The sequence below is a fragment of the Sphaerodactylus townsendi genome, linkage group LG04 (assembly GCF_021028975.2).
Source record: "Sphaerodactylus townsendi isolate TG3544 linkage group LG04, MPM_Stown_v2.3, whole genome shotgun sequence".
In the NCBI taxonomy this organism is placed as follows: domain Eukaryota; kingdom Metazoa; phylum Chordata; class Lepidosauria; order Squamata; family Sphaerodactylidae; genus Sphaerodactylus; species Sphaerodactylus townsendi.
Window position 1 is genome coordinate 147,305,094 of NC_059428.1, and position 69,037 is coordinate 147,374,130.

The 69,037-nt window shown below is 61.1% G+C and overlaps 2 protein-coding genes across 2 annotated transcripts in view; both read left to right on the top strand.

Annotated features, from left to right (window-relative positions):
• Nucleotides 1-1,424: 1,424 nt before the first annotated feature.
• Nucleotides 1,425-42,571, top strand: LG04H7orf50 (linkage group 04 C7orf50 homolog). Its single transcript, XM_048494150.1, has 4 exons — nucleotides 1,425-1,526; nucleotides 29,521-29,717; nucleotides 40,882-40,963; nucleotides 41,794-42,571. The coding sequence occupies exons 1-4, from the start codon at nucleotides 1,425-1,427 to the stop codon at nucleotides 41,974-41,976; spliced, it is 564 nt and encodes a 187-aa protein (XP_048350107.1). The 3' UTR covers nucleotides 41,977-42,571.
• Nucleotides 42,572-67,071: 24,500 nt separating this feature from the next.
• The window catches only part of LOC125432141 (cytochrome P450 2W1-like), an 11,306-nt gene continuing 9,340 nt past the window's right edge, over nucleotides 67,072-69,037 (top strand). Inside the window, exon 1 of the mRNA XM_048495525.1 lies at nucleotides 67,072-67,233. Within this exon, the coding sequence (XP_048351482.1) occupies nucleotides 67,204-67,233 (30 nt within the window). The 5' untranslated portion in view covers nucleotides 67,072-67,203. The remainder of the gene's footprint in view (nucleotides 67,234-69,037) is intronic.

Genomic DNA, 69,037 nt, shown 5'->3' on the forward strand with positions numbered 1-69,037 from the left:
TAACTCTTTCTCACATTTCTTGGGAAAATGGGAGGGGGGGGGGCTAACATCGGAATAAAGGGGGACGCAAAAACCAGGTTCTCCAGAACTGGATTTGTCCAGCTGGGTGCTTCGATACTGATCAATAAACCCTGCTGATCAACAATACAGAGTCCGTTCTGCTTCAAGGTTTGAGACCTTCCACTATCCCAATTCCACAGGGCCTGTAAGATGGAGCTTTTTCATCACACCTATAGTTCAGGACAGCATTTGAGTTGAGATGTCTAGCATGCTGACCCCCTTATTCAATTTTTAAAATAGGTGTGTGTGTGTGTTAGCCTATTCTTGATTTGGTTTTAGCTCTACCTTTACATGAGATTTTATATAACTTGTATTTATGATGTTTTATATAAACTGTATTTTATTTATGTTGTCGGCTGCTCCGAGCCCACTCTGGTGGGATTGTAAATCGAAAGAACAAACAAATAAGCTCTGCTTTTTCTTTAAGCTGTGTTGTGCCCGTTACAGGATTTGGCGGAGGAGGGGAAAGGCGGCCTTGTGAACTTGAAAACAAGCTTCGTTCCTGCTCATCATGGACAGTTTATCACAATGTCCGAGAGTGGCCGTAGTGAAAGCGAGAATGAGGTTGCGATGGAGTTGTGGAGGCAGAGTCTGATTCTACATTTGGCTTCTGATCTTTCAACCATGATTCAAAGAAGCAGGCAGAGAAAGCAAAAGGCAATTATCGCTGTTCTCTGTATAATTTGAATTACCTTGGGCCAGTCACACACTTATTTGGATGGCACGTTCTAAAAGAGTTTGTTCATGTGATAGGACTACGGTTGAAACACTTGACCATTCTTTGTTTCTATGCCCTAAATACAATAAGATACGCATGAGATACATGAATTCCATTTTCTTGAAATATTCTCAGTGGCATGAGTGTTATAAGATACCCAATCTCCTGAACAGCTGTGATGTGCTCTTTTGTGAAACTGTTGCAAATTTTATACTGGAAATTAGTAATTTTAGCAATTTTAACTGTATTTCTTAACCTTGTTTGAATTACCTTGGGCCAGTCACACACTTTCAGCCTCTGCCCCGGCAAGTATTTGGATGGCAGACCTCCAAGAAACACTGTGGGTATGATGCGGAGACAGGCAATGGCAAACCATCTCCAAGCATCTCTAGCTGTGGAACCCTACAGGCAGTAGCAGGATTCTAATTATTTACCTACCAGTTCTCCCCCCCCCCCGCCGTGCCCCCCGCCTCCCACTTACCCAGCTGCTGTGCCCCCCTTTTCTATGTAGGTCCGGGGGGAGGCAAGGGAAGGCAGCAGCTGAGGCTTGACCTGTGTGCCGCTGGGCTGGCTGGACTCCGAATGGGCCTGGGTTCTTTCGCTGGCTGCGTGCCTGGAGGCCGCACGGTGGCCACCAGAAGCCCCCATGGGGGCTGGCCAGCTGCAGATCGGGCCACACACCTGGACCGGTGGTGCAGCCTGCTGGGGTGGCCCTCCCGAGCTATGGCAGGCCATGCCGCCGAACCAGGTGTGCAGCCTAATCTCCAGCCCTGCTGGAGGCCGCCTAGGTCACCTGTACCCCTCCCACAGCGCTTCCCAGCTCGGCTCTCCTCCCCGCCCCGGGAGCCCAGGACAGGGAGGAGAGCCGAGGCAAACCCCTCTGCTCCACACCTGCCCCCGTCAGCGCTGCCCAGCTTGGCTTTTAACAACCTGTTCCGCCGAACCGGGTCAAGCCGGCCGAATCCCACCACTGCCTACAGAGTCATCCTAAGTCAGTGATGGCGAACCTTTTTGAGACCGAGTGCCCAAATTGCAACCCAAACCCCACTTATTTATCGCCAAGTGCCAACCCGGTAATTTAACCTGAATGCTGAGGTTTTAGTTTACAAAAAACCAGTTGGCTCCCTCTTCCTCCGCCCCACCCGCTTGAGCAGGGGCTAGCCTGCTCTAGCCTCCAGCAAGTCCCATGCGCACCACTCTGTGCCTCTCTAGCATCTCTGCCTCCTCTGCGCCCCCCCCCCGAGCAGCAGCTACCTGGAGCACAGGCACCAGGCCCACCAGCCGAGTCCTCCCTGCTCACCATGGTGCATGCATGTCGTGCTCAGTGGCCCAGGCCAGCCTAGGGGTGTGTGTGTGAGAGGGGGTGATTTTCCGCCCCCACATGACGAACTCTGCGTGCGCATGCCCACAGAGAGGGCTCCGAGTGCCACCTCTGGCACCTGTGCCATAGGTTCGCCATCACTGTCCTAAGTCAACTGTGCCTCGACAGGCCAAAACCTATTATTCACCATCATATTCACGCTTTCTCCCCCACAGCCTCTGTTTCTTCCTCTTTCTCTGCTGATCACCCTGCTGAGTCCAATACGCCCTTCACTGACAAAGTTCCACATTTGTGCAGGTCGCACGGAAGTTGCTTTGAATTTCAGTATTAAAGGAAGGAAATAGCTCTGGTGGGGCGACCTTCAGAGCAGAGTCCTCCATGAGTACATTACTGTGCTGGTGAACTTCTGATCTCATTATCACCTTGCTCGAGAAATAACCGCCGTCTCATTTCCCTCCGGAATGTTTGGCAGAGTGCGAGAAATTCCTCTCCCGGCTTATAACAACATCTTAGCTACAAATTACTTGCCAACGGATCTGTAAAACTGATGTACGGGGCGACATGTTTCAGCCTTCGTGTTCGTCGCTGCTTCAGTGATTTTTGCCAGTTTGTTTCCACGCCATGAAGGGGACGGGGGAGAAACAGTTTCCACCCTGATCCATCTTCCAAAGAACCCCTCAATCTCGACATCAGAGCCACTGCCTACTGGAGAAGGCACCAGGGCGCAAAACAGTGTACTGGCTGAGTCAGTCGCCCTGTGTAAATAGGCGAGTGCCTAAAACAGCAATGGCGCACCCATGACACGGCTGGCCTCCACGCGGACCAGGGCCTTTACGGCCCTGGGCCCAGCCTGGTGGAACACTCTTCCTCCAGCTGTCCGGGCCCTGCGGGACCTTGGTGAATTCCGCAGGGCCTGCAGGACCGAGTTGTTCCACCGGGCCTTTGGAGTAACCAGCCGTTGATGGTGCCTCCCCCTCCCATCTTTGTTTGTGTACATCTTTTATTGATGGAGCCAGCAGTCTTCCCATTTAGGGAGGGTTTTAAAAATGGGTTTGCTGGGTGCCCGATTCGATTTTAAACTTGTATTAACCGCTGTTTTAAGTGGGGATCTTGTAATTTATTTATATTGGATTTTAATTGTTTAGTTTTGATTGTACTTAGCCGAATTATGATTTAACTTTGTTGTAAGCCGCCCAGAGCCCTTCGGGGATAGGGCGGGATATAAAACTAATCAATCAATCAATCAATCAATCAATAAAACATCTGTTTGGCATGCGGAACGTCCCCAGTTCAATGCCCGGCATCGCCACTTAAATGGATCAGGCAGTAGCTAAGGTGAAAGACCTCCGTCTGAGACCCTGGAGAGCGGCGGCCAGTCTCAGTAGGCAATACTGACTTGGATCGGACCAAGGGCCGGGCTCAACAGGAAGCAGCTTCATCCGTGTTCAAGAGCCAGCGTGGTGTTGTGGTCAAGAGCAGGTGCACTCTAATCTGGAGAACCAGGTTTGATCCCCTACTCTGCCACTTGAGATGTGGAGGCTTATCTGGTGAACCAGGTTGGCTTGGGCACTCCAACACATGCCAGCTGGGTGACCTTGGGCTAGTCACAGTTCTTCAGAGCTCTCTCAATCCCACCCACCTCACAGGGTGTTTGTTGTGGGGGAGGAAGGGAAAGGAGATTGTAAGCCTCTTTGAGACTCCTTACAGGAGAGAAAGGGGGGGATATAAATCCAAACTCTTCTTCTTCTAAATCTGTTCTAAGGCTGCATTGCTCCAAAAAAAAAAAGAGGTTTTCTTGCCTTAACCGCATGCAGACATTCTCTGAAATAACGAGAAATGTTCTCTTTGGTACCTCCGATGTCACATATCAAAGATTTATTTTTTAATTCATTTTAAAAAAATTTATTGGATTTACACCCTGCCCGATTTGGGCTCGGAGCGGCCGATAATCTTTGGCGAGCCGGAACATCCAGCGCCGAATGCGCCGCCCGGGTCCTTCCTGAGGAGAAAATCCGAAACGTCTTTCTGGCACGACTTGTAATTGGAAACTTACAAAATAACATTTCACGCAGTAAGCAACTGTATAATTTAGGTTTGCTTTTGAAGTGAATGGATTCCCACCCACCCCCCAGCCGCCCTTCCGAGCCTGCATCATAATACCCGTAGCGTCTCAGTGTCTTGGTAGATTTTTGTTTTTTCATAGCCCAGTAAAATGCCAGACTAAGCTGATCAAGGCCCGGTCGTTTTAGATGACAAAACGAATCCTTTGTTGGGAACAGAGCAGCATTCAGAACGGCTCCCCCCCCCCCCCAACAGTTGCTTACAGTCGAAACATCACTACTGTTTCCTTTTTCCCTGGCTGGCAGAATAATTTCTGGATAGGCATAAGTGTGCGGAGGGAGCAAGAATGAATGCCGATCTTTGTACTTTCCCATTTGAGAGGACACACTCTTTAGATACAGCACATTTTAACCATCTTTGCAAGCCAGCTAGTTTGCCCGCAGTTTATGCGTCCTTTTCCTGTTCTTGGACGTGCAAAGGGCTCAAAAGCTTTGTTTCCTTGTTGCCATGCAAGAGCCATATATCAAAATTGTGGTTTGCTGTTTTGGATCAATACTTTGCATCCCTGAGCACAAAAGCCCTGTGTCGCGTCGAATTAGAATCATACGATCATAGAGTTGGAAGAGACCCCAAGGGCCATCCAATCCAACCCCCTGCCATGCAGGAACACATGATCAAAGCACTCCTGACAGACGGCCACCCAGCAGCAGTGGCGTAGGAGGTTAAGAGCTCGTGTATCTAATCTGGAGGAACCGGGTTTGATTCCCAGCTCTGCCACCTGAGCTGTGGAGGCTTATCTGGGGAATTGGCTGGTCCGAAGGTAGTGGGTTATTTCAATTGATTGTTCACAGTCAGTTACAGATTGATCTCCTTGTTCTCTCTTTCCCCCCTTCCCACTACTGCACTTATCTGGGGAATTCAGATTAGCCTGTGCACTCCCACACACGCCAGCTGGGTGACCTTGGGCTAGTCGCAGCTTCTCAGAGCTCTCTCAGCCCCACCTACCTCACAGGGTGTTTGTTGTGAGGGGGGAAGGGCAAGGAGATTGTAAGCCCCTTTGAGTCTCCTGCAGGAGAGAAAGGGGGGATATAAATCCAAACTCTTCTCCTTCTTTAAAAACCTCCAAAGAAGGAGACTCCACCACACTCCGAGGTAGCGCACTGCACTGTCGAACAGCCTTTACTGTCAGGGAGTGTTTCCTGATGTTTAGGTGGAATCTCTTTTCCTTCACCTTGAACCCATTCCTCCTGGTCCTAGTCTCTGGAGCAGCAGAAAACAAGCTTGCTCCCTCACCAACATGACAACCCTTCCAATATCTAAGCATGGCTATCAGGTCACCCCTTAACCTTCTCTTCTCCAGGCTTAACATCCCCAGCTCCATAAGTCTCTCCTTGTAGGGCATGGATTCCAGACCTTTCACCATTTAGGTTGCCCTTCTCTGGACCCAGCTTGTCCATATCTGTCTTGAATTGTAGTACCCAATGCACAATACCAATGCAAAATAGAGAGGTTCAGTTACCTCCCTCGATCTTGACACTATGCTCCCGTGATGGTGAACCCATGGCACTCCAGATGTTCATGGACTACAATTCCCATCAACCGATGGGAATTGTAGTCCATGAACATCTGGAGTGTCATAGTTTTGCCACCACTGCTGTACTCGTATTGATAGAGCCCCAAATCACATTGGCCTTATTGGCCGCTGCATCACAGCTCCTGTGCTCTGTGCCAGCCCTGGCATTCAAGGCTAGAGCTGGTAGCCATGAACCTCCCTGGTTAGGATATTTTGAGACTACCCTAACCCAGACTTAAAATCTTTCAAATGGCAATGAGGAACCCTAAAGGTAGTTCCATAACTTCTCTCTCTCTCTGTCTCTTTTTCTCTATGCATGGGATTGGCAGGGATTTGGCTCTTTGCAGCAGAGTACGGGTAGAGATTAGAGTTGTTTCACATCTCTGTGACTTATTTGCCAGCTAAGACACCATAGCAAGCCCTCTTAACTTTGACATATGCGCCGTGCCCCTGCAGTGATGTCACCAGACTTTATGGACTGGGTTCCTCTACACTTCTGGTGTCCCCCGCGAGCGGAGTCTCCTGACATTACAAGATCCCTTTGCTAGCCAGAAGAGCAGTAATTGTTTTAAAATGCCTTGGAAATGTGGTTTCAATTAGGGCCGCGTTCATTTGCCAGTCCTCGTCGAAACCAATTTCATGTGTCCGACGAAACATTTGCATGCTAAAAAAACCCCCCAAAATACGTCGAGATGGCTGTGTGACTCCAAAGCTATTTTGGAGAAAACGGAATTATGCAAAATTGAATTAAGTGGCCTGTCTTTGTTTAGAAGACGTTGCATTATTTCCCCTGCACAAATTAAAGTTTTATTAACTTTTAAAGGGGCATTTGCTCCACTTTAGAAGAAGAGTTTGTATTTATATCCCCCTTTTCCTCTCAAAGGGGCTCACAATCTCCGATCCCTCCCCTCCTCCCCCCCACAACAAACACCCTGTGAGGTGGGTGGGGCTGAGAGAGCTCTGAAGAACTGGGGCTAGCCCAAGGTCACCCAGTTGGCATGTGTTGGAGTGCACAAGCTAATCTGGTTCACCAGATAAGCCTCCACAGCTCAAGTGGCAGAGCGAGGAATCAAACCCGGTTTAAGGTTCCCCACTTCTCTGTGTATGGTATTTAAGATCTCCTAGCTCAGTCATGGCGAACCTTTTTGAGACCAAGTGCCCAAACTGCAACCCAAAACCCACTTATCTATTACAAAGTGCCAACATGGCAATTTAACCTAAATACCGAGGTTTTAGTTTTAAAAAATAGTTGGGTCCGAGGTGTGCGTTACTTGGGAGTAAGCTTGGTGGTAGTTGTTGGCTTTGCTTTGAAGCAACCATGCAACTCTTCGAACGGGTGAATCATGACCCTAGGAGGGTTTACTCAGAAGCAAGCCCCATTGCTAGCAACTGAGCTTACTCCCAGGTAAAGGATCGCACTTTAGTTCTTCACATGAAAATCAGTGGGGTTTAACAGTGCTTAACAGGGTTACCTACACCGCTTCCCCAAAACTAGGTCTTAGGTTTAATGTTAATAATCGAGCCCGGCGGCCCAGGCTACCCTAGATGTGGGGGGGGGGGCGATTCCCCCCCCCCCACATGACGAACTCTATTTGCGCGTGCCCACAGAGAGGGCTCTGAGTGCCACCTCTGGCACCCGTGCCATAGGTTCGCCATCACTGTCATAGCTGAACTGTATGACAAGTGCATGTGGTTTTGAACAGAAGAACATCAGAACATCCTTGCTGGATCAAACCATCGGAGGTCCATTCTAGTCCCTCATCCTGTCTCACACAATAGCCAAGTAGTTCCTCTAGAATTTCAGCAGACAGATTCCTGCGCGGGAGCCCGGAGGCGGGGATATTTTCTGCACAGAAGCGCTTGGCTTTTCACCACCAGCACGAAATGGCTCAGCTGGAAATTCTGACACAGTTTGCCAAGGAAACGAGATTCTGGAAGGCACGTGATGTCCTCTTAACCAAATAAGCAGCTCTGGACCCTACCCGAGAAGTCCGCAGGTCTTCCTTTCTGGAAGACAGGAGGTGGCTCCAGGGTGCAGCAGCCTATACAGGAAGTCACCTGTTCAATCCCTACCACATCCAGTTAGCAGGATCGACTAGCAGGTGATAAATAAGATCCCGGCCTGGTATCCGGGGAGAACTGCTTCTTGGCTGAGGAGGCAAGAACGGCTCAGCCAGACCAAAGGGTTGACTCCGGTGTGATGCTGCAGAAATTAAATCTTGCAGCAGCTCATTTCTGTGAAGGCTGCTCCCCTTGCCCGCCCCAATATCCCTCCCAGAAAGCGATGCTTTGTTCCCAGGTGTTTTGATTTGCTTCGTTGATATCCTGACATCCTCCCCAACGGGGACCCACGGGGGCTTATGACATCCCTTTTCTTTTCGCAACAAGGCCAAAAAATGTGTGGTCACCAGAGAGCTTCCACAGCAGAGCGTGGATTCAAACCAAGGTTTCCCAGATCCTAATCGGACGCCCTACCGACTATTGTAACAAACTGTGTTTTGCCAAAGGGAGCAAAATTATAATCGATTAGGGTGCTGTGTGGTTTCCGGACTGTATGGCCGTGTTCTAGCAGCATTCTCTCCTGACGTTTCGCCTGCGTCTGTGGCTGGCATCTTCAGAGGATCTGATGTTGGGAAAGCAAGTGGAGTATATATCTGTTGGAGTGTCCAGGGGTGGGTATATACTCAGATATATACAACAGATATATACTCCACTTGCTTTCCCAACATCAGATCCTCTGAATGGGGGGTGGGGGGGGGGGGGGGTGGGGGGGGGGGGGGGTGGGGGGGGGGGGGGGTGGGGGGGGGGGGGGGTGGGGGGGGGGGGGGGTGGGGGGGGGGGGGGGTGGGGGGGGGGGGGGGTGGGGGGGGGGGGGGGTGGGGGGGGGGGGGGGTGGGGGGGGGGGGGGGTGGGGGGGGGGGGGGGTGGGGGGGGGGGGGGGTGGGGGGGGGGGGGGGTGGGGGGGGGGGGGGGTGGGGGGGGGGGGGGGTGGGGGGGGGGGGGGGTGGGGGGGGGGGGGGGTGGGGGGGGGGGGGGGTGGGGGGGGGGGGGGGTGGGGGGGGGGGGGGGTGGGGGGGGGGGGGGGTGGGGGGGGGGGGGGGTGGGGGGGGGGGGGGGTGGGGGGGGGGGGGGGTGGGGGGGGGGGGGGGTGGGGGGGGGGGGGGGTGGGGGGGGGGGGGGGTGGGGGGGGGGGGGGGTGGGGGGGGGGGGGGGTGGGGGGGGGGGGGGGTGGGGGGGGGGGGGGGTGGGGGGGGGGGGGGGTGGGGGGGGGGGGGGGTGGGGGGGGGGGGGGGTGGGGGGGGGGGGGGGTGGGGGGGGGGGGGGGTGGGGGGGGGGGGGGGTGGGGGGGGGGGGGGGTGGGGGGGGGGGGGGGTGGGGGGGGGGGGGGGTGGGGGGGGGGGGGGGTGGGGGGGGGGGGGGGTGGGGGGGGGGGGGGGTGGGGGGGGGGGGGGGTGGGGGGGGGGGGGGGTGGGGGGGGGGGGGGGTGGGGGGGGGGGGGGGTGGGGGGGGGGGGGGGTGGGGGGGGGGGGGGGTGGGGGGGGGGGGGGGTGGGGGGGGGGGGGGGTGGGGGGGGGGGGGGGTGGGGGGGGGGGGGGGTGGGGGGGGGGGGGGGTGGGGGGGGGGGGGGGTGGGGGGGGGGGGGGGTGGGGGGGGGGGGGGGTGGGGGGGGGGGGGGGTGGGGGGGGGGGGGGGTGGGGGGGGGGGGGGGTGGGGGGGGGGGGGGGTGGGGGGGGGGGGGGGTGGGGGGGGGGGGGGGTGGGGGGGGGGGGGGGTGGGGGGGGGGGGGGGTGGGGGGGGGGGGGGGTGGGGGGGGGGGGGGGTGGGGGGGGGGGGGGGTGGGGGGGGGGGGGGGTGGGGGGGGGGGGGGGTGGGGGGGGGGGGGGGTGGGGGGGGGGGGGGGTGGGGGGGGGGGGGGGTGGGGGGGGGGGGGGGTGGGGGGGGGGGGGGGTGGGGGGGGGGGGGGGTGGGGGGGGGGGGGGGTGGGGGGGGGGGGGGGTGGGGGGGGGGGGGGGTGGGGGGGGGGGGGGGTGGGGGGGGGGGGGGGTGGGGGGGGGGGGGGGTGGGGGGGGGGGGGGGTGGGGGGGGGGGGGGGTGGGGGGGGGGGGGGGTGGGGGGGGGGGGGGGTGGGGGGGGGGGGGGGTGGGGGGGGGGGGGGGTGGGGGGGGGGGGGGGTGGGGGGGGGGGGGGGTGGGGGGGGGGGGGGGTGGGGGGGGGGGGGGGTGGGGGGGGGGGGGGGTGGGGGGGGGGGGGGGTGGGGGGGGGGGGGGGTGGGGGGGGGGGGGGGTGGGGGGGGGGGGGGGTGGGGGGGGGGGGGGGTGGGGGGGGGGGGGGGTGGGGGGGGGGGGGGGTGGGGGGGGGGGGGGGTGGGGGGGGGGGGGGGTGGGGGGGGGGGGGGGTGGGGGGGGGGGGGGGTGGGGGGGGGGGGGGGTGGGGGGGGGGGGGGGTGGGGGGGGGGGGGGGTGGGGGGGGGGGGGGGTGGGGGGGGGGGGGGGTGGGGGGGGGGGGGGGTGGGGGGGGGGGGGGGTGGGGGGGGGGGGGGGTGGGGGGGGGGGGGGGTGGGGGGGGGGGGGGGTGGGGGGGGGGGGGGGTGGGGGGGGGGGGGGGTGGGGGGGGGGGGGGGTGGGGGGGGGGGGGGGTGGGGGGGGGGGGGGGTGGGGGGGGGGGGGGGTGGGGGGGGGGGGGGGTGGGGGGGGGGGGGGGTGGGGGGGGGGGGGGGTGGGGGGGGGGGGGGGTGGGGGGGGGGGGGGGTGGGGGGGGGGGGGGGTGGGGGGGGGGGGGGGTGGGGGGGGGGGGGGGTGGGGGGGGGGGGGGGTGGGGGGGGGGGGGGGTGGGGGGGGGGGGGGGTGGGGGGGGGGGGGGGTGGGGGGGGGGGGGGGTGGGGGGGGGGGGGGGTGGGGGGGGGGGGGGGTGGGGGGGGGGGGGGGTGGGGGGGGGGGGGGGTGGGGGGGGGGGGGGGTGGGGGGGGGGGGGGGTGGGGGGGGGGGGGGGTGGGGGGGGGGGGGGGTGGGGGGGGGGGGGGGTGGGGGGGGGGGGGGGTGGGGGGGGGGGGGGGTGGGGGGGGGGGGGGGTGGGGGGGGGGGGGGGTGGGGGGGGGGGGGGGTGGGGGGGGGGGGGGGTGGGGGGGGGGGGGGGTGGGGGGGGGGGGGGGTGGGGGGGGGGGGGGGTGGGGGGGGGGGGGGGTGGGGGGGGGGGGGGGTGGGGGGGGGGGGGGGTGGGGGGGGGGGGGGGTGGGGGGGGGGGGGGGTGGGGGGGGGGGGGGGTGGGGGGGGGGGGGGGTGGGGGGGGGGGGGGGTGGGGGGGGGGGGGGGTGGGGGGGGGGGGGGGTGGGGGGGGGGGGGGGTGGGGGGGGGGGGGGGTGGGGGGGGGGGGGGGTGGGGGGGGGGGGGGGTGGGGGGGGGGGGGGGTGGGGGGGGGGGGGGGTGGGGGGGGGGGGGGGTGGGGGGGGGGGGGGGTGGGGGGGGGGGGGGGTGGGGGGGGGGGGGGGTGGGGGGGGGGGGGGGTGGGGGGGGGGGGGGGTGGGGGGGGGGGGGGGTGGGGGGGGGGGGGGGTGGGGGGGGGGGGGGGTGGGGGGGGGGGGGGGTGGGGGGGGGGGGGGGTGGGGGGGGGGGGGGGTGGGGGGGGGGGGGGGTGGGGGGGGGGGGGGGTGGGGGGGGGGGGGGGTGGGGGGGGGGGGGGGTGGGGGGGGGGGGGGGTGGGGGGGGGGGGGGGTGGGGGGGGGGGGGGGTGGGGGGGGGGGGGGGTGGGGGGGGGGGGGGGTGGGGGGGGGGGGGGGTGGGGGGGGGGGGGGGTGGGGGGGGGGGGGGGTGGGGGGGGGGGGGGGTGGGGGGGGGGGGGGGTGGGGGGGGGGGGGGGTGGGGGGGGGGGGGGGTGGGGGGGGGGGGGGGTGGGGGGGGGGGGGGGTGGGGGGGGGGGGGGGTGGGGGGGGGGGGGGGTGGGGGGGGGGGGGGGTGGGGGGGGGGGGGGGTGGGGGGGGGGGGGGGTGGGGGGGGGGGGGGGTGGGGGGGGGGGGGGGTGGGGGGGGGGGGGGGTGGGGGGGGGGGGGGGTGGGGGGGGGGGGGGGTGGGGGGGGGGGGGGGTGGGGGGGGGGGGGGGTGGGGGGGGGGGGGGGTGGGGGGGGGGGGGGGTGGGGGGGGGGGGGGGTGGGGGGGGGGGGGGGTGGGGGGGGGGGGGGGTGGGGGGGGGGGGGGGTGGGGGGGGGGGGGGGTGGGGGGGGGGGGGGGTGGGGGGGGGGGGGGGTGGGGGGGGGGGGGGGTGGGGGGGGGGGGGGGTGGGGGGGGGGGGGGGTGGGGGGGGGGGGGGGTGGGGGGGGGGGGGGGTGGGGGGGGGGGGGGGTGGGGGGGGGGGGGGGTGGGGGGGGGGGGGGGTGGGGGGGGGGGGGGGTGGGGGGGGGGGGGGGTGGGGGGGGGGGGGGGTGGGGGGGGGGGGGGGTGGGGGGGGGGGGGGGTGGGGGGGGGGGGGGGTGGGGGGGGGGGGGGGTGGGGGGGGGGGGGGGTGGGGGGGGGGGGGGGTGGGGGGGGGGGGGGGTGGGGGGGGGGGGGGGTGGGGGGGGGGGGGGGTGGGGGGGGGGGGGGGTGGGGGGGGGGGGGGGTGGGGGGGGGGGGGGGTGGGGGGGGGGGGGGGTGGGGGGGGGGGGGGGTGGGGGGGGGGGGGGGTGGGGGGGGGGGGGGGTGGGGGGGGGGGGGGGTGGGGGGGGGGGGGGGTGGGGGGGGGGGGGGGTGGGGGGGGGGGGGGGTGGGGGGGGGGGGGGGTGGGGGGGGGGGGGGGTGGGGGGGGGGGGGGGTGGGGGGGGGGGGGGGTGGGGGGGGGGGGGGGTGGGGGGGGGGGGGGGTGGGGGGGGGGGGGGGTGGGGGGGGGGGGGGGTGGGGGGGGGGGGGGGTGGGGGGGGGGGGGGGTGGGGGGGGGGGGGGGTGGGGGGGGGGGGGGGTGGGGGGGGGGGGGGGTGGGGGGGGGGGGGGGTGGGGGGGGGGGGGGGTGGGGGGGGGGGGGGGTGGGGGGGGGGGGGGGTGGGGGGGGGGGGGGGTGGGGGGGGGGGGGGGTGGGGGGGGGGGGGGGTGGGGGGGGGGGGGGGTGGGGGGGGGGGGGGGTGGGGGGGGGGGGGGGTGGGGGGGGGGGGGGGTGGGGGGGGGGGGGGGTGGGGGGGGGGGGGGGTGGGGGGGGGGGGGGGTGGGGGGGGGGGGGGGTGGGGGGGGGGGGGGGTGGGGGGGGGGGGGGGTGGGGGGGGGGGGGGGTGGGGGGGGGGGGGGGTGGGGGGGGGGGGGGGTGGGGGGGGGGGGGGGTGGGGGGGGGGGGGGGTGGGGGGGGGGGGGGGTGGGGGGGGGGGGGGGTGGGGGGGGGGGGGGGTGGGGGGGGGGGGGGGTGGGGGGGGGGGGGGGTGGGGGGGGGGGGGGGTGGGGGGGGGGGGGGGTGGGGGGGGGGGGGGGTGGGGGGGGGGGGGGGTGGGGGGGGGGGGGGGTGGGGGGGGGGGGGGGTGGGGGGGGGGGGGGGTGGGGGGGGGGGGGGGTGGGGGGGGGGGGGGGTGGGGGGGGGGGGGGGTGGGGGGGGGGGGGGGTGGGGGGGGGGGGGGGTGGGGGGGGGGGGGGGTGGGGGGGGGGGGGGGTGGGGGGGGGGGGGGGTGGGGGGGGGGGGGGGTGGGGGGGGGGGGGGGTGGGGGGGGGGGGGGGTGGGGGGGGGGGGGGGTGGGGGGGGGGGGGGGTGGGGGGGGGGGGGGGTGGGGGGGGGGGGGGGTGGGGGGGGGGGGGGGTGGGGGGGGGGGGGGGTGGGGGGGGGGGGGGGTGGGGGGGGGGGGGGGTGGGGGGGGGGGGGGGTGGGGGGGGGGGGGGGTGGGGGGGGGGGGGGGTGGGGGGGGGGGGGGGTGGGGGGGGGGGGGGGTGGGGGGGGGGGGGGGTGGGGGGGGGGGGGGGTGGGGGGGGGGGGGGGTGGGGGGGGGGGGGGGTGGGGGGGGGGGGGGGTGGGGGGGGGGGGGGGTGGGGGGGGGGGGGGGTGGGGGGGGGGGGGGGTGGGGGGGGGGGGGGGTGGGGGGGGGGGGGGGTGGGGGGGGGGGGGGGTGGGGGGGGGGGGGGGTGGGGGGGGGGGGGGGTGGGGGGGGGGGGGGGTGGGGGGGGGGGGGGGTGGGGGGGGGGGGGGGTGGGGGGGGGGGGGGGTGGGGGGGGGGGGGGGTGGGGGGGGGGGGGGGTGGGGGGGGGGGGGGGTGGGGGGGGGGGGGGGTGGGGGGGGGGGGGGGTGGGGGGGGGGGGGGGTGGGGGGGGGGGGGGGTGGGGGGGGGGGGGGGTGGGGGGGGGGGGGGGTGGGGGGGGGGGGGGGTGGGGGGGGGGGGGGGTGGGGGGGGGGGGGGGTGGGGGGGGGGGGGGGTGGGGGGGGGGGGGGGTGGGGGGGGGGGGGGGTGGGGGGGGGGGGGGGTGGGGGGGGGGGGGGGTGGGGGGGGGGGGGGGTGGGGGGGGGGGGGGGTGGGGGGGGGGGGGGGTGGGGGGGGGGGGGGGTGGGGGGGGGGGGGGGTGGGGGGGGGGGGGGGTGGGGGGGGGGGGGGGTGGGGGGGGGGGGGGGTGGGGGGGGGGGGGGGTGGGGGGGGGGGGGGGTGGGGGGGGGGGGGGGTGGGGGGGGGGGGGGGTGGGGGGGGGGGGGGGTGGGGGGGGGGGGGGGTGGGGGGGGGGGGGGGTGGGGGGGGGGGGGGGTGGGGGGGGGGGGGGGTGGGGGGGGGGGGGGGTGGGGGGGGGGGGGGGTGGGGGGGGGGGGGGGTGGGGGGGGGGGGGGGTGGGGGGGGGGGGGGGTGGGGGGGGGGGGGGGTGGGGGGGGGGGGGGGTGGGGGGGGGGGGGGGTGGGGGGGGGGGGGGGTGGGGGGGGGGGGGGGTGGGGGGGGGGGGGGGTGGGGGGGGGGGGGGGTGGGGGGGGGGGGGGGTGGGGGGGGGGGGGGGTGGGGGGGGGGGGGGGTGGGGGGGGGGGGGGGTGGGGGGGGGGGGGGGTGGGGGGGGGGGGGGGTGGGGGGGGGGGGGGGTGGGGGGGGGGGGGGGTGGGGGGGGGGGGGGGTGGGGGGGGGGGGGGGTGGGGGGGGGGGGGGGTGGGGGGGGGGGGGGGTGGGGGGGGGGGGGGGTGGGGGGGGGGGGGGGTGGGGGGGGGGGGGGGTGGGGGGGGGGGGGGGTGGGGGGGGGGGGGGGTGGGGGGGGGGGGGGGTGGGGGGGGGGGGGGGTGGGGGGGGGGGGGGGTGGGGGGGGGGGGGGGTGGGGGGGGGGGGGGGTGGGGGGGGGGGGGGGTGGGGGGGGGGGGGGGTGGGGGGGGGGGGGGGTGGGGGGGGGGGGGGGTGGGGGGGGGGGGGGGTGGGGGGGGGGGGGGGTGGGGGGGGGGGGGGGTGGGGGGGGGGGGGGGTGGGGGGGGGGGGGGGTGGGGGGGGGGGGGGGTGGGGGGGGGGGGGGGTGGGGGGGGGGGGGGGTGGGGGGGGGGGGGGGTGGGGGGGGGGGGGGGTGGGGGGGGGGGGGGGTGGGGGGGGGGGGGGGTGGGGGGGGGGGGGGGTGGGGGGGGGGGGGGGTGGGGGGGGGGGGGGGTGGGGGGGGGGGGGGGTGGGGGGGGGGGGGGGTGGGGGGGGGGGGGGGTGGGGGGGGGGGGGGGTGGGGGGGGGGGGGGGTGGGGGGGGGGGGGGGTGGGGGGGGGGGGGGGTGGGGGGGGGGGGGGGTGGGGGGGGGGGGGGGTGGGGGGGGGGGGGGGTGGGGGGGGGGGGGGGTGGGGGGGGGGGGGGGTGGGGGGGGGGGGGGGTGGGGGGGGGGGGGGGTGGGGGGGGGGGGGGGTGGGGGGGGGGGGGGGTGGGGGGGGGGGGGGGTGGGGGGGGGGGGGGGTGGGGGGGGGGGGGGGTGGGGGGGGGGGGGGGTGGGGGGGGGGGGGGGTGGGGGGGGGGGGGGGTGGGGGGGGGGGGGGGTGGGGGGGGGGGGGGGTGGGGGGGGGGGGGGGTGGGGGGGGGGGGGGGTGGGGGGGGGGGGGGGTGGGGGGGGGGGGGGGTGGGGGGGGGGGGGGGTGGGGGGGGGGGGGGGTGGGGGGGGGGGGGGGTGGGGGGGGGGGGGGGTGGGGGGGGGGGGGGGTGGGGGGGGGGGGGGGTGGGGGGGGGGGGGGGTGGGGGGGGGGGGGGGTGGGGGGGGGGGGGGGTGGGGGGGGGGGGGGGTGGGGGGGGGGGGGGGTGGGGGGGGGGGGGGGTGGGGGGGGGGGGGGGTGGGGGGGGGGGGGGGTGGGGGGGGGGGGGGGTGGGGGGGGGGGGGGGTGGGGGGGGGGGGGGGTGGGGGGGGGGGGGGGTGGGGGGGGGGGGGGGTGGGGGGGGGGGGGGGTGGGGGGGGGGGGGGGTGGGGGGGGGGGGGGGTGGGGGGGGGGGGGGGTGGGGGGGGGGGGGGGTGGGGGGGGGGGGGGGTGGGGGGGGGGGGGGGTGGGGGGGGGGGGGGGTGGGGGGGGGGGGGGGTGGGGGGGGGGGGGGGTGGGGGGGGGGGGGGGTGGGGGGGGGGGGGGGTGGGGGGGGGGGGGGGTGGGGGGGGGGGGGGGTGGGGGGGGGGGGGGGTGGGGGGGGGGGGGGGTGGGGGGGGGGGGGGGTGGGGGGGGGGGGGGGTGGGGGGGGGGGGGGGTGGGGGGGGGGGGGGGTGGGGGGGGGGGGGGGTGGGGGGGGGGGGGGGTGGGGGGGGGGGGGGGTGGGGGGGGGGGGGGGTGGGGGGGGGGGGGGGTGGGGGGGGGGGGGGGTGGGGGGGGGGGGGGGTGGGGGGGGGGGGGGGTGGGGGGGGGGGGGGGTGGGGGGGGGGGGGGGTGGGGGGGGGGGGGGGTGGGGGGGGGGGGGGGTGGGGGGGGGGGGGGGTGGGGGGGGGGGGGGGTGGGGGGGGGGGGGGGTGGGGGGGGGGGGGGGTGGGGGGGGGGGGGGGTGGGGGGGGGGGGGGGTGGGGGGGGGGGGGGGTGGGGGGGGGGGGGGGTGGGGGGGGGGGGGGGTGGGGGGGGGGGGGGGTGGGGGGGGGGGGGGGTGGGGGGGGGGGGGGGTGGGGGGGGGGGGGGGTGGGGGGGGGGGGGGGTGGGGGGGGGGGGGGGTGGGGGGGGGGGGGGGTGGGGGGGGGGGGGGGTGGGGGGGGGGGGGGGTGGGGGGGGGGGGGGGTGGGGGGGGGGGGGGGTGGGGGGGGGGGGGGGTGGGGGGGGGGGGGGGTGGGGGGGGGGGGGGGTGGGGGGGGGGGGGGGTGGGGGGGGGGGGGGGTGGGGGGGGGGGGGGGTGGGGGGGGGGGGGGGTGGGGGGGGGGGGGGGTGGGGGGGGGGGGGGGTGGGGGGGGGGGGGGGTGGGGGGGGGGGGGGGTGGGGGGGGGGGGGGGTGGGGGGGGGGGGGGGTGGGGGGGGGGGGGGGTGGGGGGGGGGGGGGGTGGGGGGGGGGGGGGGTGGGGGGGGGGGGGGGTGGGGGGGGGGGGGGGTGGGGGGGGGGGGGGGTGGGGGGGGGGGGGGGTGGGGGGGGGGGGGGGTGGGGGGGGGGGGGGGTGGGGGGGGGGGGGGGTGGGGGGGGGGGGGGGTGGGGGGGGGGGGGGGTGGGGGGGGGGGGGGGTGGGGGGGGGGGGGGGTGGGGGGGGGGGGGGGTGGGGGGGGGGGGGGGTGGGGGGGGGGGGGGGTGGGGGGGGGGGGGGGTGGGGGGGGGGGGGGGTGGGGGGGGGGGGGGGTGGGGGGGGGGGGGGGTGGGGGGGGGGGGGGGTGGGGGGGGGGGGGGGTGGGGGGGGGGGGGGGTGGGGGGGGGGGGGGGTGGGGGGGGGGGGGGGTGGGGGGGGGGGGGGGTGGGGGGGGGGGGGGGTGGGGGGGGGGGGGGGTGGGGGGGGGGGGGGGTGGGGGGGGGGGGGGGTGGGGGGGGGGGGGGGTGGGGGGGGGGGGGGGTGGGGGGGGGGGGGGGTGGGGGGGGGGGGGGGTGGGGGGGGGGGGGGGTGGGGGGGGGGGGGGGTGGGGGGGGGGGGGGGTGGGGGGGGGGGGGGGTGGGGGGGGGGGGGGGTGGGGGGGGGGGGGGGTGGGGGGGGGGGGGGGTGGGGGGGGGGGGGGGTGGGGGGGGGGGGGGGTGGGGGGGGGGGGGGGTGGGGGGGGGGGGGGGTGGGGGGGGGGGGGGGTGGGGGGGGGGGGGGGTGGGGGGGGGGGGGGGTGGGGGGGGGGGGGGGTGGGGGGGGGGGGGGGTGGGGGGGGGGGGGGGTGGGGGGGGGGGGGGGTGGGGGGGGGGGGGGGTGGGGGGGGGGGGGGGTGGGGGGGGGGGGGGGTGGGGGGGGGGGGGGGTGGGGGGGGGGGGGGGTGGGGGGGGGGGGGGGTGGGGGGGGGGGGGGGTGGGGGGGGGGGGGGGTGGGGGGGGGGGGGGGTGGGGGGGGGGGGGGGTGGGGGGGGGGGGGGGTGGGGGGGGGGGGGGGTGGGGGGGGGGGGGGGTGGGGGGGGGGGGGGGTGGGGGGGGGGGGGGGTGGGGGGGGGGGGGGGTGGGGGGGGGGGGGGGTGGGGGGGGGGGGGGGTGGGGGGGGGGGGGGGTGGGGGGGGGGGGGGGTGGGGGGGGGGGGGGGTGGGGGGGGGGGGGGGTGGGGGGGGGGGGGGGTGGGGGGGGGGGGGGGTGGGGGGGGGGGGGGGTGGGGGGGGGGGGGGGTGGGGGGGGGGGGGGGTGGGGGGGGGGGGGGGTGGGGGGGGGGGGGGGTGGGGGGGGGGGGGGGTGGGGGGGGGGGGGGGTGGGGGGGGGGGGGGGTGGGGGGGGGGGGGGGTGGGGGGGGGGGGGGGTGGGGGGGGGGGGGGGTGGGGGGGGGGGGGGGTGGGGGGGGGGGGGGGTGGGGGGGGGGGGGGGTGGGGGGGGGGGGGGGTGGGGGGGGGGGGGGGTGGGGGGGGGGGGGGGTGGGGGGGGGGGGGGGTGGGGGGGGGGGGGGGTGGGGGGGGGGGGGGGTGGGGGGGGGGGGGGGTGGGGGGGGGGGGGGGTGGGGGGGGGGGGGGGTGGGGGGGGGGGGGGGTGGGGGGGGGGGGGGGTGGGGGGGGGGGGGGGTGGGGGGGGGGGGGGGTGGGGGGGGGGGGGGGTGGGGGGGGGGGGGGGTGGGGGGGGGGGGGGGTGGGGGGGGGGGGGGGTGGGGGGGGGGGGGGGTGGGGGGGGGGGGGGGTGGGGGGGGGGGGGGGTGGGGGGGGGGGGGGGTGGGGGGGGGGGGGGGTGGGGGGGGGGGGGGGTGGGGGGGGGGGGGGGTGGGGGGGGGGGGGGGTGGGGGGGGGGGGGGGTGGGGGGGGGGGGGGGTGGGGGGGGGGGGGGGTGGGGGGGGGGGGGGGTGGGGGGGGGGGGGGGTGGGGGGGGGGGGGGGTGGGGGGGGGGGGGGGTGGGGGGGGGGGGGGGTGGGGGGGGGGGGGGGTGGGGGGGGGGGGGGGTGGGGGGGGGGGGGGGTGGGGGGGGGGGGGGGTGGGGGGGGGGGGGGGTGGGGGGGGGGGGGGGTGGGGGGGGGGGGGGGTGGGGGGGGGGGGGGGTGGGGGGGGGGGGGGGTGGGGGGGGGGGGGGGTGGGGGGGGGGGGGGGTGGGGGGGGGGGGGGGTGGGGGGGGGGGGGGGTGGGGGGGGGGGGGGGTGGGGGGGGGGGGGGGTGGGGGGGGGGGGGGGTGGGGGGGGGGGGGGGTGGGGGGGGGGGGGGGTGGGGGGGGGGGGGGGTGGGGGGGGGGGGGGGTGGGGGGGGGGGGGGGTGGGGGGGGGGGGGGGTGGGGGGGGGGGGGGGTGGGGGGGGGGGGGGGTGGGGGGGGGGGGGGGTGGGGGGGGGGGGGGGTGGGGGGGGGGGGGGGTGGGGGGGGGGGGGGGTGGGGGGGGGGGGGGGTGGGGGGGGGGGGGGGTGGGGGGGGGGGGGGGTGGGGGGGGGGGGGGGTGGGGGGGGGGGGGGGTGGGGGGGGGGGGGGGTGGGGGGGGGGGGGGGTGGGGGGGGGGGGGGGTGGGGGGGGGGGGGGGTGGGGGGGGGGGGGGGTGGGGGGGGGGGGGGGTGGGGGGGGGGGGGGGTGGGGGGGGGGGGGGGTGGGGGGGGGGGGGGGTGGGGGGGGGGGGGGGTGGGGGGGGGGGGGGGTGGGGGGGGGGGGGGGTGGGGGGGGGGGGGGGTGGGGGGGGGGGGGGGTGGGGGGGGGGGGGGGTGGGGGGGGGGGGGGGTGGGGGGGGGGGGGGGTGGGGGGGGGGGGGGGTGGGGGGGGGGGGGGGTGGGGGGGGGGGGGGGTGGGGGGGGGGGGGGGTGGGGGGGGGGGGGGGTGGGGGGGGGGGGGGGTGGGGGGGGGGGGGGGTGGGGGGGGGGGGGGGTGGGGGGGGGGGGGGGTGGGGGGGGGGGGGGGTGGGGGGGGGGGGGGGTGGGGGGGGGGGGGGGTGGGGGGGGGGGGGGGTGGGGGGGGGGGGGGGTGGGGGGGGGGGGGGGTGGGGGGGGGGGGGGGTGGGGGGGGGGGGGGGTGGGGGGGGGGGGGGGTGGGGGGGGGGGGGGGTGGGGGGGGGGGGGGGTGGGGGGGGGGGGGGGTGGGGGGGGGGGGGGGTGGGGGGGGGGGGGGGTGGGGGGGGGGGGGGGTGGGGGGGGGGGGGGGTGGGGGGGGGGGGGGGTGGGGGGGGGGGGGGGTGGGGGGGGGGGGGGGTGGGGGGGGGGGGGGGTGGGGGGGGGGGGGGGTGGGGGGGGGGGGGGGTGGGGGGGGGGGGGGGTGGGGGGGGGGGGGGGTGGGGGGGGGGGGGGGTGGGGGGGGGGGGGGGTGGGGGGGGGGGGGGGTGGGGGGGGGGGGGGGTGGGGGGGGGGGGGGGTGGGGGGGGGGGGGGGTGGGGGGGGGGGGGGGTGGGGGGGGGGGGGGGTGGGGGGGGGGGGGGGTGGGGGGGGGGGGGGGTGGGGGGGGGGGGGGGTGGGGGGGGGGGGGGGTGGGGGGGGGGGGGGGTGGGGGGGGGGGGGGGTGGGGGGGGGGGGGGGTGGGGGGGGGGGGGGGTGGGGGGGGGGGGGGGTGGGGGGGGGGGGGGGTGGGGGGGGGGGGGGGTGGGGGGGGGGGGGGGTGGGGGGGGGGGGGGGTGGGGGGGGGGGGGGGTGGGGGGGGGGGGGGGTGGGGGGGGGGGGGGGTGGGGGGGGGGGGGGGTGGGGGGGGGGGGGGGTGGGGGGGGGGGGGGGTGGGGGGGGGGGGGGGTGGGGGGGGGGGGGGGTGGGGGGGGGGGGGGGTGGGGGGGGGGGGGGGTGGGGGGGGGGGGGGGTGGGGGGGGGGGGGGGTGGGGGGGGGGGGGGGTGGGGGGGGGGGGGGGTGGGGGGGGGGGGGGGTGGGGGGGGGGGGGGGTGGGGGGGGGGGGGGGTGGGGGGGGGGGGGGGTGGGGGGGGGGGGGGGTGGGGGGGGGGGGGGGTGGGGGGGGGGGGGGGTGGGGGGGGGGGGGGGTGGGGGGGGGGGGGGGTGGGGGGGGGGGGGGGTGGGGGGGGGGGGGGGTGGGGGGGGGGGGGGGTGGGGGGGGGGGGGGGTGGGGGGGGGGGGGGGTGGGGGGGGGGGGGGGTGGGGGGGGGGGGGGGTGGGGGGGGGGGGGGGTGGGGGGGGGGGGGGGTGGGGGGGGGGGGGGGTGGGGGGGGGGGGGGGTGGGGGGGGGGGGGGGTGGGGGGGGGGGGGGGTGGGGGGGGGGGGGGGTGGGGGGGGGGGGGGGTGGGGGGGGGGGGGGGTGGGGGGGGGGGGGGGTGGGGGGGGGGGGGGGTGGGGGGGGGGGGGGGTGGGGGGGGGGGGGGGTGGGGGGGGGGGGGGGTGGGGGGGGGGGGGGGTGGGGGGGGGGGGGGGTGGGGGGGGGGGGGGGTGGGGGGGGGGGGGGGTGGGGGGGGGGGGGGGTGGGGGGGGGGGGGGGTGGGGGGGGGGGGGGGTGGGGGGGGGGGGGGGTGGGGGGGGGGGGGGGTGGGGGGGGGGGGGGGTGGGGGGGGGGGGGGGTGGGGGGGGGGGGGGGTGGGGGGGGGGGGGGGTGGGGGGGGGGGGGGGTGGGGGGGGGGGGGGGTGGGGGGGGGGGGGGGTGGGGGGGGGGGGGGGTGGGGGGGGGGGGGGGTGGGGGGGGGGGGGGGTGGGGGGGGGGGGGGGTGGGGGGGGGGGGGGGTGGGGGGGGGGGGGGGTGGGGGGGGGGGGGGGTGGGGGGGGGGGGGGGTGGGGGGGGGGGGGGGTGGGGGGGGGGGGGGGTGGGGGGGGGGGGGGGTGGGGGGGGGGGGGGGTGGGGGGGGGGGGGGGTGGGGGGGGGGGGGGGTGGGGGGGGGGGGGGGTGGGGGGGGGGGGGGGTGGGGGGGGGGGGGGGTGGGGGGGGGGGGGGGTGGGGGGGGGGGGGGGTGGGGGGGGGGGGGGGTGGGGGGGGGGGGGGGTGGGGGGGGGGGGGGGTGGGGGGGGGGGGGGGTGGGGGGGGGGGGGGGTGGGGGGGGGGGGGGGTGGGGGGGGGGGGGGGTGGGGGGGGGGGGGGGTGGGGGGGGGGGGGGGTGGGGGGGGGGGGGGGTGGGGGGGGGGGGGGGTGGGGGGGGGGGGGGGTGGGGGGGGGGGGGGGTGGGGGGGGGGGGGGGTGGGGGGGGGGGGGGGTGGGGGGGGGGGGGGGTGGGGGGGGGGGGGGGTGGGGGGGGGGGGGGGTGGGGGGGGGGGGGGGTGGGGGGGGGGGGGGGTGGGGGGGGGGGGGGGTGGGGGGGGGGGGGGGTGGGGGGGGGGGGGGGTGGGGGGGGGGGGGGGTGGGGGGGGGGGGGGGTGGGGGGGGGGGGGGGTGGGGGGGGGGGGGGGTGGGGGGGGGGGGGGGTGGGGGGGGGGGGGGGTGGGGGGGGGGGGGGGTGGGGGGGGGGGGGGGTGGGGGGGGGGGGGGGTGGGGGGGGGGGGGGGTGGGGGGGGGGGGGGGTGGGGGGGGGGGGGGGTGGGGGGGGGGGGGGGTGGGGGGGGGGGGGGGTGGGGGGGGGGGGGGGTGGGGGGGGGGGGGGGTGGGGGGGGGGGGGGGTGGGGGGGGGGGGGGGTGGGGGGGGGGGGGGGTGGGGGGGGGGGGGGGTGGGGGGGGGGGGGGGTGGGGGGGGGGGGGGGTGGGGGGGGGGGGGGGTGGGGGGGGGGGGGGGTGGGGGGGGGGGGGGGTGGGGGGGGGGGGGGGTGGGGGGGGGGGGGGGTGGGGGGGGGGGGGGGTGGGGGGGGGGGGGGGTGGGGGGGGGGGGGGGTGGGGGGGGGGGGGGGTGGGGGGGGGGGGGGGTGGGGGGGGGGGGGGGTGGGGGGGGGGGGGGGTGGGGGGGGGGGGGGGTGGGGGGGGGGGGGGGTGGGGGGGGGGGGGGGTGGGGGGGGGGGGGGGTGGGGGGGGGGGGGGGTGGGGGGGGGGGGGGGTGGGGGGGGGGGGGGGTGGGGGGGGGGGGGGGTGGGGGGGGGGGGGGGTGGGGGGGGGGGGGGGTGGGGGGGGGGGGGGGTGGGGGGGGGGGGGGGTGGGGGGGGGGGGGGGTGGGGGGGGGGGGGGGTGGGGGGGGGGGGGGGTGGGGGGGGGGGGGGGTGGGGGGGGGGGGGGGTGGGGGGGGGGGGGGGTGGGGGGGGGGGGGGGTGGGGGGGGGGGGGGGTGGGGGGGGGGGGGGGTGGGGGGGGGGGGGGGTGGGGGGGGGGGGGGGTGGGGGGGGGGGGGGGTGGGGGGGGGGGGGGGTGGGGGGGGGGGGGGGTGGGGGGGGGGGGGGGTGGGGGGGGGGGGGGGTGGGGGGGGGGGGGGGTGGGGGGGGGGGGGGGTGGGGGGGGGGGGGGGTGGGGGGGGGGGGGGGTGGGGGGGGGGGGGGGTGGGGGGGGGGGGGGGTGGGGGGGGGGGGGGGTGGGGGGGGGGGGGGGTGGGGGGGGGGGGGGGTGGGGGGGGGGGGGGGTGGGGGGGGGGGGGGGTGGGGGGGGGGGGGGGTGGGGGGGGGGGGGGGTGGGGGGGGGGGGGGGTGGGGGGGGGGGGGGGTGGGGGGGGGGGGGGGTGGGGGGGGGGGGGGGTGGGGGGGGGGGGGGGTGGGGGGGGGGGGGGGTGGGGGGGGGGGGGGGTGGGGGGGGGGGGGGGTGGGGGGGGGGGGGGGTGGGGGGGGGGGGGGGTGGGGGGGGGGGGGGGTGGGGGGGGGGGGGGGTGGGGGGGGGGGGGGGTGGGGGGGGGGGGGGGTGGGGGGGGGGGGGGGTGGGGGGGGGGGGGGGTGGGGGGGGGGGGGGGTGGGGGGGGGGGGGGGTGGGGGGGGGGGGGGGTGGGGGGGGGGGGGGGTGGGGGGGGGGGGGGGTGGGGGGGGGGGGGGGTGGGGGGGGGGGGGGGTGGGGGGGGGGGGGGGTGGGGGGGGGGGGGGGTGGGGGGGGGGGGGGGTGGGGGGGGGGGGGGGTGGGGGGGGGGGGGGGTGGGGGGGGGGGGGGGTGGGGGGGGGGGGGGGTGGGGGGGGGGGGGGGTGGGGGGGGGGGGGGGTGGGGGGGGGGGGGGGTGGGGGGGGGGGGGGGTGGGGGGGGGGGGGGGTGGGGGGGGGGGGGGGTGGGGGGGGGGGGGGGTGGGGGGGGGGGGGGGTGGGGGGGGGGGGGGGTGGGGGGGGGGGGGGGTGGGGGGGGGGGGGGGTGGGGGGGGGGGGGGGTGGGGGGGGGGGGGGGTGGGGGGGGGGGGGGGTGGGGGGGGGGGGGGGTGGGGGGGGGGGGGGGTGGGGGGGGGGGGGGGTGGGGGGGGGGGGGGGTGGGGGGGGGGGGGGGTGGGGGGGGGGGGGGGTGGGGGGGGGGGGGGGTGGGGGGGGGGGGGGGTGGGGGGGGGGGGGGGTGGGGGGGGGGGGGGGTGGGGGGGGGGGGGGGTGGGGGGGGGGGGGGGTGGGGGGGGGGGGGGGTGGGGGGGGGGGGGGGTGGGGGGGGGGGGGGGTGGGGGGGGGGGGGGGTGGGGGGGGGGGGGGGTGGGGGGGGGGGGGGGTGGGGGGGGGGGGGGGTGGGGGGGGGGGGGGGTGGGGGGGGGGGGGGGTGGGGGGGGGGGGGGGTGGGGGGGGGGGGGGGTGGGGGGGGGGGGGGGTGGGGGGGGGGGGGGGTGGGGGGGGGGGGGGGTGGGGGGGGGGGGGGGTGGGGGGGGGGGGGGGTGGGGGGGGGGGGGGGTGGGGGGGGGGGGGGGTGGGGGGGGGGGGGGGTGGGGGGGGGGGGGGGTGGGGGGGGGGGGGGGTGGGGGGGGGGGGGGGTGGGGGGGGGGGGGGGTGGGGGGGGGGGGGGGTGGGGGGGGGGGGGGGTGGGGGGGGGGGGGGGTGGGGGGGGGGGGGGGTGGGGGGGGGGGGGGGTGGGGGGGGGGGGGGGTGGGGGGGGGGGGGGGTGGGGGGGGGGGGGGGTGGGGGGGGGGGGGGGTGGGGGGGGGGGGGGGTGGGGGGGGGGGGGGGTGGGGGGGGGGGGGGGTGGGGGGGGGGGGGGGTGGGGGGGGGGGGGGGTGGGGGGGGGGGGGGGTGGGGGGGGGGGGGGGTGGGGGGGGGGGGGGGTGGGGGGGGGGGGGGGTGGGGGGGGGGGGGGGTGGGGGGGGGGGGGGGTGGGGGGGGGGGGGGGTGGGGGGGGGGGGGGGTGGGGGGGGGGGGGGGTGGGGGGGGGGGGGGGTGGGGGGGGGGGGGGGTGGGGGGGGGGGGGGGTGGGGGGGGGGGGGGGTGGGGGGGGGGGGGGGTGGGGGGGGGGGGGGGTGGGGGGGGGGGGGGGTGGGGGGGGGGGGGGGTGGGGGGGGGGGGGGGTGGGGGGGGGGGGGGGTGGGGGGGGGGGGGGGTGGGGGGGGGGGGGGGTGGGGGGGGGGGGGGGTGGGGGGGGGGGGGGGTGGGGGGGGGGGGGGGTGGGGGGGGGGGGGGGTGGGGGGGGGGGGGGGTGGGGGGGGGGGGGGGTGGGGGGGGGGGGGGGTGGGGGGGGGGGGGGGTGGGGGGGGGGGGGGGTGGGGGGGGGGGGGGGTGGGGGGGGGGGGGGGTGGGGGGGGGGGGGGGTGGGGGGGGGGGGGGGTGGGGGGGGGGGGGGGTGGGGGGGGGGGGGGGTGGGGGGGGGGGGGGGTGGGGGGGGGGGGGGGTGGGGGGGGGGGGGGGTGGGGGGGGGGGGGGGTGGGGGGGGGGGGGGGTGGGGGGGGGGGGGGGTGGGGGGGGGGGGGGGTGGGGGGGGGGGGGGGTGGGGGGGGGGGGGGGTGGGGGGGGGGGGGGGTGGGGGGGGGGGGGGGTGGGGGGGGGGGGGGGTGGGGGGGGGGGGGGGTGGGGGGGGGGGGGGGTGGGGGGGGGGGGGGGTGGGGGGGGGGGGGGGTGGGGGGGGGGGGGGGTGGGGGGGGGGGGGGGTGGGGGGGGGGGGGGGTGGGGGGGGGGGGGGGTGGGGGGGGGGGGGGGTGGGGGGGGGGGGGGGTGGGGGGGGGGGGGGGTGGGGGGGGGGGGGGGTGGGGGGGGGGGGGGGTGGGGGGGGGGGGGGGTGGGGGGGGGGGGGGGTGGGGGGGGGGGGGGGTGGGGGGGGGGGGGGGTGGGGGGGGGGGGGGGTGGGGGGGGGGGGGGGTGGGGGGGGGGGGGGGTGGGGGGGGGGGGGGGTGGGGGGGGGGGGGGGTGGGGGGGGGGGGGGGTGGGGGGGGGGGGGGGTGGGGGGGGGGGGGGGTGGGGGGGGGGGGGGGTGGGGGGGGGGGGGGGTGGGGGGGGGGGGGGGTGGGGGGGGGGGGGGGTGGGGGGGGGGGGGGGTGGGGGGGGGGGGGGGTGGGGGGGGGGGGGGGTGGGGGGGGGGGGGGGTGGGGGGGGGGGGGGGTGGGGGGGGGGGGGGGTGGGGGGGGGGGGGGGTGGGGGGGGGGGGGGGTGGGGGGGGGGGGGGGTGGGGGGGGGGGGGGGTGGGGGGGGGGGGGGGTGGGGGGGGGGGGGGGTGGGGGGGGGGGGGGGTGGGGGGGGGGGGGGGTGGGGGGGGGGGGGGGTGGGGGGGGGGGGGGGTGGGGGGGGGGGGGGGTGGGGGGGGGGGGGGGTGGGGGGGGGGGGGGGTGGGGGGGGGGGGGGGTGGGGGGGGGGGGGGGTGGGGGGGGGGGGGGGTGGGGGGGGGGGGGGGTGGGGGGGGGGGGGGGTGGGGGGGGGGGGGGGTGGGGGGGGGGGGGGGTGGGGGGGGGGGGGGGTGGGGGGGGGGGGGGGTGGGGGGGGGGGGGGGTGGGGGGGGGGGGGGGTGGGGGGGGGGGGGGGTGGGGGGGGGGGGGGGTGGGGGGGGGGGGGGGTGGGGGGGGGGGGGGGTGGGGGGGGGGGGGGGTGGGGGGGGGGGGGGGTGGGGGGGGGGGGGGGTGGGGGGGGGGGGGGGTGGGGGGGGGGGGGGGTGGGGGGGGGGGGGGGTGGGGGGGGGGGGGGGTGGGGGGGGGGGGGGGTGGGGGGGGGGGGGGGTGGGGGGGGGGGGGGGTGGGGGGGGGGGGGGGTGGGGGGGGGGGGGGGTGGGGGGGGGGGGGGGTGGGGGGGGGGGGGGGTGGGGGGGGGGGGGGGTGGGGGGGGGGGGGGGTGGGGGGGGGGGGGGGTGGGGGGGGGGGGGGGTGGGGGGGGGGGGGGGTGGGGGGGGGGGGGGGTGGGGGGGGGGGGGGGTGGGGGGGGGGGGGGGTGGGGGGGGGGGGGGGTGGGGGGGGGGGGGGGTGGGGGGGGGGGGGGGTGGGGGGGGGGGGGGGTGGGGGGGGGGGGGGGTGGGGGGGGGGGGGGGTGGGGGGGGGGGGGGGTGGGGGGGGGGGGGGGTGGGGGGGGGGGGGGGTGGGGGGGGGGGGGGGTGGGGGGGGGGGGGGGTGGGGGGGGGGGGGGGTGGGGGGGGGGGGGGGTGGGGGGGGGGGGGGGTGGGGGGGGGGGGGGGTGGGGGGGGGGGGGGGTGGGGGGGGGGGGGGGTGGGGGGGGGGGGGGGTGGGGGGGGGGGGGGGTGGGGGGGGGGGGGGGTGGGGGGGGGGGGGGGTGGGGGGGGGGGGGGGTGGGGGGGGGGGGGGGTGGGGGGGGGGGGGGGTGGGGGGGGGGGGGGGTGGGGGGGGGGGGGGGTGGGGGGGGGGGGGGGTGGGGGGGGGGGGGGGTGGGGGGGGGGGGGGGTGGGGGGGGGGGGGGGTGGGGGGGGGGGGGGGTGGGGGGGGGGGGGGGTGGGGGGGGGGGGGGGTGGGGGGGGGGGGGGGTGGGGGGGGGGGGGGGTGGGGGGGGGGGGGGGTGGGGGGGGGGGGGGGTGGGGGGGGGGGGGGGTGGGGGGGGGGGGGGGTGGGGGGGGGGGGGGGTGGGGGGGGGGGGGGGTGGGGGGGGGGGGGGGTGGGGGGGGGGGGGGGTGGGGGGGGGGGGGGGTGGGGGGGGGGGGGGGTGGGGGGGGGGGGGGGTGGGGGGGGGGGGGGGTGGGGGGGGGGGGGGGTGGGGGGGGGGGGGGGTGGGGGGGGGGGGGGGTGGGGGGGGGGGGGGGTGGGGGGGGGGGGGGGTGGGGGGGGGGGGGGGTGGGGGGGGGGGGGGGTGGGGGGGGGGGGGGGTGGGGGGGGGGGGGGGTGGGGGGGGGGGGGGGTGGGGGGGGGGGGGGGTGGGGGGGGGGGGGGGTGGGGGGGGGGGGGGGTGGGGGGGGGGGGGGGTGGGGGGGGGGGGGGGTGGGGGGGGGGGGGGGTGGGGGGGGGGGGGGGTGGGGGGGGGGGGGGGTGGGGGGGGGGGGGGGTGGGGGGGGGGGGGGGTGGGGGGGGGGGGGGGTGGGGGGGGGGGGGGGTGGGGGGGGGGGGGGGTGGGGGGGGGGGGGGGTGGGGGGGGGGGGGGGTGGGGGGGGGGGGGGGTGGGGGGGGGGGGGGGTGGGGGGGGGGGGGGGTGGGGGGGGGGGGGGGTGGGGGGGGGGGGGGGTGGGGGGGGGGGGGGGTGGGGGGGGGGGGGGGTGGGGGGGGGGGGGGGTGGGGGGGGGGGGGGGTGGGGGGGGGGGGGGGTGGGGGGGGCCCCAGTGGCGACTCGTGGAAGCAGCGTTTTATTACATTTGTTTACTGCATTTATACTCGTCTGTTTTCCCCGGCAGGGACCCAAAGTGGCTATACCATTCTCCTCCCTTCGATTTATCCACGCAACAACCCTGTGGGGTAGGTTAAGCTAAGAGCGTGTGACTGGCACCAAGCTTCCACAGCAGAGTAGGGATTCAGGAGTCTTAGTAGACCACAATGAACATGAGTCAGCAGTGTGATGCGGCGGCCAAGAAAGCCAGTGTGATTCTGGGCTGTATCAATAGGAGTATAGTGTCTAGATCGAGGGACGTAATTGTACCTCTCTATTCTGCACTGATCAGACCTCACCTAGAGTACTGTGTTCAGTTCTGGCCACTGCAATTCAAGAAAGATACTGACAAGCTGGAACAGGTACAGAGGAGTACAAACAAAATGGTAAAAAAATCTGGAATCCATGCCCAATGAGGAGAGACTTAGGGTATATTTAGGTTGGTGAAGAGAAGGATGACATGATCGCCATGTTCAGATATTGGAAGGGATGTCATGTTGGTGAGGGAGCAAGCTTGATTTCTACTGCCTCAGACTAGGAAACGGAGTAATGGATTCAAGGTGAAGAAAAAGAGATTCCACCTAAACATCAGGAAAAACTTTCTGACAGTCAGGGCTATTCGACAGTGGAATGCACTACCTTGGAGTGTGGTGGAGTCTCCTTCTTTGGAGGTTTTTAAACAGAGGCTAAATGGCCATCTGTCAGGAGTGCTTTGATTGTATGTTCCTGCATTGAAGAGGGTTGGACTTGATGGCCCTGGGGGTCTCTTCCAACTGTATGATTGGATGGACGGACGGACGGACGGACGGACGGACGGACGGACGGACGGATGGATGGATGGGAGTACCTACCCCCACCTCCAGTATTCAGGGATTCCCTTGGGAACAAATGGCTTTCTGTGCATAGATCAGACTCAGCAGTCTTTGCAACGTACCCTTCATCTCTCCACGTGTATCTTGGATCATTGTTTTGAGTGTCATGATTTGGTTTTTCCAGGGAGAGGAGGAGGAGGAAGAAGAAGAAGAATCAAACCAGGAGCTGACACCAGAGGAGAAGAGGACGTTGGAACGGAAGTTGAAGAAAGAGCGCAAGAAGGAGCAGAAGAAATTAATGCGAGAGGCAGGGATCGCGGCCGAGAGGGAAGAAGTTAAAAAGCCTTCAGGCTCCGAACTGGCGCTGGAATATTTGAAAAGGTAAGTTTTGTCTGTATAGCACGAGAAACTATGGTACCCACTAAGTATTTTCTGTCCTGGTACCCACTATGGTACCCACTAAGTATTTTCTGTCCTGGTACCCACTAAGTATTTTCAGAAAGCGGGTGGGATCCAGTGTTCGACTACTTCTGTTGATCTACTGGAGATGGATATTTCTTCCTTCCCAGTACGGTGAAATTCTACTAGGTGATTTGGAGGCGGGCAGCCTTCAAATTATGCGAGGCACAGTATTCCCCATGACATTTGGACGATATCAAAGAGTCCTCCGCGAAACCGCTTTTTGGACAAAAGTTTACGAAGAACAAAGCCTCCCATTTGTATGCCCCGGGGTTTTATAAGTATATGCCAGGCCAAGCAAACGGCTCCAGGCTTCAAAACGTTATTTACCGTAATTAGTGCGGGACTTAAAATTCCAGCGTCGAACGCCGTGTTTAAAAAGAAGAAAGCTTCCATGGCTCGCGAAAGCAAAACTACAGGACCCAGTTAAACATGAAGGGTAGTGTTTATCCTTCCTTTTTTTCCAAAGAGAGACCCGGCCTCCACTTGAAAAGCCGAGCAGTTTCCCCCACTTGGAAGCGTTCCAGGTTCCTATCTCCCGGCAGCGCTTAAGACCAAAATACCCAGACAGTCTGAATGGTTTACTTATAGCATTTGAGGGCGGAGGGGAGAGAAATTGATTGCATTCCACGCTGGGGGGAGACCCGTGCGTGTCTTCAGTTGCGTAACTTTCGTAACAGAGCAACAGTGGCGTGCTCAATACGTGGAGGGGCTGGGATTCTTCGCCCGCCGTTTGGAACTGCGCTCGGTGGGTGGGTCATCTCACCATCTGCTGGAAATGTATTCTTGGATGCATGTGGGGTGGGGGGTGATACTTGCAAACCCTGACCTATACATTGAAAAAGCAGAATGAAACTTGGGTGTGCTGACGGTCAGTATTCGAACGCTGCACGTTAAAACGAATCAAACATGTAGGAATTGCGGAGAAATATCTGAACGCTAAAGAAGCGAACACGACACCTACTATTGAAGAATGGTGGATGGCGGCCAAGTTAAGTTTTCTGCTTAAAGAAAAGGACTGAATTAAGCTCATGGACAATTGAAAACCCTTGATAGACTATCCAAGTGGCAGGGCTGATGGGAATTGTAGTGCATGAACATCTGGATGGCCATAGTTTGAAAACCCTGTTCTATATAAATCCCAGAATCAACCATCCTCTTGCCATCACGGATCTTTTCAACAGGATCCTCTCCTCCGGCCCAAGAAGAAGAAGAGTTTGGGTTCATATCCCCCCTTTCTCTCCTGTAAGGAGACTCAGAGGGGTTTACAATCTCCTTTCCCTTCCCCCCCACAACAAACACCCTGCGAGGTGGGTGCGGCTGAGAGAGCTGCGAAGAAGTGTGACTAGCCCGAGATCACCCAGCTGGCATGTGTTGGAGTGCACAAGCTAATCTGGTTCCCCAGATAATCCTCCACAGCTCAAGTGGCAGAGCGGGGAATCAAACCAGATTCGAGTCCACCTGCTCTTCACCGCGATACCACGCTTCCTATAATGTGATCGAGGCTGAGTTGATCCCACATTGTCTCCTGGGCATTAAAAGTGAGTCTTGGGTCTGGAAGGACCGAAGGCCACCGCTGGAAAAGGTGTCCGAGCGCGCACTTTGAGGAGCGCATGTCAAGGAACACACGTCAAAGCCTCGAACTGGCCTATTTTTTGGCACGGGGCTCCCATCTCCAGTGAATTTTGTTTGTTTTTGCTCGCTTGTTTAAGTCATGGAAACTCACCTAGTAATTGTTTAGTTTCATTTATATAATGTGCTGTGGGGGAGGTTTCCCAAAAAGGGCCACGGGTTTATACGAGGGGCTCCAACAGACACATGCGGAGAAAAATCTGGATTTAATTATGTAAAGCCGACCGAGGCGCAGCAGGTGTATCCAGCAATCCGCTTCTATCAAAATTTCAGACCCCCTGCCGGGTGTTTTCTCTGCCTCTGAAAACATAATCTCTTCTGGTTTCGCTGACCTTTCTGAATTTACGATTCTCACTGGGGAGGTTCTTAAAAAAGGCCTTTTAAAAATTATTTTGCAGTGCTTGAATCTAGCAAAGTTTACTTTCATTACTAACCTTACCTGAATTTCCGTGCTTGGAACTAGTGCAGTGATGGCGAACCTTTTCGAGACCGAGTGCCCAAATTGCAACCCAAAGCCCACTTATTTATCGCAAAGTGCCAACATGGCAATTTAATTTGAATACTTAGGTTTTAGTTTAGAAAAAACGGTTGGCTCCGAGGCGTGCGTTACTCGGGAGTAAGCTTGGTGGTAGTCGGTGGCTTTGCTTTGAAGCAACTGTGCAACTCTTCCAACGGGTGAATCACGACCCTAGGAGGGTTTACTCAGAAGCAAGCCCCATTGCCAGCAACTGAGCTTACTCCCAGATAAAGGATCGCGCTTTAGTTCTTCGCATGAAAATCAGTGGGGTTTAACAGCGCTTAACAGGGTTACCTACACTGCTTCCCCAAAACTAGGTCTTAGGTTTAATGCTAATAATTGACCCAGCAGCCCAGGCCAGCCTAGATGTGGAGGGGGGGCACACTCACGTGCCCACAGAGACGGCTCTGAGTGCCACCTCTGGCACCCGTGCCGTAGGTTCGCCACCACTGAACTAGTGTGTGCGTTAAATCTGTTGCTTTAAATGTTGGTGCAGGAGTTTGGGGCGTTTTCTGTCTCAGATTAAATATATTAGGGTGAATCCTACCGCTATCTTCTTGCTCCAGTGAGCAAAATTAAAGGGCTTCCATCTGCCTAAGGGGACCGCCTCCAATTTGTGATTCTTCCTTTGGTGGAAGAGCCACTTAAGTTAACAGAAGGCCTCTTGGGTTGGCAGAAGGCTCCTTGGGGGACGGGTTGGATCTACCCTACTGTTTGCAAAATAGACACATTATTCCAATGTCGTCGTTTCGTTGTCTTCCAAGTTGTTGAAATGGTTGGGATCCTTCTGCTCACCAAAAGTCCTTGCTCGACTGGAAAGAAGAGAAGAAGAGTTTGGATTTATTCCCACCTTTCTCTCCTGTGAGGAGACTCAAGGTGGCTGACAAGCTCCTTTTCCCTTCCTCTCCCCACAAGAGACACCTTGTGAGGCAGGTGGGGCTGAGAGAGTTCTGAGAGAACTGTGACTAGCCCAAGGTCACCCAGCAGGAATGTAGGAGCGTGGAAACACATCTGGCTCACCAGATAAGCCTCCACCAGTCAGGCGGAGAAGTGGGGGAATCAAACCCGGTTCTCCAGATTCAAATCCACCTGCTGTTAAGCACTACACCACGCTGGCGTAGAGCCTTCCCCCACTAAACAAAAGCTCCCCTGCAGGGGAAAATTACACCAGTTTTTACATCTTAAACCTCACTAGCGACTTCATTGTTACAACAACGCACAATAAATGAGAAGTACAAACACACGAGACCTTTCCCCTAACCTACTCCTTGCTTCTTTTTTAATTGGAGATGCCGGGAATTTATTTTTTATTTTTTTTTATTTATTATATTTGTATACCGCCCTCCCCGAAGGCTCCCCAAATTGAACCTTCTTCTGCATGCAAACCAGAGGTTCTTCCCGAGAGGTCCAACCCCTCCCCTTCGCTTTACAGGGGTGCGTTAAAGATGCCAGAAGCGCTGAGCGATTGATGTCTGGCGTCCCGGCTCCCCTGCCTGCGTGTCGGTGTGAAGCCAGAGCTGGACAATATTTATCTAAGTCTTTTGGTTCAAAAGCGATTGGGGGGGTGGGGGGGGAGGCACGTGCGGCATTTAGCCCGGTCAATAACAACAACGATAAAATGGCTTTCTGACCCTCTCTTTAAATCACCCGCTGATCCCAGAGCTAGCCGGGCTTTAGTGTCGGTAATTAACTAACAGGCAGTGAACCGTCCAAACCGTTGAAAAAAGGCTTTTAAAATATATCGCTGTTTTACGTGTGAGCATTTTGTCTTCGGGCAAAGCTGAACCTCAAGAGGCGGGGGCCAGGATAAACGAGCAGCTGGCCGGCAGAGTCATGGGACCGAAAGGGTGACGCTGCAGGCATCGTATGGAGACCCCATCGGGTTTTCGAGGCAAGGGATAACTGGAGGTGGTTTGCCGTTGCCTGCCTCTGCACAGCAACCGTGGACGTCTTTGGGGTGAGGTGGGGTCTCCTACTCAAGTACCTCCAAGCCTATCTCTCTTTAGCTTCTGAGATCCAATGAGAATGAGATCACCTGGGCCATCCAGATCAGGCCAGAGACAAAGAGGAGGTGGTTTGACGTGCTTGCCTCTGCGCAACAACCGTGGTTTTACTCGATGGTCTCCCGTCCAGCTATTAGCCAGGGCAGACCCTGTTTAGCTTCCAAGATCTCATGAGATCGGGCTCGCCTGGGACATCCGGATCAGGCCAGAGACAAAGAGGAGGTGGTTTGCCATTCATTGCCTTCCTCTGCGTAGCAACCCTGGACTCCCTTCGTGGTCTCCCATCCGACTGTTAAACAGGAACCCCTGTTTAGTTTCCAAGCGCTGATTAGATTAGGCTAGCCTGACTCATCCGGGTCAAAGGAGGTGATTAAAACACCCCCCTGGCAACATTTCTCTAGTGAGCAGTGGCCCGGTCTGACTCCATAGGTTGCCTTTTGAGGCCACGGCCTCTCTGACTTCTTTCAGTGCTAGAGTTCCCCCAACCCCCCCCCCCTTCTGCACCCGAGAAGAGCCGGGGAAGGGAGAGGCGAGAGACCGTTCCGTGCATTAATAGCCACGTTAGTGGCCAGGACGTGCTACAAACCTCCCACCCACCCACCCACCCCCCGGGCGTTGCGTTTTCCCCTGTGGATCCTTTGGCAGGGTATAACTGTGCTGCAGGTGTGAGCGGGGAAAAAACCCGGGAACCTGTTTGGAGCAAGATTAAGAGCAGCTGTCGGTTTGGTGTGCCCCAGGGAAGTAAAAGGGCGTCTGCAAGGTCCGGCACAGCTGGACTCGGGGTCCTTTCAGTTCTGTGATCTCCACGGGTTTGATTTAACAAAGGGAGCTTCAGCCAAAAGCTCTGAGGTTGTCCTAACTTTGCCTCCTGAACAACTAACCCCCCCCCCATGCAGCATCTTGATTCATTTTGCCCCAAGTATGCTTGTGAGCTGGAATTCTCCAGCCTCCTCCTGTTAAAGCACCTTTTGTGAAGATCTTCCTAATGTTTAGGGACCCGCGGTATTAAAAACAACAACTATGCAGTTAACTGCGTGGTGGAGTGGTTAGGAGCAGGTGGACTCTAATCTAGAGAACAGGTCTGATTCCCCACTCCTCTACATGAGCAGTGGATTCTGATCTGGTGAGCTGGGTTTGATGCCCCACTCCTGCACATGAGGCCTGCTGGGTGACCTTGGGCCAGTCACAGTTCTCTCCGAACTCTCTTAGCCCCACCTGCCTCGCATGGTGTCTGTTGTGGGGAGAGGAAGGGAAAGGAGTTTGCAAGCTACCTTGAGACTCCTTTAAGGTATAAACAGGAGCCGTGTGGCATAGTGGTTAAGTGCCACTCACATGGTCAGAAGTTCGAGCCCCCTGTGGGTCAGATATCCTGGCAGTTGGCTCATGGTCAGCTCAGCTCAGCCATCCATCCATTTCTTGGTCAGTAAATGAGTACCTATCTCATGGCTAGGGGGTAAAGAATAGCCAGGGAAAGCAATGACAAACTACCCCACAAAAACAGCTTGCCTGTAAAATCACTGCTCACAGTGGTACCCCAGGGTCGGACACGACTGAAGGGGAAACTTTACCTTTAAGGTATAAACCTCCTCCTCTTCCTCTTACCCTTCCTTCCTCCCTCCCTCCCTGCTCGCTCGCTCGGTCCCTCCCTCCTTCCTTCCTTCCTTCCTTCCTTCCTTCCTTCCTTCCTTCCTTCCTTCCTTCCTTCCTTCCTTCCTTCCTTCCTCCCTCCCTCCCTCCCTCCCTCCCTGCCTGCCTGCCTGCCTGCCTGCCTGCCTGCCTGCTTGCTTCTTGCTTGCTTGCTTGCTTGCTCGCTCCCTCCCTCCCTGCCTGCCTGCTGCTTGCTTGCTTGCTTGCTTGCTTGCTTGCTTGCTTGCTTGCTTGCTTGCTTGCTTGCTTGCTTCCTTCCTTCCTTCCTTCCTTCCTTCCTTCCTTCCTTCCTTCCTTCCTTCCTTCCTTCCTTCCTTCCTTCCTTCCTTCCTTCCTTCCTTCCTTCCTTCCTTCCTTTCAGTTTTGTCTCCCTGTCCCCAAACACTATCAGATAAAATGCAATAGCTTTAAAACTGAATTAACATTGAGGTTCACAGTTCTGCTGCAAGCTCTTCCGGCAACGTGCTTGCATGTAACAGGTGTGAAATATTTTAGCGCTACGCTCATGTTTCTCTGCCCAAACCCTTCCTGTAAAGAAGCCGTTTAATTCTGAAATTTGATCTTTTTTTAAAAAAAAATTGCATTAAATACTTCCCTTCGGAATGGTTTTCATTTCCAGCAAAATAAAACCTTACACAATTGAACGTTGCTAGTGTTTCATTACTTTTCAGGATATGTAGTAATTCCATCGGTCAAATGTACAGTTGTGCAACGCGGGGAATTCTGAAATGGTTTGGCAAATATCTGCAACCTGTGAGGCTGATGAAGCCATCGAAAAACGTGGATTAGGCGCAATGCATTTTCCTCCTTGTGTTTAAAAGAATTTGGACTTATGTCTGTGCACAATCTTGGACTTATCATTGAATACGTACAGAATACTTACCTGAGTGGATTCATATAAAATGTTGATGAACCAAGATGGACTGAATATATTTATGTATATACATGTTTTCACATTGATTGAATGTGATGCTGAACTTAAGGATGCTTAAGGATGCTGAACTGATGGGAGAGTATGAACTAAATACTTACCTGAATTAATACCCTGAATCTATTTGTTATAATTGTTAAAAATAAGTTGAACTTACCTGTTGGATGTAGTCGACAAGAAATGATTGTATTTACAACTAATGAAATATATAAAAAATATGAACAATGATATAAACTCACGTATATAGATATACATATTTGAAATATTAGTTATAGCCAGAGTGCAACAGTAGTGGTAGTTCTATTATTATTAATATTGACGGTTGCACCCCCTTTTCTTATGTGAAACTTGACGTGAGGCCACGGACCCTCCCTAGGAAGACAGTTCATGTGGAACCTCCTGAGGTTTGTTAGAATTTCCTAGCATTTTTGTTATTGGACCCAACCCTTGGGGCCACCATTTTATTGTGGTGGACAGTATCAATTCTCCAATTTTTCAGAACTGCCCACAAATTCAGCAACTTTGGACCCTGCACTGAAATACTATTTTTGTAATAATAGAAACCTTTAATGGCATATATATAAATTATACAATGGAAATTAAAATTGGCTGGTAAAATTTTTTTTAAAAAAAGAAGCATCAGGAGAGCTGGAAGATTAAGCCACTGAATTGGGTTTGAGTCTGCTAAGCATTTGGGAACGTTCAGCGATGACAACACACAGAAATCTGGCAGTTTGTTCGATGGTGACAGTTGAGTTGCTGTCTAGCAAGAACAAAGTTTTGACAGCATCTGTAGTGTTGCCTAGAGCAGCTAAGAGAGGGTTAAGTAGTCTTTCCCGCTCTACAGCATATAAAGGGCAATATAATAGAACATGATGGACTGTTTCTTCAAGACCAGGATTGCAGGTGCAAGATCTACCAGAGGATGGAAGATGGTGCTCTCTGTTGTATGAGGACCCTGCTCTGAAATACGTAGTTTTAGCAGGAGGGCCTCACAGAGCTGTCGCAAATCCATTCTGTAACTTTAAAAAGAGGGTCTTTATTTCTATATTTGAGCCAGCCCCATTCCCAAGCACGGTCTTTTTCTTAGACAGTCTCCCTAGTCTCCTTAGTCAGTCTCGCTAGAACCATGGCCAATTGGCCATGCCGGCAGGGGCTGATGGGAATTGTAGTCCATAACATCTGGAGTGCCAAAGGTTCGCCACCACGGCCCTAGAACAAAGTTTTCATCTCATACTTGGTTGGTACGTAGGTGGGTGCAAAAACCCCGTTGACAAATTAAATACATAAAATACAACTAGCTGGAGTTGTTGTTTTTTCCATTCCCAAAAGGAATTTGCTGACCTGGTCAGATTTCACTGAAACTTTCCTTGTTAAAACAAATTCATACGATATCTTGTAAAAAAAATTAACAGTTTTGACCAGCTCCTGGGAAAATGCGAAGCTCGGTTACAGCCCAACCGAGTGAAATATACTCGCAGTTCCTTTACTCTAGAGAAGTGTCAAAACTTGTCAACCAAACATAAGACTGACATATAAAAACACGATTGTGCGTCAGTTGAGCTCCAGGGGAGTCGTTGTGGCTGTCCCAACCCCAGAATTAAAATCGTGTCTATAAAATACAGGAGGAATTGTAATACAAATTAACCTCTACTCCCATTTGTCATTAGTAGAACTGCGCCAGAAAGGAGTCCTCCGTTTTATACGGTTAACGTCAACTTGGAAAGGGGCGCGTGCTTTTTAATCATACATTTGTTCAAAAGAAGAAGGGGAGTTGGAAACAAATAACTTTTCCCTCTTCGGTTTCGATTTTTCTCCTGTTATTTTAGGGCATTGATAAGATGCATGGATTCATATCGAGCCCTCCTTGGAGAATTTCGTTTGGCAGGGAACGGCAAACCACCTCTCCTGGCCTGACTTGGATATCCCAGGCAGAACTTGAGTCAAGTAGCACCATAGAGAAAGTTTTCTGAGTGAAGGCTTTTGAGGGGCAATGATGGGATATTGTGTACGGTTCTGGGCATCGCAATTCAAGAGGGATATTGACAAGCTGGAACGGGTCCAGAGGAGGGCTACCAAAATGGTCAAAGGTCTGGAATTCCTGCCCTACAAGGAGAGGCTTAGGGAGCTGAGGATGTTTAGAAGAAGAAGAAGAAGAAGAAGAAGAAGAAGAAGAAGAAGAAGAAGAAGAAGAAGAAGAAGAAGAAGAAGAAGAAGAAGAAGAAGAAGAAGAAGAAGAAGAAGAAGAAGAAGAAGAAGAAGAAGAAGAAGAAGAAGAAGAAGAAGGAGAGGAGGGGCGGGAGGAGGGACGGGCGCTGATGCGCACAGGAGGAGGAGGAGGAGGAGGAGAAGGAGGAGGAGGAGGAGGAGGAGGAGGAGGAGGAGGAGTTTGGATTTATATCCCCCCTTTCTCTCCTGCAGGAGACTCAAAGGGGCTTACAATCTCCTTGCCCTTCCCCCTCTCCCCACAACAAACACCCTGTGAGGTAGGTGGGGCTGAGAGAGCTCCGAAGAGCTGTGACTAGCCCAAGGTCCCCAGATAAGTCTCCATAGCTCAGGCGGCAGAGCTGGGAATCAAACCCGGTTCCTCCAGATTAGATACACGAGCTCTTAACCTCCTATGCCACTGCTGCTCTTGTTTAGTTTGGTAAAGAGAAGGTAAAGAAGGTGACATGACAGCCATGCTTAGATATGTGAAGGGATGTCATGTTGGTGAGGGAGCAAGCTTGTCTTCTGCGGCTCCAGAGACTAGAACCAGGAGTCATGGGTTCAAGGTGAAGGAAAAGAGATTCCCCCTAAACATCAGGAAAAGCTTCCTGACAGTCTGGGCTGTTCAACAGTGGAATGCACTCCCTCAGAGTGTGGTGGAGGTTTTTAAAGAGAGGCTGGATGGCCATCTGTCAGGAGTACTTTGATTGTGTGTTCCTGCATGGCAGGGGGTTGGACTTGATGGCCCTTGGCGTCTCTTCCAATTTATGATGCATAGGCAGAGGAGCTTCTAGTTTTGATAGCTTATACCTCCAAAATCTTGCTGGTCTTCAAGGTGCTGCTAGACTCAGATCTCACTGTTAAAGGGAAAACCGGCCTGCCGGGTTGAAAATCTCCCTTGGGGGGCGCAGGAGAGAACCTGAAAACCTTGACCCCCTCCCAGGTGCATAATATGTGAAGCTGGCATTGTTTTGGTTGGAGGGGGTATATTAATAAGGGAATTCCTCCTTCCTTCCTATGGTTCCTCTCCAAGCTCAAATGAGGCCAGGGAGAAAGGAAAAGCGGGGAGAGATTCCAATGAACAAGAGTGAAACCGACCAGAAACCGCCTAATTCGTCAGAAACGTCCAAAATAAGCGGTCGGCTTTTCGCCAAGCTCAGACCGAGAACTTTTAAATGCAAGCATCAGACGGTTTGTGCCGTTGCGGTATCGCGGGGGAAGAAGGAAACGAGACGTTACTCTGCCCCTTTTCTTCCTTCTCCCCCAACGCTGGCAACCTATCCATCTCCTGACGATTGTGTTTTTTTTAATTGTATAAATGAAGGGGATTAGGCGCCCTGTTTGTAAACGATCCCGCATGCTCGAGCCGATTCTTGTGCCAGCGGCCGGGGGGCTCCTTTTTCCCTTCAGTGGCCGCCCCCCACGACGCGCTTTGTGGGAGGCCAGACGAAACCGATGGCTCCCTTCTTATGTGTGGTGTCATGTGGTCGGGGCTGACCTCACCCCCCCCATGCTGGCCAGAATGAAGTCTCAAGATAGCGAGGACATCTGGACATGCCAATAAACACATCTGGGGTACAGCACAAGGCAAAACAGTTCTGACTTTTTAAAAAAGTCCAGCTGTTTGCAGATGTGTGTCTTAATGTGGTATAGCCAGGGTCTCCAACCTATGTGGGGTAGTGGTTAACAATAGCAGACTCTAATCTGTGGAACCCGGTTTGATTCCCCACTCCTCCATATGAGTGACAGACACTGATCTAGTGTACTAGGTTTATTTCCCCACTCCTCCATATGAGCAGTGGACTCTAATCTCCTTTCCTTTCCCCTCCCCGCAACAGACACCTTGTGAGGTAGGTGGGGCTGAGAGAGTTCTAAGAGAACTGTGACTGGCCCACGGTCACCCAACAGGCTTCATGTGCAGGAGCAGGGGAACAAATCCAATTCTCCAGTTCGGAGTCCGCTGCTCATGTGGAGGAGTGGGGAATCGAACCCGGCTCTCCAGATTAGAGTCCAGGAACAGTCTTGAAGCTGCTAAAAATATTTGGAGCTGAAACTCATTCTAATAGCTGTAGTGTAGAAGTTACAGGTGTTTGTTTTATCTTACCGAATAGGGCCAGTCGCTGATTTTCAATTAAACTTTGCTTGCAGCTGGTGCAAAAACCCGGAAGCATGGAAATTCCAGAAGACCAGGCAGACGTGGCTTCTTTCGCACATGTACGACGAAGACAAGGTGCGTCCTGACGTTTGTGTTGCTCTTTGCAGCAGGGGACTCCCCAGACTCACGTCCTTGTTCCAACCCCTCTTCAGTTACAATTCATACTTCCAACATTTTCACAATTGAGCAAGAATTCTCTTTCTCATCCGTCCCGTAACGGAACTTTTGTTTTGCCAGCATGGTGTGAGAGTAGCTATGTTGATCAGCAGGAGTACAGTTAGATTGAAGTCCAGCTGCAACTTTGAAACTTATCGGAGTGTTAGGGTAGAAACTTTCAAGAGTTAGACACGTTTCTCTTTCACCTCCTTAGAATAGCCGTCTGTAAGAATATTCCAAGACTGAAACATCCAGTGGGTGCCTACTATTTTGATTCAGGGCAGTACAAACTCTATAGAATTTGTTGTTCAACAAGGGAAAAGGAGAGTAGAAGAAGAAGATCTGGATTTACATCCCCCCCTTCTCTCCTGTAAGGAGACTCAAAGGGGCTTACAATCTCCTTTCCCTTCCCACCCCCTTCAACAAACATCCTGTGAGGTAGGTGGGGCTGAGAGAACTCCGAAGAACTGTGACTAGCCCAAGGTCACCCAGCTAGCATGTGTTGGAGTGCACAAGCTAATCTGGTTTCCCAGATAAGCCTCCACAGCTCAAGTGGCAGAGTGGGGAATCAAACCCGGTTCTCCCGATTAGAGTGCACCTGCTCTTAACCACTACACCACGCTGGCTGTCATAAAGGTGGCTGTAAAATGTTCCCCTATTAACTGCACCACTGTATCATCCCAAAACAGTCCCGTGATTCTGACGTGCAGTTTTTTAAGACCCTCTCCCTTTCTCCTTTTGTCTTCAAGGTGCCTGGCAAATATTTTTCCATCCTGTTACGGTATCTCGAGGGGCTCCAAGGCAGCGCACGGACTGTGACTGTGCAGAAAGCGGAGGCTCTCGTGAAAGAGTACGATGCTTCCGGAACGGAGGACCCCGGCCTTCTGGAGAAACGGGAGCGCATCCGGAACGTTCTCCAGTTGTTGTCGTGAAAATGGGGCACCGGAAAGATCTTTTCTAGATCCCCCCCCCCCCCACGACGTTTGGCAAGAGCAGAGTCCAGTAGAATACTTAACCTTTAAACCATTTTATAAAGTGCGCTCTCAGAAGCAGCGGTAATCAGGGTTTTAAAAATAAGGAAATAATTACAGCAAAATATAGTAGACGGCATCGTATAGATTCCAGTAAGAACCCTATTGGTCTTCCTTTTGGGACTGTTTTAACACCGCCCGTGCAGTTATTATTAAGACTTTTTGCATCTGTTCACAATGAAACTTGTGCCCTCACCCCGCCCTCGAGGACGCTTTCAAACCAAACTGTGGGGCAATCTGTCTTTGCCGCACGCGCCTCCTTCAATCTGCTCGCCACCCGCTCCATCGCTCGTTTTATATCATCTGTTTGCGTCGACGATCCAGAGGCTGTGGGTTTTCGATGCCCCGCCTCCGCTTGCGTCTGGAAAAAATGCCATTTTATTACCATGAGCCGCATCACGCAAACACGAGTGCCGTGTCTTTACAGTTATGCCGACAGGGGCACAATCGCGGGCCCTTTCACCCGATGTGATCAATAAATTCTCATGCTTTGGCAGCTACTGAGTTATATTGACCTTGTAATTGTTTTCCAGTTGAGAAAATGTTGCTCTCTTATATCTTTGTCAGGGAGAACATTTGTATGGATCTATGCAGGCTTTTTTTTTTGGGGGGGGGGGGTAGAAAATGAAAGTACTAATTATTCCAGAGCCGGAGGTGCTAATTTGATCGGTTGTCTTCGACCCTCGCTAATTGCCCAGATTCTCCAAGCGTTTTGTCGTTCTTTAAACAGTAACTTTTGTCTGGGGTTTCGGCAACCTTCGCCGAATCCATCTTGCTTTCGGGAACCTCAGAAAAAAAGCATGGAAGATATTAGGCCTTCGGAAAGTCGCTAACATGTTGCATTCCCTTTAAGACAACTCGGTCTGGGAGCCAAATGCTTAAGTGATACAGTATGTGCCGTGCTAACAGAGTAACTCCAATGGAATTTGACGCGCTGGCACCAGCCAAGATTCCAGCGAAGCAACGCTTGAACATGCGAAATCCCTCTGGGACACCTTAGGACCTACCTGAATCTCTCCCTCCTTCATGACTTTATATCTCCTGCCCCTCAAGTTGCACAGGGTCTCCGTCACTCCAAACGTTGGCCTCCATCTATTAAGCCTGCGTTTTGTTAGTTGCTGAGGGGGTTGATTCTGAAGACAAGAAGAATAATTCCAACCTACACATTTTCCACTAGATTAGTAAATAGTGGGGTAGGTCCAGCAAGCTGTGTTCCGCTAACACTGACAATGTCCTCCACGGCAGGGAGTCTTCTCTAAGAGGTCAGTTCAGTGGTGGGATTCAAAAATTTTAGTAACAGGTTCCGATGGTGGTGGGATTCAAACAGTGATGTAGCGCCAATGGGGCTGGGCGGGGCATGACGGGGGCGGGGCCAGGCATTCCGGGGGTGGGGCATTCCTGGGCGGGGCTGTGGCAGTTCCCCTTCGCCCCGCCTCTAGATTCAAATAATGACTGTTTAAAGTATTAAAAAAGCAATATACAAAGGTAGTATATTATTTCTTTTTTATATAATTATATTGATTGATTTTAAATAATAACATAAGTAAGGAGAGAAACCTGTTTACAATTGTTAACATATTACAAACATATCTAATTGTCTATCTCTTTCAACCCCACCAACTAAAACATCCTATATTGCCTCCCTCCTTCCCATATTTCCCTCCCTCCCTACTTTCTACTTCCCCTTCAGATTCCTATAACTACTTCATCTGTTCCACTTGAAAGAAAACTAACAGAGGGAGAGATCCAAAATCCTTAATCTAAAAGGGTAGCTTAAACTCCTCTCTTTCCAATATAAATTTCAAGGGAAAAAAAGAAAATGAAAAACCTTTACCTATAATACTTTCCCAACCTTTATACCAATGAACAAAAAAAATAGAATTACTATATATTGTATTATTTCATACAGTTCATACACACGTGGGGAGGGTGCCATGAGGGGCAGGGGACCGGGGGTGTGTGATTTTGCATCCCCCACTTGACGAGATTTGTTGTACCCAGGGACAGAGATTACCCCCTTGTCCCTAGTGGAGTTAATCATTAACAACCGGTTCTCCGAACTGAGAAAATTTTGGTAACCGGTTCTACCGAATAGGTGGGAATAGGCTGCATCCCCCCTCTGGGTCAGTTCTGCCCAACCCAGCTCTGTTTTGACAGGTCTGCAGGGATTTATATGGGGTGAACCAGCTCAGCCTGATCCCCCACATCCTGGCTCTAGGGTAGCTGTGGGTTTTTCCAAGCTTGCTTGCCACATACCATGTACTTTGACCGGCCAATCTTGTCAATAACATTTTAGTTTGTTTTCTTTTTATTCGATTCATACCCCGCCCGGTCCCGGCAAGACCGGACTTGGGACAGCAGCTTACGATACTGGCAATAAACAATAAATAGAAATACAGAGATAAGATTAAACACTTATAATTAAGACCATAAATGCTGATCTCATCCAGAGCACGATGACTCTGTTCTAAACTGCGCTCCTTTCTCATTTGGGGGGAATTATCACCAATAGGGTGATAGTGGACCAAGAGATGACAATAGGGTTTTGAAGCTATATAGTGTCATATTAAAATCCTCTGATCGGTCATGGAAGGAAATGTGGAGATTTGTTCAGTTACCTGCTTTGTTTATACGTCAGGGGTTCCCAATTTTCCTGAGACCTCTGGGCACCTTTGGGTTTGAAAACAGACGATGACCACTACCACCAAATGGTACTTCAGCCACAAAATGACTGCCACGCAGTCAGCCACGAAATGTTGGAAAGTCCCAAGCTCAGTGTCTTATGATAGAGTCGCTGTTTTGAAATGAATCCTCCCTACAGATCCACTCTGAAGGTCTTCTAAAGGCCTTCTTGGCTCAGCGAGACGGAGGAAAGCCACGATCGGCTCTTCAGTGTGGGGAATGGGTGCTTTACAGGAGGAGGAGTCAGGAGCCAATAAATATATTGTTGGGCACCACAGCACCCACAATAACCTCACTGGGATCTCTGATTTCCACCTTTCTGTCGTTTTTCTGAACATAGAGCTGTGCAGATGCAACTGAACTCATCAGCGTCTTTCAAACCGGCCCGTCGCATTAGTAAACCTCACTCCAAGGCGAAGAGTAACGGTTTGCGTGCGCTGCTGCATTAAATCTCTGTTTGCCAATCTAATTGTCTTCCAGCTGAGTTAATCTGCATTGTGTGTGTCTGTCGGGGAAAAAAATTCATATCCACCGAGAACGCTGGAGTCAGGGCTTTCTTGCAGAGAATGCAAGAGGGGGAGAAAACTAATTGCTCAAGATTGTTTGGAGCGAGAGATTCACCTCTGATGACAGCGTTAATTGCTGCAGGGGGGAGAAACAAACTCTGACGCGGTAACAACCGTCCCTTTTAATTGCAGCGGGCTTCGCAGCACCCGTTCCGTGGTGTCTGACCTCATTTCCCTTTGAAACCAGTGACTCTGATTTTGCAAAATTGCCGGAGAAATGGATGTGTCATTTTAACTTAGGGGGAGATGCTTCAGGTGGCGTGCAGGCACTTGGAAAGAGACCGTCCGGTTGCTGGTCACGTAAGCGAGGGGATGAAATGTCTTATCGGCGCTTTATCGGCCATGGTTACCATTTCGCAAACTTAACAGACACGTTCTAAAGCAGCGAGGAAACGAAAACCAACCTCTTTCTTGCAGAGTTTGGGCTCGCCGCAAGGATGCAACGATTGCCAGTCCATAATTTCCAGTCAAAATTTGCTTCGTGGTTAAAAACCATCAAAAAAGACCACTAGAGTATTGCATCCGGTCAATATACCTGTGCATAACTTCAGAATGGCACTTCTGTCTATAAGGTTCCAAACAATCCTATGAGCTTGGGTGCTGTGTGGTTTCCGGGCTGTATGGCCGTGTTCTAGCAGCATTCTCTCCTGACATTTCGCCTGCATCTGTGGCTGGCATCTTCAGAGATTCCACACAGCACCCAAGTGATTCCGGCCGTGAAAGCCTTCGACAATGCTATGAGCTGTTCTTACGGGACAATATTTTTGAATTCTGTTATCTCAACTTCTTTGTACGTTCGGGGATCCAGTTGTTAAAAATCTCCCTCATTACATTCTACGTTGTGCACTTTATGCAGGGCCCAGGAACACATTTACTGTTAAGATAATCCCAAGCGACCTTGCGTCAGAGGATGCTAAATTGATATACTTGCTGTCTGATACTGAGTAGCTCTGTTTGCTCTGGCAGCACGGAAGAGCCAAAGAGTCTATAAAGAAAAAGTAGACGCTGAAAATGTTTTATTAATGGAAGACTGTATTTTAACATATTTGTTTCAGTGTTAAATCTTTGGAGGGGGGTTTTCTCTTTTTTTCCTTTATTGTTTATATTGTAAAGAAGAAGAAGAGTTTGGATTTATGTCCCCCCTTTCTTTCCTGTAGGAGACTCAAAGGGGCTTACAAACTCCTTTCCCTCCCCTCCCCTCACAGCAAACACCCTGTGAGGCAGGTGGGGCTGAGAGAACTCCAAAGAACTGTGACTAGCCCAAGGTCACCGTGCTGGCATGTTCTGGAGTGCACAAGCTAATCTAGTTTCCCAGATAAGCCTCCACAGCTCATGTGCGGGGAATCAAACCCGGTTCTCCAGTTTGGAGTACACCTGCTCTTAACCACTACACCACTGCTGCTTCATGAACACATCCAGGTGCCTTATACCTAGGCCAGGGGTAGGGAACCTGCGGCTCTCCAGATGTTCAGGAACCACAATTCCCATCAGCCTCTGTCAGCATGGCCAATTGGCCATGCTGGTAGGGGCTGATGGGAATTGTAGTTCCTGAACATCTGGAGAGCCGCAGGTTCCCTTCCCCTGACCTAGGCAGACCTGTGGTGCACCACGGTCAGTATTGTCTACACTGATCGGTAGCCGCTGTCCCAGGTCCTGAGTAGACATCGAATCATAGAGTTGGAAGAGACCCCAAGGGCCATCAAGTCCATCCCCCTGCCATGCGCCTGCTATTGATCTCAGCAGGAGACATCGTGATTGAATGTGGGACGTCTTGCAAGCCAAGGAGATACTCCACTACTGAGACCTGTTCAAACATGACAGACCCCACATCCCAAGAGTATACCCACTTCCTGGTCACCACGTTATGTGAACAAGACCAACACTCACGTAGACAGCCTCAACAGGCATGGACGCTATCCTGAAAAACCCAGGGTTAGCATTCCAGATACCAAAACCACATGGTGAATTTGCACATCGTTTCTGTTTGCACAACACCACAACTGTGTGTGTTGTGAGGATCGCTCGTAGCACAATCTCCTGATATATACAGTCAGTTGGCTTGTGTACTTGTGTGAAAAGGGCTACGGAGTACAGGTAAGCCATCCTGTTATTTAGGATCGTTATTTAGGATAGTATTGCTAAAAACTTGGCTACTGGGACTTCTGGTAGCCAAGTTTTTAGCAATACTATTAAAGCAAAAAAAAAAATATTTCTGACATTATTAATGATTTATGTTCGAATAACTACACCTGTTCTGCTTTACTTTTAAATTGTTAAACTGTTTGGTTCCTATTGGAATATTATATCACTTGGGTAGAGAATTTTATTGCCATATTTATTCCCCTCGGCAATTTTCTTTTCAATCAGATGCGATTCTGGAGTTCTCAGATCTCTCCGTTAATGTGCGAGGACCGTTTTCTTTCTTTTTGTTAAACGGTGCTTGAGGCTGCAAGACGCGTTTATGCAATTTTTAATTCATGCCTATTAAAGGTTAATGAAATGGAGGGAAAGTTGGATAGTGTCAGGGGAGTGGCCACGCTGAAACACCTTAAGGGCCAAGAAGATTTCCAGGGTGTAACCTTTTGGGAGTGATATTGGATGACGAGGGGTAGCTTTGGCCCTTTCCGCACCTGCAGCATAATGCACTTTCAATCCACTCCCAATGCACTTTGCAGCTGGATTTGACTGTGCGGAATAGCAAAATCCGCTTGCAAACAACTGTGAACGTGGATTGAAAGTGCGTTATTCTGCAGGTGCAGAAGAGGCCTTTGACTCTCAAAGGCTTATATCCTGGAAACCATGTTGATCTTTACGGTGCTACTGGACTCAAAATCTTACTCTGTGATTCAGGAGGGTCTCCTGAGATGTGGGACTCGGCCCTCTACCACCCCACGCCCACACAAAGGAAGGCGAGTCACAGCTGCCCGTTGGCAGAGCCGGGCCACGGAAAGTCGCCACCAGTTGTTGCGAGCTATTTCTGTCTGCCCCAGCAAGGAACGAAAACAAAAGCTATGTGGGCATATTCTCGATTTTGGGAGAGGGGGCTCACCGGTGACCTAAATAGCAACGCCTGCGTCGGAGCACACAAAGGTCACCGCAGACGAAGCCGCTCTTGCATGGGGAAATTTGCCGCCACGCTGGAAGATCTAGTCCCCTGACGATCTGCTTTAAAAAATAAAAAAGGACAGGTCAGGAAAAGGATGTGATTCTCTTAATGGCTACGAGAGATGAACTGGTGATAGACCGAAATGCCATGTATGGGTATTGGACATACAGAAGCGAGGAATGTCACCCACCCACCGACACGGTGCCATGCTTCCGGGCAAACCTTTTGACTACGCCAGCGTCTAAAAATAGGGAGTTGCCCTTTTGCTTATCCGAGTTGGGCTGTGCAGAGAGTCTGATCCTCCTCCAAGTATTCCATTTAAACCATGCCTTAATTTCAGCCTCACCCAAAGTGCTGTTGGAAGAAAGTCCTTGGGGGAGGGGGGAAGTCAACACCATAGCGTGTAGTGGGAGGGCAGCTGTCACCGACTTTTCATTCTCGTTCCATCCCGGCTTATGTGTGGAGACCCTTTCCCCATAGAATCATAGAGTTGGAAGAGACCCCCCAAGGGCCATCCAGTCCGACCCCCTGCAATGCAGGAACACACAACCAAAGCACTATGTATTGTCGAAGGCTTTCACGGCCGGATTCAATTGGTTTTGGTGGGTTTTCCGGGCTGTGTGGCCGTGGTCTGGTGGATCTTGTGCCAGCCACAGATGCCAGCCACAGAGGCAGGTGAAACGTTTGGAACAAGATCCACCAGACCACGGCCACGCAGCCCGGAAAATTCCACTGTTGAACAGTCCTTGCTGTCAGGAAGTTTCAAGCCCCAAGCACAGCTCCCCTCCCTTCATCACTGGGGAACTGTTACCTTATATGAATGGAAATTTTGTTGGTCTTTATTTCCTTTTTTTCTGTCTAATTTCTTGTTACATTGACTATTATTTCTTTCTGTGGATTGATTTTATGAGCAACTTCAATAAACTTAAAAATTGTGAGAACTGCCTACAAAAAGGAGGAAAAATCTGCACGTCAGATCTCAACGTTTTATCGCACGCAATGTGTCCTTTCGCGTCCGAACAATGGGGAAGGCTGCGAGAAGCTCCCTGTCTGCTTTCCTTCTTCCCTTCCTTCCGGCCTGAGAGTTTCCTGAACAAATTAAAAACTAAGCCAAACTAGTGGTGTGTAGGGGGGAGAGGTGAGCCGAGCGAATTAGCGCAGGAGACCAGGAAGAATATTGTTTGGCCGAGGTTACGAAACAATCCCGGGGCATAAATAGAGAGACTTTGGCTTCGGTTTCCAAAACAGCCCCGGGCGCTGTTTAGATTTTGAACCTTTGCGGTATCGAAATCAAAACCGAGGCAAAAACTGACCATCTGTGCAGCCATTTGCAATGAAACTGTGCTCTGCGGTCCAGTACGGTGGCATGATCTCCTTTTTAAAAATAAAAACACGGCACAGAAAATGATCCAGGCCACGGAAACCGCTGTTATTTTAGCTATTGTTTCCCAGAAATCGGCTGAGATGGGAAACACATTCGGCCTGGTGCTTTGCTTTAAAAATGCTGCTCTCTTTTCTTTAAAATGCTATTCGAGCTGTCCTTAAACAAGGCAAAAAAGAAAAACTTTGGGAAAATGGCAAAAGGAGCAGCCGTGGCGTAGGAGGTTAAGAGCTCGTGTATCTAATCTTGAGGAACCGGGTTTGATTCCCCGCTCTGCCGCCTGAGCTGTGGAGGCTTATCTGGGGAATTCAGATTAGCCTGTGCACTCCCACACACGCCAGCTGGGTGACCTGGGGCTAGTCACAGCTTCTTGGAGCTCTCCCAGCCCCACCTACCTCACAGGGTGTTTGTTGTGAGGGGGGAAGGGCAAGGAGATTGTCAGCCCCTTTGAGTCTCCTGCAGGAGAGAAAGGGGGGATATAAATCCAAACTCTTCTCTTCTTCTTCTTCTCAATGCAGACTGAACAAGGGGGGGGGAAACTGTTCAACGCAATGTGGTGATAAAAGACCGAATTTCTCTCAGGTTTCCCAGGTAATGCACAATCGCCAAAGAAAAGCATTTTCTGCTAATTGGGGGTGTGTGTGGTGTGTGAAACCCAACCACATAATGCAGTTTTCGGCAAGATTGTTGACAGCCGAGGCAGAGCAAAATGTGAGTAGCAGTTGGGCCCCTTCCGCACACGCAGAATAATGCACTTTCAATCCACTTTGCAGCTGGATTTTACTGTGCGGATTAGCAAAAATCCACTTGCAAACGAGTCAGCTGACGATGTAAATAATAACCAAATACCATCAAATCAATAAATACATAAAAACTAGTTGAAATCAATGACCAGTAAGAAAAACTTAATAATTGATCAAATCCGTTCCTAAATAAAACCATTCTCAGTTGACTCCTAAAGATCAAAAGTCGGGGCCAGGTTTACCACGTTGGGGAGGTTGTTCCAATCACAGGGCTACCACTGAAAAGGCCCCGCTCTCGTGAGCTCTCTAGATGAGCTTCCTTGATACGTGCAACAGTCAGAGTGGCCTCTGACTGTGACCTTAATTCCTGGGCAGGAACGTATGGAAGATGGCATCCAGATACTCCAATCCCAAGCCATGTAGGGTTTTATGGGTCAAAACCAACCCCTTGAACGGGACTCAGGAGCAGATTGGTAGCCAACATAATTGCTGCAATATTAGGGGCGTCTACTTTTAATGGCTGACCACGACCAATAGTCTAGCTCAGTGATGGCAAACCTTTTCGAGACTGAGTGCCCAAATTGCAACCCAAAACCCACTTATTTATCACAAAGTGCCAACACGGCAATTTAACCTGAATAACAAGGTTTTAGTTTAGAAAAAAACGGTTGGCTCCGAGGCACGCGTTACTCAGGAGTAAGCTTAGTGAAGCAACCGTGCAACGCTTCAAATGGGTGAATAACGATCCTAGGAGGGTTTCCTCAGAAGCAAGCCCCATTGCCAGCAACCGAGCTTACTCCCAGGTAAAGGATCATGCCCAGGCCAGCCTAGATGTGTGTGTGTGTGGGGTGTGTGTGATTTTCCACCCCCTTCCACATGATGAACTCTGTGCGCGAGTGCCCACAGAGAGGCCTCTGAGTGCCACCTCTGGCACCCGTGCCATAGGTTCGCCACCACTGGTCTAGCTGCAAAATATTGCATTAGCTGCAGATTCTGAACAAGGGTAGCCCTTAGGACACTGCATTGCAGTAGTCCAGTCTAGGTGTAACTAAGGTTAGGATCACTGTGGCTGGATCAGACTGAGCCAGGAATGGACACAGCCGTGCGTCAGACAAAGCTGGACAAACGCATTCTAAACCACAGCAGGCTCTTCTGGGTTATCTTCACAACAACCCTTTGAGGTAGGCCGTATCTCTGGCTCGAGGTCACTCGTAGATTTGGGAACCTGACCCAGCTGAACACTCCAACTGCTGCAACACCCCCTGGCACACAGGCTACGATTTACGGGCTTCTAACACTCAGAGACGAAGGGCAGCTCTTTGACACAGAACAACCCTGGAGCGAAACGGGCTGGCAGCGCGGGTGGTCTTGAGGGAGCATATTTTCCATCTGTTGGTTTTTTCCCCTCTCCTCTCTCCCCAGAATATTCTGGTGGGCTGGCGGGCGGATCAAAAGCTTGGAATCCCGGACTGCTGAGATACACGAGGAGGGAAAGCCAAAAAAATGCCCCAAAGACTGTGATGGAAGCTCCTTCGGGACAGTCTCCGGCATCCATAAATAAGTTACAGCCCCCTTTTCGAAACGCCGTGTCTTGAAAACATAACGACAGCACTTCGTCAAGCCAGTATCCTGCGAGACGGGAACGTATCTTCTTGCGTTCCGTTCCCATTGCTCTGAAACTAGAGACTCGTCGGTATTTTGGCCAAACCCTATTCCATCTGGACTACCTACAACTCTGTGGGATTGTTTCGATTCCAGCGCAATTTAAGTTATGTTCCCAAACGTTTCAAAATACCGTGTGGGAGAGGAAACCTCACAGCCGTGCACACTGTTTTTCACTTTTTTCCATTCTGGCTGGCCGGACCGCTAACAGCTGTATTCCGGTGGGTCTGCTGTTTTCCAGTTTTGTAGCTTCGGGGGACCCTTCTTTCTTTCTGCAAAGGGCCACCACCATGCCATGGGTCACCAAAAAGACAAATCAATGTGTTTCACATCAAATCAAGCTTACTCTCTCCCTAGAAAGTAAAACGACCAAACTGAGGATATTGCACTTTTATGACACTGTGAGAAAATAAGAGCAATCGGAAATGACAATAACGCTAGGAAAAGTTGAAGGTAGCAGGGAAAGATGAAGATGCGACTCAATTAAAGACGCCACAGACCTCAGGCCCCTTCCACACAGGCAGAATAATGCACTTTCAATCCACTTCCACAATTGTTTGCAAGTGCTATTCCGCACAATAAAATCCAGCTGCAAAGTGCATTGAAAGTGGATTGAAAGTGCATTATTTTACATGGGCGGAAGGGGAGGAGCTGGGAATCGAACCCAGTTTTCTTAACCACTATACCACACTGCCTCTCCCAAGGGACCTCCATTTTTGCTCGTGCCTGATGAAAGGAGAGATGACTCTCGAAAGCTCTTGCCCTGAAACCCTTGTTAGTTTCTTAGGCACTAATGTACGCAAAGTTGACAGAAGGTTCCTTAGGGTGATAGAAGACTACTTGGAAGATGGTTGCATTAATCTCATATGATGTAATCCCAAAATATTTGAAGTCTGAGCATGGTGGGACAAGATAGGTTGGAAATACAACTTACCACCCCATTGAGTCCCGTTTTTTTTTAACGTAACAAGAAAACCGCTTCAAAGTCTTTGTATCTAGACTGTACTTCTTCCTGCATAAACTTCTGGATTGTTTAAGTCGCAATGTGGCAGCGACACCTAGTGACCCCAAAGGGGAGTGGAAGCCGTTTCTTTAAATGATTATTTGGGGTTGGATGCTCTGCTCTTTCACTGCTGGTTGGGGGGGAAAGGGGGATTTTATTCAGTCCTGTTTAAAATTCAACTGGTAGCTTAGCTTTATTACACTTAATACAGTAATCAGAAGCAACAATTGCATGGGGGCATGTTTGGGGAACATTTGAATTATTAACTGGTCAACTTTGAATTAGGATTTATATTTTAATGTTTGTGGGATGTTTAAATTGTGTTGTAGCCTGCCCACAGCCCTTCGGGAATAGGACGGGATATAAATCCAAAATAAATAAAAAATAAATTATTTCACCCGCCAGGGTCTAGTCCCTGTAGCTTCTTTCAAAGGAGAAACTAGCAATTTTTTTCAATAATATGGCCTTTTTTCCTCTCAGCAAGGTTGGCTAGCTCTTTTGCTGGAAAACCTGATGTGGAGAAATGTTTTCTAGGGTATTGTGGGGTTTCCAGGTTGTATGGCCATGTTCCAGTAGCATTTTCTCCTGACGTTTCGCCTGCATCTGTGGCTGGCATCTTCAGAGCATCTGGTGGTAGTAAAGCTAGTGGAGTACATATACCTGTGGAATGTCCAGGGTGGGAGAAAGAACCATTTGCATTGGTTAACAAGTGTTCAGGGTTCAATTTGCAAGTGTAATTTGCTTGAGTTAAGTGGAATCCACCCATTTTAGCATATGTATGTAACACTGAAGTTTCATAATCGTTCAGTTATGCCTGCAGAGGTGAGGCAGTCTGCGATTGGAGACAGGGATTTTTCAGTGGTGGCCCCTCACCTTTATGCTAATATTACTATCTGAGCAGGTCACCGGAAAGGCAGCAGATATACGGTCTCAATGAATAAATAAGGAACTCATGTTTAATTCCTCTGGGCTCAGTTTGGGGTCAGCATCTGCCCTGACTATTGGTTTTCTGTAGTCTGAAGCAGCTAACCCCGAGGGACAGCAGAGCGCCCCTCCACGGATCTCTGGCGCCCATATTGGAAGCTAAGATTGGCCTCTTGTTGACTGACAAGATGTTTTCAGAGCTCTTGCTGAGAAAGCTGGCAATTACGGAGCCAATTCCAGCCAAGAGGAGGAGAATTCGTAGAATACTATGAGCATGTACGAAGTGTCCCCTGCGAATAGTCTGAAAATTATATCTCTTGTTTTGGCAGACCTTTGGTTCACATGGGGTTCTGATTACCTTTTGATTCCCGAAGGCAGTAAATTAGAATTGGAGTTCAAAAACGTTTGGGGAAAATAATGTCTCCATCCAACTTTTCTTGGGTTGGCCAACATTGACGGGTCGCTTGTGGGTTTGGTTGCAAAGCGAGAGCCCAGCCGGGGAGCCAGGCGCAAATTTGCTGCACCTTATGAATCCGGGACTGCTCAGCAAGGGAGAACAATGCGAGGCATTCAAGTTGCCGTGGTGTCACTACCATTTGGGATTCTCTTGAGCAGTGTTCCCCATTCGGCACGGGGAAGGCTCCTAGCGTCTTTTCTTGGACCGATGGTGCTGGTGGCCGGTCCCAAGCCGAGCTGCTGCGACAGAGTTTCAAGGGGGTTGCAGAGAGCCAGCGGACGTCAGTGTGTGCTTAATGTCTGGGGCCTCTTTGGGCTCCTGAGACTTCCTTCATTCCTTCTTACTCCCTCTGCTTCAACAGTAGATAACAGAGGCATCTTTGGCCTTCCCCACGAAGAGAGGGGTAACCAAATGGCTCCCTGTCTTTCCCTAGCCCAGTGATGGTGAACCTTTTCGAGACCGAGTGCCCAAATTGCAACCCCAAACCCACTTATTTATCGCAAAGTGCCAACACGGCAATTTTACCCGCATACTGAGGTTTAAGTTTAGAAAAAAACGGTTGGCTCCAAGGCATGCGTTACTCAGGAGTAAGGTTGGTGGTAGTTGGTGCTTTGCTTTGAAGCAACTGTGCAACTCTTCCAATGGGTGAATCACGACCCTAGGGGGGTTTACTCAGAAGCAAGCCCCATTGCCAGCAACTGAGCTTACTCCCAGGTAAAGGATCATACTTTAGTTCTTTGCATGAAAATCAGTGGGGTTTAACAGTGCTTAACAGAGTTACCTACACTGCTTCCCCAAAACTAGGTTTTAGGTTTAATGCTAATAATCGAGCCCAGCGGCCCAGGCCAGCCTAGATGTGTGGGGGGGGGGGGCACTCTATTTGCGTGTGCTCACAGAGAGGTCTCCGAGTGCCACCTCTGGCACCCGTGCCATAGGTTCGCCACCACTGCGGCCTAGCCCTTGGGAAAGGACTCTCGCTTTAGAACTGACTTTGCAAAAGCCAGGGGTTTGGGGTTCGTTTCAATCAGAGTCCGTGATTGAATGAATCCTAGACCTAGCAGCTGACACTGCAGATTTCTCAAGGGAACGCCCCCTATGCACCGAATCCACCCCACCAAGCCAACCCTTCCGCTCCTCTGGCAATAGCTCAGGTCCACCACCCATTGTCGTGAGTTAATTTTTCACAAGGGTCATCGGCTTGGAGGTAAAAGGTTACCCCCCTTCCCCATTTTAATTTTTAACTAGGAATTGCGAGCTGCGCCCGTAGACTCTTTTAACAACCCAAGAGACCCGAAAGGCTCTCCCTCCCACCCAACAAGCCCAAAAGGCGGAGCGGGAGCCGGAGAACCACTCGGGCAAACCCCTGAACAGCGGCCCGTCCTGCTGTTGACCCGCCTCGACGTCCAGAGATTGGTTATCGATTCACTTCTTGTTGACCCTGCTATTAGAAGCAGCCTGTGCTCTAAGAATATTTGGTACGCTGCTACACGGTGACCTAAAACCCAGTTGCAGAGTCCGAACAGTTGTGCACCTAAGCGCCAGTTTGCACGTGCACGTATGCCGGGTTCCTCGCTTTCACGGCGCTGTGTTGCTGTTCTGCCCGAAACATCTTTCGTCATTGCCGTTCTCAGTGGGTCAGATCCAGCGCAGTGGTAGTGTGAGTGGCGTGCCCAGATCCCCAAGTCTTTGGAGTCCCCCCCCCCGATAGCAGCTGTTTCTGAACCCAGGACACCCGCTGCCCTTGGTAGTTCTCAGGCACAGGTTAAGTGACACCCAGGTTAGGTGACACGGAAATCTCACTGTGACATTTGTGACACCTGCAATAGACTTTAATGGACTTTTCAGCCCCATCTTAAGCTAGACCGCCCCTTTCCAAGCCCATTAACTTCAATAAACCCAGAAAGGTTTAACTCTTCTTAGAATAGCCCTTCTAATTTAGCTGTATACTTTATTGCTATATAGCCATTTGCTATCGGCCTGCATGCTTTTTATTGGCCGGTAGATCATATTTGTCTTTCCTCGTGTATTGCGTTTGGTTTATATGTTCCTTTTATTGGCTGGGAACTTCTGCTATCCACACAAACCCTTGTTTGTAGGCAAATGACGTGTGTGTGTGGGGGGGGGTGTCATTATTTATCTAGCAATTAGGACCAACCTCCTATTTTTGAGCAGGACCTAAATCTCAAGATGTCTGTTCGATGGATATCTTTGCATCTTCTTTATTTATTTTATTTATTTATTTATTTATTTGTTCCACTTTTATACCGCCCTCCCCCAAAGGGCTCAGGGCGGTTTACATCACAATATAAACAAGCGGATAACAAAATAGAATACTAAAAATTCATGTCAGTTAAAAGCAGCGCTCTTAATTTATAATCAGTTAAAAAAACAGATGGCGTTCAGCCACTAGCTCCCCAACTCCCCTGAGAGGGGAACAGCGGATCTTAGTTGTTAATGGGCACCTATCAGCAGCCGGCCTCCCCAAAAGCCGGCGGAATAACTTCGAGTCTTTACAGGCCCTGCCCGGAACTCTTTGCTTAGGTCTCAAGCAGGGCTCCGGTTTTAACAACTGGAGGAAGAGCTATCTCCACCAGGCAGGGGCCAGGGCCGTACAAAAGCCCTGGCCCTGAGTGGAGGCCAACCGCATCATAGAGGGGGCGAGGGATCTCCAGGTAGATTGGCCTCTGCCGAACGCAGAGACCGGACGTGGAGACATATAGAGGGCCAGAAGCCGCGTCCCTGAGGTACCTGAGGAGTCCCAGACCCGCCGTAAGACTAGCCTTTAAAGGTTAACACCAATTACCTTGAAGAGGGCGATTCGAATTCAACTGGGAGCCAGTGCAGGCGGATTGCAACACGGCGATGATGTGATCTCTAAAAGGCACACCACCCGTGGAGCAGGTCGAGCCGCCAGCATGCTGAGACTAGTTTCAATTTCCGGATCAGCCTCAAGGTAGGCCCGCTGTAGAGCGAAGTTGCAATAGTCTAATCTGGAGGTGACCCGTTGCATGAATCACTGTAGCCAGATCCGCCTGGGAGAGGAAGGGGGCCAGCCGCCGGGCCTATGGCGAAGATGGAAAAACGCATACCCGGGCTGCATGGGCCACCTGGGTCTCCATAGAGAGGGACGAATCTAGGTAGACCCGCCCAGGCTGCTGCAGACTGAGGGGGCCGGTGCCAATGAGACCCCCCTCCCACACCGGCAGCTGACGGAAACCCTCCGCCCCCTGCGACGAAGCTAAAGGATTTCCGTCTTTGCTGGATTCAGTTTTAACCTGCTTCCCGCGTCAAGCCAACCAGCAACCCGCCTCCAGACAATGCTGGCAGAGGCTGCAGGGGCGGTGCCTGCTCCCCCCCTCCCATCGACACAGAATGAGCTGGGTATCATCCAGCATACCGATGGCACTCTGCAGCCCAAAGTCTCGCGTACCAGCTGAGCAAGGGGTGCAGCATATAGATGTTAAATAACAGCGGGGACAATAGCCAAGCTCCCTGAGGCACGCGCGCTAATGAAAGCGGGCACTCCCTCCGGGAAGCCTCGGTCCCCCCACCACCACACTTGCTGACTCCGGTCCCGGAGAAACGAGGCAATCCGGCTTTTGAAGGACAAAGTACCGCGCACCCCGAGAGACGGCCAGCGCTGATTGGGTCAAAAGATCGTGGTCAACCACATCAAACGCTTCGCGGTGAGATCTAACAACACCAGCAGGCCGCCGATCCGCTTCTCGGTCCAAGCTGCATACAGAAGCATTATCTGTAGCCTGACGGCATTACCAGAACAGTCTCCGTCCCATGCCCAGCACGGAAGCCGGACTGGAAGGGATCAAAGCGCCGATGCGTCCTCAGAAAACCCTGAAGCTGCTCCAACACACTCTCTCAATTACCTTCCCAAGAAACGAAAGATTCGAAACGGGCGTGGTAATTGGGTCGATCACTAGGATCTAACAGACGGTCTTTTAAGAGTGGGGCGGACCACATCGCCTCCTTCCAACCCACCCCGGACAAACTCCTTGCTCAAGGGAGCAATTGATAATAGTCAACAGGTGGGGTCGTAACTCACTCCCGACATGCTTTAATAAGCTGCAGGAGGGGCACGGATCCAGAAGGGACAGGTAGTAGGTCTTAACAGCAGCTAGGGCTCTGTCAACATGCGTCTTGGGAGAGCAGGGAAAACTGGGCCAAACAAGGGGCCAGAAGACGCGCAAAGGGAGCCTCCAGTTCACTAATTGTCTCCAAGGTGGCAGGGAGGGTCCTGGCGGGAGGCTGACGCGATTTTTTATCTGCAAAATAGCTCATAAATGCCTCACAGCTAATAGCCAATTGATCATTTTTTTGAACTCTCTGATAAAGAGGTAAGGGATCTACCAATGCGAAAACAGTTGTGCTGGGCGAGAGCTAGCAGACTGAGCGAGGAGGAGGAGAAAACTCTCTTCGCCTCCTTCGTCGCCATCTCTCATAGGCCTTCATAAAGCGTCCTATACCGCAGGTATTGGTGCAGCCTCGTGCCACGAGACTTCCTCCACACTCATTCTAAAGCCGTCCTAAGCTCCCCGTTTCAAACAGCGTAGCTCACTCCATGATACCACACGGAGCCAGCCGAGAAGCGAGGGTCGAAGAGGGCGTCGAGGGGCTAATAATAACCTCGATGGCATCTAAAAGGCTGGACATTCCAGTCCGCTACTAGGCCATCCCGAGGGTGCCGGGTGGGTTCAGGATCCCGCGAGAGCATCTACAGGAATCCATCAGGATCCATAAGTCTTGGCGAAGGCGAAAGCATAAATTCGCTACACTAGCCTAAACGGGGGTGTTGCGGCATGCTCATCCGAGCCTTCAGGGCATAGTGGTCAGACCATGGCACTCTGTCAATAGAGGATATGACCACATCAACACCTGACCCAAAGACCAAATCCAGTGTGTGACCGGCCTCGTGGGTGGGGCCAGAATTTACCAGGGAGAGGCCCAGCGTCGCCATGGATGACACCAGGTCCATGGCCACCGTGCATGAGGTGGCGTCGACATGGACGTTGAAATCCCCCAGAACAATAAGTCTGGGGTACCGCAACGCCCAGTCCGCCACCACCTCCAGCAGCCGCTGGTCAGTTCAGGTCCAAAGGTCTGACCTTGGTCATCTCTCTTTGCTCTTTATAAACTGCCTGTTCAGCGTTCAAATCATAGCTGGCTGATTTATCTGGGCACCGCAATTCAAGAAGGATATTGACAAGCTGGAACGGGTCCAGAGGAGGGCGACCAAAATGGTCAAAGGTCTGGAATCCAGGCCCTGCAAGGAGAGACTTAGATTCTATGATTTTGACGTTCTCGGAGTCAGGAGGGGACTTTGGAGGGGTGGGGAAAAGACCCTCGGTGCCACGCTTTGCCCTAATGACACCCCATTTCCCTGAAGTCAAGTTTGCCCTACTTGCAGCAAGAAGGGAAATTACTGGTAAGTCCTAATTTCCCTGTTTCACTCATTTTTTTTAAAAAAAAGAATTATGTTTACAGATGCAGCATGGTGTAGTGGGGGGGGGATCTACCCTCTCTCTGAAAGCTAGGTTATAAAAAAATGCAGGCAATGGATTTAAAACAAATGAACAATAATTAAAAACAAAAGTACAGATGACACCCTTAAACCTAGATATACTTGAAATGATTTGGCCTTGCAGCTGCACCACATTTTTTTCCTGATTCCAACCAACAGCGGACCCGCTGCGTTTGAGAGATGCTGAAGTCCCAGCTTAGTCGCAAGATATTCAGATTTTCCTCTATGCTATACACAGAAATATATCACTGCCCCTGCTCCTTATTTAACTTATCTGGATAACAAAGATCTAAGGAGAGCTTTTACTCTTGCAAGAAGTGCACATTTACCTTCTGCTGTCTTAGAAGGGACATATCAAAAGATACCTTACGCTGCAAGGTTATGTTCTTGCTCTCTGAATTCTGTAGAAACTATAGAGCATATGTTATTATGCACAACAAAGAATGTTCTTTCTGCGCCAACTCAGGAAGCTCAAACTGCCCAAGGAGCTGCTGATACAGTTCTACAGAGGAATCATTGAGTCTGTCATCTGCACCTCTATAACTGTGTGGTTTGGTTCTGCAAACTCCAACAAGATCGCATTACACACACAGACTTCAGAGAATAATCAGAACTGCAGAAAAAACAATTGCTGCTAACCTGCCTTCCATTGAGGACCTGTATACTGCACGGGTCAAAAAAAGGGCTGTGAAAATATTTACTGACCCCTCGCATCCTGGACATAAACTGTTTCAACTCTTACCCTCTAAACGTCGCTACAGAGCACTGCACACCAAGACAACTAGACATAAGAACAGTTTTTTCCCGAATGCCATCACTCTGTTAAACAAATAATTCCCTCGATAATGTCAAACTATTTATTATATATTTATTATATAATTACTGCACTACTTTTTTCATCATTCCTATTACCCATCTCCTCCCAATTAAGTGACTGTATGACGTATAGCCTGTGCTGACATTTCCTCATTTCTTATTTTATGATTTTACATTTTGCATGTTTTTTATTACTATTGATTGTTTTCCCCTGATTCCAGCTTACATATTTCAGGACCTATATGACAATCATTAAAGTGCTGTACCTTATGATTCATTGACAAATGTGATTTTCTTTTATGTACACTGAGAGCATATGCACCGGAGACAAATTCCTTGTGTGTCCAATCACACTTGGCCAATAAAGATTCTATTCTATTCTATTCTATTCTATTCTATTCTATTCTATTCTATTCTATTCTATTCTATTCTATTCTATTTAAAGTGTCCCCTTTATGAGGAGGCAAGGAAAAAATGCCTGTCACATCTACTACACAACATATTGTTCTGATAAAGTTTGTTGCGAAAAACTATTACAAGATAAGGAGAATATTACAAAATGGGTAGCAAAATTCTGTCTATTCATTATGAAAAAGAAAAAATGATCTGAATATGGTATCCCCCTCAGATATTTTTGTTCTGTTTAGTATTTTTATGCTGTTTGGTGTGTTTACAAAGTATAATGATATATAGATGGATAGTGCTGGAATACAGGAGAGAGATCTGCATTCTTGTTTTGTTGTAGATATTTTGGAGATTTGTAATATATCTGGTCATTGACTGTAAATAAAGTTGTCTTCTTCTTCTTCAGCTTAGTCTTCAAGGGTAGCCCCATGTGCAGTATGATGCAGTAATCTATCTTGAGGTTACTGCAGTGTGAATAAGCGTGGCTGGGTTGACAGAGTCCAGATGTTTTAATTTATGAACCATGTGGAAATTGGGGGGAAAAATGCTTTCTTGGCAAAAAAAATATGCTCATTGCCTTTTCCAGCAGCGACTTGCCGACTCATCGACTGAGTTACACAACAATAAATTTGATTCTGTTAATAAAAAAAGGGAGGGCCACACCCTTTACAACATGCATCATCCCAAACAGCCTCTCTTCTGCCTTGTCAAGATTCAACTTGGCGTGGTTTTCAGATTCCATGGGTCAATAAATCTCTCTCCCAACCCTTTTGAAAAAGGACTTGAGGGGTCAAATGGACATCACCCCCCCCCACCACCACCACCAGAAATCCTTTGCGTGCCTTCTTCCCACCAGTCAGAAGCAAACAGCATAACTGCAGGTGTTGAAAGATATCTGCACTGTTTAATTTGGCTGGAGCGCTGAGAATTTGCTCTCCTTTCTCCCCCGAGTCGTTGCATAACGTTGCATAAGTTTTCAGACTCTCTGAAGAAAAAAAACTTGCAGCCAAATCGGTTTATATCCTCGGATCCATGGGTGTGCATGGGGGGTTGGGGGAGAGGCTGGAACCACGAAGCCTTATAAATTGAACAAACGCAAGTCACTTTCCCCACACTGCGAGGTCAGGGACATGGATTCTCCGGGGTTAGACCTGCTCGGCCCGTGGGTGACGTTCGTGCTTCTCACCTCGGTGGTCTTAGCCGTGCTTTGGCATCTCGGGGGCTCTGGAAAAACCCCTTTGAACCTGCCGCCCGGCCCTCCTCCCCTCCCCTTCATTGGCAACCTGCACTTGATCAATTTCAGGAGGCAAGATCAATCGTTTATGAAGGTAAGACCTTCCGGCTCCGATATAGTTTTAAAGCAGTGGTGGCGAACCTTTGGCACTCCAGATGTCATGGACTACAATTCCCATCAGCCCCTGCCAGCATGGCCAATTGGCCATGCTGGCAGGGGCTGATGGGAATTGTAGTCCATGACATCTGGAGTGCCAAAGGTTCGCCACCATGGTTTTAAAGTCTTTCATTGCTTAGCTTGCACAGAATTCGAATTCAATTTTTTTTAAAAAAATATTTCTGGGTATTGTACCACAGCAGGTGATTTTGCAGAAACGGTCGCTGTCAGGAAGGGACAAAACAAAATCTTGAAATCTTTTCTATTTGAGCCCAATAGCACATTTATCTGCTTTGTTTCTACCCCATGGGAACCGAAGGTGGCTTGCCTAATTCTTATCTGTATCCTCACAACAATCTTGCAAGATGGGTTTGGGTGAGACGGCACGGCTGGCATGAGGTCCCTCCCTGAGCTTTGGGGGCGTGACGTAGATTCGAACCCGGCACTCCAAGATTCTAGTTTGACACTGTAACTACGACATTGGGCTGGTGATCTCATGAAGGGAGCTTTGGGTCTCGGACACTTACGCCATGGGAAGTTTATTGGTCTCTAATGGACTCAAAACTTGCTGGTCTAAATGGTGCACAACAGTTATAACAAAGATTGCGGAATTGGGCTATGATAGTGACTCTCTGAACATGCTAACCCTTACTGAGACATTTGCCCTCATCAAAGAGCAGCTACTAGCAATGGATTACCAACAACTGCAGAGCTTGGCCAACAAATCCTGCTCGCCAACGAACGTGGCAATTCCACTTGTGCAGGGAAACCCAGCCTACTATATTGCAGCACTTACCAACCCTATATATAGGAGAGCCTACATGCTGGCTAGATTTAACATTATGCCATCCCCGCTCCATAGAGGAAGACTCAAGGGTCTACCAAACGATAAGAGGCTTTGCCCCTGTAGTCCAGGGCAGTTGGATTCCATTGCGCACATTCTCCTCCACTGCCCACTTTACCAGAATCCAAGATCCAGCTTATTATTACAAATCATTGACTCTATGAAAACCCTAACAGAGCTTGATAAAGTAAATACGCTCTTAAACTGTAATGACCTTGACTGTTGTCTCGCAGTGGCAAAGTTTCAGTGGTTGAGGTCTACGAACTGAACTTATGATCCAGTGTGAAGTTTTATCTAGTAATTTTAACTGTATTTATATTGTATGTTCTGTATGCCAATAAAGGCTTATTGAAAATTGAACTTGCTGGTCTGAGGTAGAACAACAAGATTTGAGTCCACCAACACCTTAGAGACCCAAATCATTGGGCACAGACTGAATAATCCTGCAGAGTCTAAGGAAAGGTCCTAGAATCATAGAGTTGGAAGAGACCCCAAGGGCCATCAAGTCCAACCCCCTGCAAAGCAGGAACACACAATTCCTTTAAAAGGCCTGTTGTGAAATCTTTAACGCTGTCTCATTGGCAGCCCTTGCAAAGTCTCCGTTTCATGCTCTGGAATGGCTCTCCAGTTTTCTTTTCTGCAGTGGAAGGGAGAGGCGTGTGACCAGGCCACGGGACAAGTCCTGTGGTCTCCCCCCCCCCGACCCACCGCTTCTCTCCTTCCCCTGACACATGTAGCACCCAGCTTCAGTTACTTCCTTTTGAGAAATCTGGCTTTTACACTGTCCGGCTTAGTCCTCTTGAAACCACTGGAATACGTACCGCTCAACTTCCCTTGTCTATATATATATAAAGCTAACAGTGTATTTGTTGATGATAGTATAACCCAGTAACTGCTGGGCCAATTCCTCTGAAAATTCCCAGCCACTATAGTCAGCCGGGCGAGAGTGTTTTTAGATGTTCACATACCTGAAATTTCACACCTGGCCCAGGTAAAACGCCTTTTTCCTGGCGCTCCCTGGTGAAGGACATGCAGCTGCCTGTGTGTAACTGTCACCCTTAGAATGTTTGTGCTGCTTAGAATGTTCACTCAGACGGCCAGATAGGAGCAGTGGAAACAGTACACAGGCAGTAACTCCTGTGGAAGTGAAACACATACACACACATACACACGAGGGAGAGGGAAGGGAGGGAGAGGGAGAGGGAGGGGTGGCATGCAGGGGAAGAGAGGGAGGGAGAGGGAAGGGATGGAGGGGGAGGCATGCAAGGGAAGAGAAGTGAGAGAGGGGAGACAGTGAGGGGTGGCATGCAAGGGAGGGGAGGCAGGGGCCCAGCATCTTGATATGACCCACCCACCCTAGCGGAGGGGGAGGGGTGGCATGCAAGGGAAGAGAAGTGAGGGAGGGAAGAGAGGGAGGGGTGGCATGCAAGGGACGGGAGGGAGGGGCCAGGCACCCTAGATTCCCTGAATACTGCGGTTACAGTTAAGAAAACCAGGCACGCATTACTTAGGAGTAAGCTCGGTACAGCAACCGTGACATACTTTGAATGGCTGTGTCGCGCCCCTCAGAGGGTTTCCTCAGAACCGACATCCATTGCCACCAACCAAACTTACTCCCAGGTAAAGGATCATGACCAGCCAGCCTAGATGTGTGGGAGGGGTGCCTTTCCATTCCCACCCCCAAGGAATGCGGGCACACACATCAATGACATCGCACAGTGCCAGGCTGCGTGTTTGCATAAGCACGTACTGCTTGCCTCTGCAGTTGATTTGCTGCTACTGTTCTTTTTCCATTTCACCACAATAAGCCACAGCAACGCGTGGCTGGGCCCCGCTAGTTTTTAATAAAAACCGAAGTCCTATTACAGGTGTGGCTCCCTCTGAGATTTATTAGCCCTTTGTTGGACGAAAGGCTGCGTTTATCCGAAAAAGTTTGGCTGGAGCCACTGGCCTCTGATACAAATCACCGCATCTCCCGATTTCGTGCGCCGAAATACAAAATTCGGAAACGGCGAATCCTCCTTCGGGCTGATTCAATCTTGTCATGAGGACAACATTTCAAATTATTTGAAGCCGTTTTATTTTGCCGAATTAATTAACTGTTACCGTTTAAACTGGCAGACTGGTTTAAATGAGCCGAATAGTTCCTATGTTTCTCTTCCAGCTCGCGGAGAAATATGGCCCGGTCTTCACAGTCCATTTCGGGTCCCAGAAGGCCGTGGTGCTGACTGGCTACAAGGCGGTCAAAGAAGCACTTCAGAGCAACGCCGACGAATTTGTGGACAGGCCTGCGATCCCGATATTTGTCCAGATCCAAAATGGGAATGGTAACGGCGCTTGGGGCAACTTGTCCGTAATATTCGGGCTGTAGCCATGAAGCAGGGAGAAGGTGGCTGTTTGCAGAGATAACATTTGGGAAGTGTTGAAGGGAGCAAAATTTACACTTTTTCTTCAAGCGAATCCTCTTCTTTTTTTAAAAAAAACCCTGCTTGTGGGGTGGGATTGACCTCCTGAGGGAAAGTCCCCTAAGAGGTTTCGGGATCTAATAAAACAGGTATAGATTTCACACAAGGGTTAGCTATATCAGCGATCCCCCATCTTTTTGAGCCCGTGGGCACTTTTGGTATTCTGACACAGTGGTGGGTATAACCAAAAAATGGCTGCCAAAGGAGGCGGAGCCAACTTCAAGATGGCTGCCTCAGGAGGTGAGGCCAGTCACAAAATGGAAATACCCGGAGGTTCGTGGGGTGGAAGCTGACATTAGACAGCAATTCCCGCCAGCCCATTGTAGTGTGTTTTTTTGTAATCGGATAATATTTATGGCAGTAAAATGTGTCCAACTAAAGTTGCAAACCATTTCAAGATCTCACAGAATTACAGTTGATTTCTTGATTATGGAGATTTGATACTCCAGGAGCCAATGACTGCTTTGGTGTGGGCGACTCAAGGGCATCATACCCCATTGAAGTCCCTCCAAACCCCTCCACAAACCCCGCCCTCCTCAGACTCCACCCACAAATATCCAGGAATTTCCTAAACCAGAGTGGTCAACCTTAGTGCCAGCCCACCATCAGCAGTAACCTGACGGCTGTGTTCTGAACTGACCGTATAGTCTTCAAGGGCAGCTCTGCACGGAGGGAAAACTGCAGTAGTCAAGACGAAACATGGATGACTGATTGCGATCAGTGCACCTTTTGAAAGAAGGCTAATTTATCAAAATGTCTTCCTCAGGTGTGTTCTTCTCTTCCGGGGAAAAGTGGAGAATCTCCCGCCGGTTCACCATGTCAAGCATGCGGGACCTCGGGATGGGGAAGAAACTGATAGAGGGACGGATCTTGGAGGAACTCCATTACCTTACTGAGATGGTCAACTCTTTTAAAGGTGACTCGGGTCCCACAAGCCCCTGCTGCTACTTCCGGGGGCCAGACGCCTGCCCCGTTGCCCCCACGTTCACGTTTCCGTTCCTCATTCTTTTTCTTTTCCAGGCGAACCTTTTGAGTTACAATCCTTCAACACGGCCCCCACGAACATCACTTTCGCCATATTGTTCGGGGAGAGGTTCGATTACGACGACCCGACGTTCGTCACGCTGCTCAGACTGATCAATGAAGTGATGACCCTGCTGGGTGATCCGTTCTTACACGTAAGGAGGCTTGTCTGTCTGTTCCACTGGAGGGGTGGTGACGGTGATCTTCCTGTGGTGATTTTCCTGTTTGCTGTGGGTGGGCTTTGGAAATTATCTTGCCTACAGGGAAGAAAAATCAATGCTCCAGTTACATTGCTGATGATGCTTGAATGATAATGCTTCAACAGCTGAAAGACCACAAGCGGCACACTGATATAACCCCCAATGTTGCAATTAATTACCACACGCAAAAATTTAGAAGAAGAGTTTGGATTTATACCCGGCCTTTCTATCCTGTAAGGGGAATCACGGTGGCTTGCAAACTCCTTTCTTCACGCAACACGTGATTGATGAAAAGGAAACGTTTCTTCACACAATGTGTGATTGGTGTTTGGAATATGCTGCCACAGGAGGTGGTGATGGCCGCTCACCTGGATAACTTTAAAAGGGGCTTGGACAGATTGATGGAGGAGAAGTCGATCGATGGCTACCAATCTTGATCTGCTAGCATGTAAAAATCCTTGCATGTGAAAATCTAGCATATCAGGAAGGAAGAATAGCATATCGCCCTCCCTGATATGCTATTTTTCTTCATGCAGAGAGCTGGGATTCCCCCCCCCCCTTCAAAGGGCTTTCAAATGGGACTGTATAAATCCCTGAGTGACTCTGATATCAGAGGAGTGAAATGCATTGATTTGCTCTTGGTTTATTACTGTCTATCTCTGGAACTATGGTTTCCCAGAATATTACAGTTTATTGGTTTGGGAAAATGTTCGGCTGCTGGGTTGGCTGGTTGTAATTGATTTATGGTTGGTGCAACTCTTAAAATTCTGATATAACAGGCTGAAAAACCAATCCTTTCTCTGTTATATGTTAGGAGGAGGTGCTATCTCTCCCACCCTTTTGTTATATTGCCCCTTTTTAAAAACCACTTCTCCCCATACTTTCTGCTACTTTCCTTAATTGCACTTTTAATTCACATTTATAGTCCATGTCTGGACAAGTCCAAAGGTCTCCATTTGTTTCCAGGGAAATTCTTCGAAGAAACAGAGTCTGTTTCTGCACCGGGGGAAATCTTGAGTCCTCTTTTCTGAAATGTTATTTTCCGATGAATAGCCATCTGACAGGAGTGCTTTGGTTGTGTGTTCCTGCATTGCAGGGGGTTGGACTTGATAGCCCTTGGGGTCCCTTCCAACAGTATGATTCTATATGGACATTGCCAAAACTACAGCTGTTCAATGTATTGTCGAAGGCTTTCACGGCCGGAATCACTGGGGTGCTGTGTGGTTTCAGGGGTTGTATGGCCGTGTTCAGATCCTCTGAAGATGCCAGCCACAGATGCAGGCGAAACGTCAGGAGAGAATGCTGCTAGAACACGGCCATACAGCCCGGAAACCACACAGCACTACAGCTGTTCCTCTACGCAACTAAAATAGTGGAGCTCAAGTTAGAGACCACATTAGATGGGAAGTCACTACTTCGGCCTGTTGTCTTGGATGGTTTTCCCCCTTGAAGAGCAATTACCCGATTCCTTTCGGAGAAGGATTTTTAATAATTGCTACGGTTATTTTCAGAGGTCTGATCTGTTGGGATGTTTTCCTGTGTAAGAGCCCTTGTTCATATCAGTGGGGTTGACCCCTAAAACTTTCCCGATGCCTTACATAATCACTTTATCTTTATCAGCTAGCTACATCCAAGTCCAGCAGCACCTTCGATGCCGACGAGATTGTTTGGCTTAGCCTTTTGCTGCTAAGATAATGTTTCTTGGCATTCTTTCCGAGAACTTTCCAGAGAAACTTAATGAATTATGTTTGTATATGTT

Excerpts from the sequence above, each read along its gene's own strand:
- LG04H7orf50 (XM_048494150.1), top strand. The coding sequence starts at position 1,425 with ATGGGGGCTGGCCAGCTGCAGATCGGGCCACACACCTGGACCGGTGGT. Across the intron at positions 1,527-29,520 it reads AGGCCATGCCGCCGAACCAG|GGAGAGGAGGAGGAGGAAGA; the intron begins GTGTGCAGCCTA and ends TGGTTTTTCCAG. Across the intron at positions 29,718-40,881 it reads GCGCTGGAATATTTGAAAAG|CTGGTGCAAAAACCCGGAAG; the intron begins GTAAGTTTTGTC and ends CTTTGCTTGCAG.